Source organism: Dermacentor andersoni, chromosome 1, assembly GCF_023375885.2.
Source record: "Dermacentor andersoni chromosome 1, qqDerAnde1_hic_scaffold, whole genome shotgun sequence".
In the NCBI taxonomy this organism is placed as follows: domain Eukaryota; kingdom Metazoa; phylum Arthropoda; class Arachnida; order Ixodida; family Ixodidae; genus Dermacentor; species Dermacentor andersoni.
Window position 1 is genome coordinate 238118649 of NC_092814.1, and position 72089 is coordinate 238190737.

The 72089-nt window shown below is 47.9% G+C and overlaps 2 protein-coding genes across 2 annotated transcripts; one reads left to right on the forward strand and one right to left on the reverse strand.

Moving 5' to 3' along the window:
* Positions 1 to 28823: 28823 nt before the first annotated feature.
* LOC126547770 (uncharacterized) lies at positions 28824 to 45939 on the reverse strand. Its single transcript, XM_050195747.3, has 2 exons — positions 45659 to 45939; positions 28824 to 30875 (listed from the first exon to the last, which is right to left on the reverse strand). Exons 1-2 carry the CDS (start codon positions 45782 to 45784, stop codon positions 29928 to 29930), a joined length of 1074 nt encoding a protein of 357 aa, XP_050051704.1. The 5' UTR covers positions 45785 to 45939; the 3' UTR covers positions 28824 to 29927.
* Positions 45940 to 51711: 5772 nt separating this feature from the next.
* Positions 51712 to 66821, forward strand: LOC126547775 (uncharacterized). The gene is made up of 6 exons (XM_055063314.2): positions 51712 to 51808; positions 52881 to 52945; positions 53981 to 54097; positions 65881 to 65907; positions 66006 to 66099; positions 66348 to 66821. The coding sequence occupies exons 1-5, from the start codon at positions 51742 to 51744 to the stop codon at positions 66072 to 66074; spliced, it is 345 nt and encodes a 114-aa protein (XP_054919289.1). The 5' UTR covers positions 51712 to 51741; the 3' UTR covers positions 66075 to 66099; positions 66348 to 66821.
* The last annotated feature ends 5268 nt before the right edge of the window (positions 66822 to 72089 follow it).

Genomic DNA, 72089 nt, shown 5'->3' on the forward strand with positions numbered 1-72089 from the left:
GAGGAACACTCCAAAACAGGCGACGAGACCTACTGACAGCGGAGGGCGCAGGCCAGCGCGGGAGTACCACGCCGTAATACCACGCCGCGAGCAGCAGCGCCACGCTCCCCCTGGTGGCATCGGTGCGCAAGGGGGTCACGCGCGCCCGAAGGAAAGCGCCGCCGGTATTCACACCTCCCCTTCTAGCCACCCTAGCAGGGGTTGTAAAGAATCTCTGGGTCCGGACAGGCCGCCAATGGAAACTGACCCTGTCGACCTTTAATTGCCTAACTCTGTCGAGTGAGGCTAGCTTAGCAGTACTCTACGAGGAACTATCAGACATCGTTTGGGATATCATCGGCCTTAGTGAGATTAGGAGAACTGGTGAGGCTTATACGTTGCTGAATAACAGCCATGTCCTCTGCTATAGAGGTCTGTCATGATAAGAAGCAATACGGAGTAGGATTCTTAATCCATAAGGACATAGCGGGCAACATTGACGAATTCTACAGCATTATTGAGAGGGTAGCAGTAGTCGTAATTAAACTTAATAAGAGGTATAGAATAAAGGTAGTACACGCCTACGCTCCAACATCCAGCCACGACGAGAGGAAGTAGATCAGTTTTATGAAGATGTTGAATTAGCGATGAGAAAAGAGCAAAGTCGGTATACAGTAGTAATGGGTGAATTCAATGCAAAAGTGGGGGGAAAGCAGGCGGGTGAACAGGGAATTGGCAACTACGGCGTCGATTCTAGAAACGCTAGAGGAGAGCTGGTAGAAATCGCAGAAAGCAATAAGCTGAGAATAATGAACACATTTTTCAGGAAGCGTAGAAACAGAAAGTGGACCTGGAAAAGTACTAATGGCGAAACAAGGAATGAAATTGATTTTATACCGTCTGCCGATCCCAGCACAGTGCAGGATGTAGAAGTGATAGGTAGGGTAACGTGCAGTGCTCATAGGTTAGTGAGGGCTAGGATTCCCCTCAATTTGAAGACAGAAAGAGTAAAATTGGCCAAAAGAAACAGGTCAACGTAGAGGCAGTAAGGGTAAAAGCATACAAATTTAGGCTGGTACTTGCAAACAAATTTGCTGGCCTGCCCGGCTCACCTGCAGCATCGCGGTCGACTTCTGCAAGAGTTCCACCGCCTGGGGCTCCCATGTTCACGACAGGAAGATATCCTCTTCCCCTGTCGTAATCAGCTACCAGCCTTCCTAAGTGTCGTCGAGTACCTCGACTCGTCGGGGCTCTCGGCGAGACTATAGGACATTTCTACAAAGACGGATGGCCTAACGGCCATCCCACCACCTCGGGCTTCCTGATCGGCCACTACTTCGCTTCCATCTCTACGACCTTCTACCTTTCTCCCTCCTACCCTCTCTCTCTCTTTTAACCCCATCCCCTGCACCCTGCTGGCGCTGAGCCGTGCTCCCGCATGGGTTGCAGAAAATAGCGCTAGCCTTTTCTCCTTCCCCACAAGAACCACTTCTCAGCCCTATAGAACATAAAGAAGAAGAAGAAGAAGAAGAAGATGATGATGATGATGATGATGTAGAGATTATGAATGAAACCATAGCGAGGCTGGCTTCAGAGGCAGCAACTGAAGTGGGAGGCAAGGCACCAAGGCAACCAGTAGGCAATAAGCTCTCCCAAATAACAAAGGACCCAATAAAGAAACGGCAAAGAATGAAATCCTCCAACTCAAGAGATAAGATAGAATTCGTAGAACTGACAAAACTTATCAACAAGGAGAAAACAAAGGATATTCGAAATTATAACGTGAGAAAGACTGAGGAAGCCGTAAAAAATGGACGCAGCCTGAGATCAATGAGAAGGAAACTTGGCATAGGACAAACCAAGATGTATGCACTAAAAGATAAGCAGGGTAATATCATCAGCAAGCTCGAAGGTATAATAAATGCAGCGGAAGAATTCTATACTGACCTGTGCAGTACCCAGAGGACTAAGGAGAACTAAATTCGAAACGATAATGAACAGGATACAGAAACTCCTCCTATAACTAGAGATGAGGTCAGAAGGGCCTTGCATGACATGAAACGGGAAAAAGCGGCAGAAGATGGAATAACAGTCGATTTAATCAAAGATATATATATATATATATATATATATATATATATATATATATATATATATATATATATATATATATATATATATATATATATATGTGTGTGTGTGTGGGGGGGGGTGTAATGCATAGCGTAAGAAGCCAACAAACAAATACACCAAGGACAACATAAGGGAAATTACTTGTATCTACGAATTGATTTTAAAAAATGATAAATTAATGGAAATGAAAGTCAATCGGTGAGCGCATCGCACGCGTAGTGTGAAGACGTGGGTTCGTGTCCCACCTGCGGCCAGTTGCTTTTCATTTACTTTCATTTGCCTTCTCGTTCACAAATGTGTGTGTGTGTGTGTGTGTCATGGGCGTAGCCAGGGGGGGCTTATGGGGCTTCAGCCCCGCCCCTCTCGAAATTTTTTTTTTGTGCTGTCCATGCACCGCCGACCAAAACAAACCCGGCGCCGGAAATAATTCTGGATTTTGTGTAGAATGTATTCTTCACGCTCCAAAAGACATTTTAGTGCGAACATTGCGAACTCGGGCTGGATTTCGCGGCAACGCCCATGCATCGGGAGTCACACGACGCAACGAGCCCCATCCGAGCACAAAGTTTCAAGGACGATTTGATGGCGAGGAGGCTCGTCGCGGCATCTCGCGGAGGCCGCGGAATCTACGGAGCGCATAGATTTCAATTCCGAAACTATATGGGCATAAAGTTCTCATAAACTTTTAATGCGAAAGGTACATTGACATTTCCAAAGTAGTGCTTTAGATTTTCCATTCCGGAACTTTGTGGGTTTAATGTTGTTATAAACATTTGACGCCAAAGGTTCATTGACTTTTCTAAAGTCGTGCATCGGAACATACAACGAGACAAGCCAAATCAACACACTATCAGACAAGTTGACAAAGCACGTAGCGAAGTCCGATGAGACGAAGCGTTGTGTTGGTTCATTTGTGCCATCATGTCACAGAAAAAAATATCAACATTTTTTTCACCTGCGCCAAAGCATCCATGTCAAGACACTAACGTCAGCAAAACGTAACTACGTTCTTATTTATTTTACTACTTTGACTTTTATTCGCGAGGACACATTGAGCCTCTTCAATTTTCTTGTCCTCGCTACCCGCGGGCTGCCAGAGCCAGCCAAAGCGCATGCGGTTTTCTCGTGTTGCCCCGACCACCGCGCGGCGCACTTCGGTTCACCTTCGTTTTTCTCTGGTCGAGTGGATTTTTGCCTGGCAGAGTTTTGGACGCGTTCTGGCTAGCAGACGAGAAAAAGAAACAATGGTCGCTCGCCGCCATCGCTGTGGGGCATGGAGGAAGGAAACTCAGGAGAGGCCCTGACGTCACTCTTTGTGAAGCTAAAGTAAAGCCGGAAGTAGACGTTGCTCGTGGCATTGCTCCGCCTATCGGGCCAGCTCTCATCTCCTGTTTACATTTCTCGCGAAACCACGCCGCGCTGCGCGCAACCACGAGACGTTCATTTGAGGGATCGCCAGTCGTTTGTGCGCAGGCGCGAGTAAGAGCGGGCGCGAGAGAGAAAATCTGGGGGCTTTTGCTCCTTGAATATATATATACACACACACACATATATATATATATATATATATATATATATATATATATATATATATATAGCAAAGAAAAAAAACAGGCAAAAAAAGAGAACCTTACGTCATGTCCTCCACATTTTTCTCCTAGCGCGCGGAGGGGGTAGGGCATCTCCTCAGTTTCCTTCCTCCATGCTGTGGGGACTCGACGCATTGCAACGCATTCGCCTGAGCGCAACCTCTCCGGAAACTCTTGTCTCGCCGGTGTATGGTTACCGAGCAGTATGCGTTTGCTTCTCTGTGGACCAAGCGTCTCACGTTTTCTTCGATATTCCTTCGGTAGCCACATTAGGTGCCCAAAGTAGGCATTCGATTGTGGTCAACATGCTTTCCTTTGCGTTTCTTCAATTCGGTGCTCCCGCCCCACAAAAGAAAAAAAAAAGACATTGTTGCGGCGCAGCGAAATGTCGCATGGGGAAAGTTCTATTTTGTTACTTCTTTTGTGGAAAGTAATGGGCCACGGGACGCTTCAGTTGCCGGATACTCTTAATATATCATTGCGATAGCAGTTACGTGGACACTCCAGACGCATTCCTGTCGTCGTCGTCGCCCTCATGTTCCGTATGAAGTCCAAGGGTGGTAACATTATGACCGCGCGTCGCATGCTGTATGTGCGAGTGAAAGCGTAGAGAGGGGGGGGGGGGCATGGGCGAGCCGACGATGGTGGCTCAGTCTTGTCTACGCAAGAAAGAAAAACGGGGAGGAAGCGCGCCGCCTTACGTCGCGCGCGATACATCGGCGGGGGGAGTGGAGGGAGGGGGGGGGGGTACCTGATTAACTCAAGCAGGTTAGGTGTCTATTTGTCGTCGTCCTCATTTCAAAGGGGTGGGGGCAATATGTTATCATCGTCATCAACGTAAATACATGTCGCGTCTTGTGATTCAGCGTGTCATAAAGCTGACTAAAGGCTCCACTTTTTTCTGCAAGCTCAATCATGATGCCGGAGGGGCGTGTTAGTCACTGAGAATGAGAGCTACACGTACAAGTTCGACTGCTTTTTTTCTATCAATATCGCCACCAACATTCAGCATACGCTTCGTGGGGGCATTAGGATTCTGTGATCTGTGAATATGTGATTGCGCAACATGTTTGTTTGCCTTGTTTGACGCATTATATGCAGTGACTTTTTCTTAGATACGTAGATTTGTTGGAGACTTATACGTACGTTTAAGTATCTTATTGCGAGGTTTTTGTATACGTGCAGTAAACTTTCTTTCCAGTGACACTTTTTTGCCCTTTATCAAGTTGTATCTTCGCATTTGTATATTCCATTGTATCTTCGCATTTCTAATGTACGAGGGCGAGTGAAATGAAAGTGAGCCGACCAACCCCGCGCATTAATAGTTCTGTTCATTATCTGCGAGGCATGCTCGTAGCACACAGGCATCTCTCATTTACAGAAGTGACACGCAGGTGTGAGGATAAATGTTATTTAATGCTCTCATACACTGGGTTGAACATGGTTGCTAGACATAAAGGACGCTTCAAAAGTTGAACAACGTGGTGTCGTGAGGTCTTTGACAGCTGAAGGTGTTTCCAAAAAAGAAATTAGTCGCCGTATGGCTGCCGTGTACGTTGAACATTGCATTTCATTGGCCACTGTGAAACGTTGGAGGAAACGGTTCAAAGAAGGACGTGAAAGTTGCAAAGATGATCCAAGACCGCGGCAAAGCCACCATGCAATCACCCCCAACGTAATTGCGAAGGTTGGTGAGCTGATTAGACAAGAACGGAGGATAAGTATCGATGAACTGGCAGAGTGTGTAAACACCAGTCGCGGTTCGGTTCACACCATAATTTATTAACATCTCGGTTATCGGCTCTTGTGGGCGCAATATGGATGCCCAAGATTTTGAACCACCGCCTGAAGACGGAGAGGTTCGGCGGTGGTATCACAACGAGGGTGACGACTTCTTGCCTGCAATTGTCACCTGGGACGGATCATGGTGACCCTACTACGAGCCGGAAACAGAACGGCAAAGCTTACAGTGGAAACATTCGACTTCACCACCTCCAAAGAAAGCAAAGACCATCATTTCCGCCGGAAAGGTGTTGATTTTTTTTCTATCATCAGGCGCCATTACTGATAGAATTTGCTAAACCTGGAGAAACTATCAATCGTTTCCGATATTGTGAAACGCCGGATCGGCTGCGTGTCGCAATAAAGAACAAACGACATGGAAAATTGACGAATGGGGTCATCTCGCTCCACGGCAATGCCCCTGCCCACGTGGCTGATGTGGTTAATATAAAACTGGCAAAGTTCAAGTGGGAAACGCTGCAACATCTGCCATACAGCCCAGACCTGTTGCCTTACGACTGCCTCATTTTGGGGCAATTGCAGAAACAGCTCAAGGGAACCAAATTCGTGTCGGAGGATGACGTGAAAGAGTCAGTTACAGACTTTTTGAAGCAGCAACCCAAGGAGTTTTATGAGACGGGAATCACGCGGCTCGTTAGTCAATGGGACAAATGTTTAAATGCTCATGGAGACTACTTTTAAATAAAGTACCCCGTTTGTGATATGTTCACATTGGCTCACTTTCATTTGACTCGGACTCGCATATTTTGCAGAACTTCTGCTTTTTATATGTGGTCTCTGTTGCGACTATAATTGCGGTGTAATTACTCACAATGATCGACCGGTGACAGCTGCTCCTGCGCAATACATTGGAACAAAGGACAGCGTCATGGAGATTTTTCTCTGGCCGTTGCATATGTACAAAAATGTAATCAAGCTTCCTGATGACAAAGTCTCATTAAAATATTTTGTCCTCATCTTGTTGATTTCACGGCCTAGCTTTATCAGCAGGTGCACTGCATTGCTGGTTTCGAACTGATATACTTCTAAAGTTCGAGTGATATTTTTTTTACTGATTAAAAAGACAAAATACATGGAAGCATTGATATCAGTTATTTCGGGCACAATTTTTGGGACATATGAGTGTATTATTTTATGAAAAAATACATATTTTACTTGTCTTCACAATGCGTGGCGTTCAAGAATTCGTTTGCAGCATCTTTGGCATTGTCAATGCAGTTATTATTCTTGTATTTGATCCCTCGACAAATTCTCTAAGGAGGAGGCGGAGCTGCAACGTGAGCCCCCCCCCCCCCTCCCCTCCCGAACGAAATCTCTGGCTACGACACAGCCATGCCCGTCGAAGCCGCCACAACGCCAATCGCAAGAGGGGCACCTCGCGGCTACATTCGGATATCGCCGGCGCGCAAGGAGGAAGCGCGGAAACATGCACGCTTGCAGTCTAGGAGGGACGCGCATGTGCGTAGACATCGGTCTCGACACCAGGGCTGCGCAGCTAGAAGGGGAGGAGGGTGGTTTCGCGACGCGCTCGCGCGCCCCGTAATATTTTGTGGGCGACTGTGCATCATTTTCAAGTGTCTGTTATTGTTTCGAACTTTTCATCTTTAAGTCTGAGAAGAGTTCACATAAAAGGCATGCGCTGTGGGTGTTTTAAGGCGGAAGCCTTTAATGGCTCATTTTCAAGGTCATCTGCCGTTAGCAGAAACCGTCACAGCTTTCCGGCCTCCTGATTGGTCTCCTCTGTGTCGTGACGTCACTGTCGCTAGGCGCAGGTGTGCGCCTCCGGATTGGCTCACGTGCGTGACGTCACTGTCGTCAAGTGCAGGTGTCGGAGGGGTTCGGCGCCGCGCGGGATGACTCATCACATCGGTACGCGTGGCGGCCGTGTATTCGATGGTGCGCCCTGACGTCACGGTCGTCAGGCGCTAGAGGTGGCCTCCCGATTGGGCGCTATGTGGCCTCACGTCACTGTCGCGAGGCGCGCGTGGCGACCGTCTGCTTGGGTGTGGTGTGGCGGCGGCGGTGGCGGCAGTTTACTTCGTGGTATTGTGGGGGAAGGATGCCTCGTCTCACCAAACCAGTGTCTCCCAACACGCGACCGACCACAAGCTGTTAACCTTAGTTTTCAAGAACAACAGTTCCTCGTACTCAGAACGTGAGCTTCGGCAACTTTCCTTTATCTCCGAATTTTTCACGGACATCCGCCATATCTCTGGGACCGAAAATCGGGCAGCTGACGCACTGTCGCGGATCGGCGCTGTGCCTGCTGGCCCTGTGAATTTCCAAGCTCTATACTACGCCCAGCAAAACAACCCAGAGCTGCGCCAATTGCGGGAAAAAGGATCGTCTCTCCAGCTTGCGGATGTGCCGCTTCCCTACACAACAATATTGGTCACGTGCGACACATCACAGGCAGCTTCTCGCTCGTTCATTTCCTATCAGTTTCGGCGGCCTATATTCTATTCACTGCACTGGCTAAGCTGTCCCGGCATCAGAGCGACACAGAGGCTTATCACAGACCGCTTCGTCTGGCCGGGGATCAACGAATATATTCGAAGCTGGGCAAGTAGCTGCCAAGCCTGTCAAGCCGTGAAAGTGACCCGGCACATCCGTTCAGCGGTGCAGCCGTTTCGACCACTAGAGAGCCGTTCCGATCAGGTGTATTTAGACTTGGTGGGGTGTTACGATCGACCTGTCAGGTGTGAGAAGCATTCAAACGGGCTTCCCCACTTCAACATAATTGCCCTCTTCTCCGAATCGACGCCACCTCGTTTTCTACGAGCTGACACAATAGGATAGAAGAAGAAACCGAACGTCAAGACTACGTACCGCTTTTACCGGTGCTGACACAAAGGGATACAAGAAACCGAACGTCATGACGACGTCCCGCTTTTACCCGAGCTGACACCAAAGATGGGCAAAAGGGAAAGACACGCTCTGGAGGGAGACGGCGACAACGACAGGACCGCCAGAGGTTATTCAAGGCCGTGCTGGCCCACGTGTTAATAAGGACCGCTCGAGACTCAGATGAGACTCACATCCATGTGCCAATGAAGTGAATACAATCTTTTCTACTTTTTTTCATCCCCACTATGTCCGGCTTCGTCGTCGTTTCCTGATTCCTGCGGTGAATTACCCACCTCACCCGGTCCAGATTATATCAACTGGTAGGTAGCAATGGGATACTCCACCCTTCACCCTGGCTTCAGCAGAATGGCGACCTCTTGACTTTCCTTGAGAATTTGCGTTTTAACTCGTGTTTTTTCTAAAACTGCAAATTAGTTTCTGTACGTGCAGGATCCTGCTGAAAGCTTCCTCACGTCACAGCAGAGTAAGAAAGTCCTTGTTCGGGATTGACCATGGATTTAAGCAAATGGAGAAAGCCGAAGTTGTTATTAACTTGTGAAGAGCTGAGAATTTAGGTCGGGAAAAGTCAGAGAAAGCGCAGCTTATTGAGGCGATTGAAAAGTGCGGGGCTCTTGAGGACGAAATTTCAGAAGCATTGGAAGAGATAGAGAAACGAGCTGAGAAAGCTGCACAAAACGCTGCAGAAGAAAGGCAAAGAGCTGCAGAAGAAAGGCAGAGAGCTGATCAAATGGAAGTTGCAGAAACAAAGGAACGAGAGCAGCAGAGAGCTGATCAAAGGGAAGCCGCAGAAAGAAAGGAACGAGAGGAACAGAGAGCTCACGAACTAAAGCTAAGAGAACTAGACGTACAGCGGCATCCGGTCATGCAACCGGCAAATAACGTCTCAATAAATGAAAGACGTTCAGCTGAAGCAGGAGTAAAAATAAGGGATTTCATGCTGTCGTACAAGGTAAACGATGAGATGGGATTGTTTCTTGTTACTTTTGAACGACCCTGCGAAAAAAACCTGTTAGCACTAGAGAGTTGGCCACAACAGATTCTGACCGTTCATCCTGGCGAAGCAACCGAAATAATTGCAAGGCTAACGAGAGATGATGCAGATGATTACCAGAAAGCAAAAGCTGCGTTGCTAAGGAAATATCGGCTCTCAGCGGAGGCTTTCCGTCGTCGTTTTCGGGAGGCAGCTAGAACACCGGGCGAATCTTTTCAACATGTCACTTATAAGTTGAAAGTTAATTTAATTGAGTGGCTAAAAGCGGAAGACGCGTTCGGTTGTCACGACAAGGTTATTGAGTTAATCTGCATGGAGCAGTTCTATCGGTTCTTGAGCGAAGAGACGCGCCTATGGATTCAAGATAGGTCTGGCGAAAAGGGCTCGGAACGTGCTGCAGTGCTAGCAGATGAATTCGCTGCATGTCGTGAATCCGAGAAAACGCGTGTCAGGCCATTCACTTAATTCAGTAAAGAGGAAAACAGGCGCCCCATTCACCCCGAAAAGACTGGAGGAGGGACAAAAGACGTGCAGCCCGATAATTGAGGAGAGAATAACGCCGCAGTAAAAGACGAAAGAAAAACAGAAAAAGCGTTTGAGGCTAGAAAACTGGTCTAAAAAAATTAAATTATGGGGTTTTACGTGCCAAAACCACTTTCTGATTATGAGGCACGCCGTAGTGGAGGACTCCGGAAATTTCGACCACCTGGGGTTCTTTAACGTGCACCTAAATCTAAGCACACGGGTGTTTTCGCATTTCGCCCCCATCGAAATGTGGCCGCCGTGGCCGGGATTCGATCCCGCGACCGCGTGCTCAGCAGCCCAACACCATAGCCACTGAGCAACCACGGCGGGTGAAAACTGGTCTTCTATTTCCGTTTCCAGAAGCCTGCACATTTTGGGATCGGCTGTCGGAAGCCTAGAATTGTTTTTTTCTTTTGTGAAAAACGGCTATGACAACTTGGACCTCTCAGAACCAGGCACGTACCCGGGGGGGGGTGCGCCCCCCCCCCCCCCCGAAATTAAGTGGCTTCCCGTCATTTGCATAGCAAAGTTACCTTGGGTTGCCCCCCCCCCCCCCCCCCCCCCGAAAAGAAATCCTGCGTACGTGCCTGCTTAGAACCCTACCTTCGCGACCTAGTAGTAAATGGAATGCCGTGTAAAGTACTTAGGGACTCAGCCTGCGACAATGGACATTGCCCACCCTGCGTTTGTGAAACGTAAGGATATCACCGGGGAATATGCGTGGATCCGGAAGGTAGTCGAGAAGAATAGTGTTTGCTTGCCCATAGCCAGCCTAAAGGTTAAAGGGCCGTTTGAACTATTGCTGACTAAAGCAGCAGTATCGCCAAACACGTCGAAACACTAATCCTGTATACTTATTTTCGAATCACTGGGAGGTGCTGTTGAAGAAGAAGGGCCTGAGTTTTGGCGACCATACGGTCCAAGCTCTCACGCGTTCCAGAGCTCAAGAGACCGCGGCAGAGATAAATTACGGCAACGAAGCCAAAAATATGCCCCATGACATAGACGCTCAAGAAGCACAGCCCATAGCTAGTCAAATCAGTGAAAAAGGCGCTAGCGAGGAGGCATCCGTGTCAGTAGGAATACTGCAGCAAGGGCTAGAAGCGGAATTAGAGACTAATTTGGTATTGCCGCATTCGGAAAGCTCTTTAGACCTACCGTGAAGGTTGTTACAGAAGGAATCGCGATGGAAGAAGATAGCAATTACGTCGCGAAAGTACAAGCAAGGACTATTCCGGAGAACGTTCCTTTCGGGGACGAGAACAGTTTAAACAGTCCCAAAAGACTCAAGGAGGCAATGAAAAATTCCCTCGTACCTCCGCAGTTGGGCGACTTTCCGGAATCGTCATACGGAGCAGGAATACAACGCTCGGGAGCTTCAGAGGCGCATTAGGCGACCGCCTGGCATTGCAAAAATTGGTTAAATAGCGCAAGGTCAAGCGAGCCAAGTATTCGGCTCAGCGAAGAATAGCGGAAGTCGCCACACCGCAGCCCGTAAGACAAGAGAAGAGGCCATCACGCAGAACTTCAAAGGGCTCGTCGTGGCAGGTGAGAAAACGAAGGCGTCACTTAACAACAAATCAGAACGCGTCTCTGCAAGTAGGGGTGCGGCTGAAAGGTTCAACCGGGCGGAGATATGCGCGTGCAAACAGGACCAGTCAGAATGTCACTGCAGTAGAAAGCGCTGCGAGAGTGAGGGAAAATGGAGGCTGGCAATTCCTCCAGCGTTTATGGCCTCATTTTCAGGGACTAAAATCAAGCCGCGGGCAGACAAAGTCGCAGACGACGACAGAGGGCAGCGTATGCCTGGTACCCTTTGATGCCTTCAGCGAGGCCCGAAAGCTTTCACTCAAGGATCCCCAATCGAGTGCACATTAATCGTTAATAATTGTGAAATTACGCGCATCTATAAGTTTCTTGTTTGTTGTTAGAGTCCCCTTTTGTTCCTTGCTTTTCTTCGAAGGCGTTTTCTTTGTCCGTTGTGAATTTACAATTAACGCCAATATTACTGGGTTTCAATACGTTCTGAGTCTCCCAACAAACGTGGCTTTCTCGGAAAAAAAATGAAAAAACGTTAGGCGTTAGGCTGGTTCAAATACGCACTGAAATCTGTCTTTTTTTCTTCTTTGTTAATGTTCAGGAATCTCGAACGAGGGCTACAGGTACGATTTTGATAGGGTTCTATGGGAAGAACGTATGAACTTGGCAGTTCTCGTGGTTGGTTGGGTGCTCGCTGTTGGTTGTGCCTTGGGCTGGGCGTGGTTTATTTCCAGGAGGTGTCACCAGGCGGGCCTTGGAACGATCGGCGGAACCAAGCAAAAAGAGCAGGGTCTACCGGTCTCTTCGAGGTTCTCGAATACTGCAGCCCCTTCGAGACCTCCTGTGGCGGCGGACGGGCTATTATGATCGACCTGTCAGGTGTGAAAAGCATTTAAACGGGCTTCCCCACCTCAACATAATTGCCCTCTTCTCCGAATCGACGCCACCTCGTTCTTCAAGATCTGACACAAAAGGATAGAAGAAGAAACCGAACGTCAAGACGACGTCCCGCTGTTACCCAAGCTGACACCAAGGATGGGCAAAAGGGAAAGACAGGCTTCGGAGGAACACGGCGACGACGACAGGACCGCCAGAGGTTATTTAAGGCCGTGCTGGGCCCCGTGTTAATAAGGACCGCTCGAGAATCAGATGAGGGTCACATCCATGTACCAATAAAGGGAACACAATCTTTTCAACTTTTTTCATTCTCACTATGCCCGGCTTCGTCGTCGTTTCCTGGTTCCTGCGGTGAAGACCCACCTCGCCCGGTCGAGATTATATCAGGGGCCTCTTCCGCCCTGCCAAGGTTTCAGGCACCTCCTCATGTGTGTCGACCGGCACTGAAGGTGGCCTGAGGAGACGCCTCTACAAGACATCACGGCCGAAACAGTGGCGGAAGCATTTGTTGCTACGTTGGTGTCGCGGTATGGTGGCCCGTTGCGAATAACTACTGACCGAGGCCATCAATTACAAAGTTTGCTTTTTTCTGCCCTAGCGAGACTGCTCTGCACGCGCATTCATAACACCAGGGCTTACAACCCACAGATCAACGGCATAGTCGAGCGTCTCCACCGGCAACTGAAGGCGTCATTAACCGCCCCGCTTGACAGACAGCACTGGGTGGAAAGGCTAACCCTAGTACTACTGGGGCTGCGAACAACAATCAAGGGTGACCTCGGAGTCAGCGCAGCCGAGATGCTCTGTGCGTCAGCAATCCGCGTTCCAGGCCAGTTTGTCGGCGCCCAGCAAGGTACTCCGCCAGCGGTTGCGCAGCACTTAGAGAGGCTACATTCCTGGCTCGACCACTTCGACCTACGCTACATGTATCGCCCCTGGGCAGCCTGTGTTTAGTTTCCCGACAATGGACACTTTCTATGAAGGCGCCTTTTGTGTGGTTTCGCGTTCATACAAAACCTTGAAGATTGACGTACGCGGCAAAGAAGAGACCGCATGAAACCAGCCTATTAATAAAGGAAAGATGAGACATCCGCCCAATCGTAGCAATTGCTACAAAGGAAACCCATACGAGTTCCTCGAAAGAAAAGCCTCGCAGTTGAAAAATTCGCCCTGGTCCGGAACTCCAACCCGGGACCACCGCCTTTACGGGGCAGCCGCTCTACCATCTGAGCTAACCAGGCGGCTAGCAGCGAGCTTTCTGGTAGAAACGCGGCCTCTTGCGTGGGCCGCGATGCTCGGAGGCGAACGCCATCTTGAGGCGCTGCAAGGAACCGGGCGCGCCGCTCCATGAGGAGGAGGAGGAGGAAAAACTTTATTTTGCAAAGGAATTTGGGACCTCCCAGGCCCCCTGGGTCCCCGCACGACCCCACTGCACTCAAACGTTCATGTTTAACATGTCCATGACAGTGGCAGCCCGGCTGGCGGCGATCTTCTGCCTTGCCGGGTCCGTGGAGCGTAGTGACATCTCCCAGTCCTCCCAGGTTTGGAGTGTACCGGCCCGCCGGGGGGAGGAGAAGTCGGGCAGGCCAGGAGTATATGCTTTCGGCGCATTGCACAGAGGGCAAGAAGGTGGGATGGGTGCGCGGTAGTGGGATAGGAGGGACGGAGTAGGTAGCGTGCGCGTTTGCAGGCGGCGCCATAAGTGTTGCTCCCTGGTAGTGAGGGAAGAGTGGGGGTTGGGTATATTTGCCTCTCGGCACGAGCACTCGCGATGAGGTCAGCGAAGGTACACGCACGCTCCCTCGAGAAACCCCCCATGAGGTCTGCCTCTGCCCAGTTTCTCGACCCTCGGGTTCCGCTCTATGAATGGTAGAAACGCTGGAAAAGGGGTTTGTGTTTGAGTTTCCGCGTAACGGAATTAAGCTTTCTCGTATATTCAAATTACAATCTGACACTATCATGTCTGCAGGTTGTGTGTAAGTCGTACGTTACGATTTTTCCGACGCACTTTAATTTTAGAAATTCAATTATTTCAGTAACTTTCTTGCGCTACACGGAGGGCCTACGTGGTTGGGTATGCGTGAATCGGAATGATTTTTCGCTAAAAGACGGTCTACGCTGGACGCGGGACCCTTAACGTTGAAAGGACAGATCCATCCAGTTTTCCGTGCACTATTGCCGTATTAACAAGATAACGCGTAGAGACGTATATTCTTTGCCGCGCTTTGACGACGCTCTGTGATACGCTAGGTTCTGGTGGTTTGTGTGTGTAGGCAAAAAAGATAGTGGCCACTCCAGAGCTAGAAGAGCTAAAGCAAAAGCGTATCGCCGGGTTTGCCCCAGCTGTGTTTAATTGCGAGAAGTGTCAAACCGTATTGCGATAAAAAAATATCGTAATAAAAAAGACACTGTTTATAGACACAGTTTAGCATGGTTTGCGGTTTGACGTCACGGGCTCTATAGGCAAACCACGTAACCTTATCTCAGTTCCCTTCCACCCGTGCAATGGGTAGGCCGAGTGTGGTGAGGACTGCGAAAGAACTGCGCGCCTACGAAGAACACCGTCGTGAACAGAAGCGGGAATGTGCGCGGCGACGGCGGGCAGCACGTAATACGGACGAAGATCGCGCCGAAAACGACAAACGCATGCGCCTTTGGTTGGATCACCCCTACTGACTTCACTCCCATCGTAATTGTGGGCGATTTCAACATAGACATGTCTCGGCCAGACGGAAAGTGGTTCGTATCGTTTCTCTTGGAAAGATTCGGCATTCAATGTTGCACAAACGTCAGGGTGCCCACGACGCATCATCTCTTGTGTATAGACCTCACACTGGCCGAGAACCTTTCCAGTGTAGCCACAGCGCCACTGACCGTATATCATAGCGATCATAAAGCGATAGTCACTTTGGTGAGCAAATAATAAATCCAAATAAAGCAAACAAATGAAGGTTATAAATCAAAACGGCATTGAGTATGCGATTTAATGAAACAACAAAAAAATCATGAAAAAATGAAATTCATTGTGGGATATGTCTTTTATTTTCAATCAACATATTTATTATCAACATATTTATTACCACGTATGCATACAGCTCCGCTGGTCATCCTCTTTCACAGAGGCTGTTAATTTTTTTTTTCAAGGCGCGGAGTACCTATCCTCACTCGACTCACGTTCCGGCTATTGGCAAGTGCCCATAGCTCCGGCTGATCGCCCCAAAACAGCTTTTGTAACACCAAACGGCTTGTATGAATTTAACGTTATGCCGTTTGGGCTTTGCAATGCCCTTGCTACTTTGGAACAGCTGATGGATAATCTCCTCCGGGTTCTAAAATGGAAGACATGCTTATGTTACCCTAATGAGGTGGTCGTCTTTTCTCCTGGCTTCGCCTCTCATCTGTGCCGTCTCGAGCAGGTCTTGCAGTGCTAAATTAACGCTGGCCTCCAACTCAATATGAAGAAATGTCGCTTTGGAGCCAAGCAACTAACAATACTCGGACACGTGGTTTCCAAAGACGGCATTTTGCCCGATGCTTCTAAACTTCGCGCTGTCACCGACCTGAAACCAACGACCATGAAGGAACTTCGAAGCTTCATCGGACTCTGCTCATACTTTCGTCGTTTTATCGGGAATTTTGTTGAAATTGAAAGGCCGGTGTCGCCTCCTGCGAGGCGACACCGGCCTTTCTACCTGGTACCCAGTTTGTGACGACGCGTTTACAACATTGCGCCGTCTGTCCACATCGCCGCCCGTACTGCGCCATTCCGGCCATGTGGCTCCCACAGAAGTCCACACGGAAGCCTGCGACGTAGGACTTGGTTCTGTGCTCGCTCAGCGCAAAAGGGGATAGGGCGAATAGGTAGTAACCTACGCCAGCAGGACACTAACCAAAGTTGAATCTAATTACTCCGTCCCTGAAAAGGAGTGCTTAGCTATCATTTGGTGCCTTGGAAAATTTCTATCATACCTGCACGGCCGTCCCTTCGATGTCGTTACCGACCATCACGCCATATGTTGGCTGTCGACATTGAAAGACCCACCAGGCCGCCTTGCCCGCTGGGCCCTCCGGTTATAAGGCTTCGACATGCACATTGTCTATCGGTCTAACCGCAAACACAGCGACGCGGACACTCTCTCTCGCTCCCCCACGTCAAGTGACACAACGTACCATTCTGTCATCGACTCGGTGTTTTCGTCACCAGCGTTCATCGATATGGCTGCGGAGCAGCGCAAATATCCGTGGATTGCAGCTCTTTTCGACTGCTTATCTGACCGTTTGACGACTCGCCCTTCCCGTGCTCTCCGCTGTCAAGCTTCTCACTTTGCGGTATGGGATGGACTGCTCTATCACCGCAACTACGATTCCAACGGTCGCAAGTGGTTGTTCGTCCTCCCTCGCCTCTTCCGCGCAGATGTGTGCTCCCCTTTCCATGCACACCCACAATGCGCCCACGCTGGCCTCTTCAAAACGTACACCAGGCTCCGCTTGAGCTTTTATTCACACGTGGGATGTACACTTTTCTCCAGAAGTACCTCCGCTCATGTTCAGAATGCCAGTGCCGCAAGTTTCCTGCTCGCCGTCCTTGTGGTCCCTTGCAGCCGATTCCGTGCCCCTCTCGGCCGTTCGACCGCGTCGGCATCGACCTCTACGGCCCTCTACCCTGCACTCCTGCTGGGAATCGCTGGATTGTTGTCGCCGTGGATCACTTGACGCGTTATGCAGAAACAGCTGTCCTACCAACCATCATAGCCCGCGATGCTGCGTCCTTCCTCTTGCAACACTTCATACTACGCCATGGCGCGCCCCGGGAACATCTCATTGACATAGGACGTGTCTTCCTTTCCGACGTAGTTAACGCGCTCCTTACTGCATGCCGCACTCTCCATCGCACCACTAATGCCCATTACCCGCAGACTAACGGCATGACTGAGCGACTCAATCGCACTTTGGCCGATATGCTATCCACGTACATTGTCCTTGACCACACCAACTGGGACCTTGTTTTACCATATTTGACATACGCATACAACACCGCCTCACGACAGGCTTCTCCCCATTCTTCCTCATATATGGCCATGAACGTTCCTGTACATTCGACGCGATTCTCCCCTACCGACCTGACCCATCCGAGTGCACGTCGCTGTCTGAAGCTTCCAGATACGCCGAGGTATACCGCCAGCTCGCCCGCTCTTTTACGACTGAAGACCAATGGCAGCAAAACTTCCGTCACGATGACGACCGACCCACCAGCGCATCGCAGCCGGACTCTTTAGACTGGCTCTGGATACCGTCCACCACTTCCTGTCTTTCCTCTAAACTCCTAGCCAAGTATCACGGTCCCTACCGAGTCGTGCAATAGACGTCTCCTGTCAGTTACCTCGACGAGCCACTCACGTCATCCACTGACTTAAGGCACCGTAGACATGCAACGGTGCCCATGCAGCGACTCAAACCTTACTGCGACCCGTGCGTCCTCTCCTCCCCTTGAGTGGCCAAGATGGCGCTCTCTTCTCCGGGGGGAAGTTGTAGCGAAGACAGGCGTGTGCTTCAGATGCAGCGTCAACGCCTCGCTCGAGAAGAGCTTGCGCGCTCGGTGCCTGACGCTCGATCAACAGACTTGCCTGCGTATCGTTCTGGCCTGTTAATTAAACCGCCGTTACATCATAAAAAAAATAAAACATACATACACAAATGGAATATATTTCTAGATCCGATCGTACACAGTTACTTAATTGTATGACGTACATGAGAAAACATCTTTATTTTCCGACGTTTCGGCCGGGGTCCCGCCTGCGTCAGGGAATCGGGCCCGAACCTGGCCGAAATGTAAGAACTATTGACATTTTAACGCAATAGCGTTGTTGGGAGCTCGGTTTAGCGGAGGCAAGTAATACACGTTTTGACAGGTTGAGAACGGAGGATCGACTGGCTCTGTCGGACAGCCGCTTTGGTTCGAGCAGGAAGCAATGACCCCCACGGCGGGGACAACGAGGTGACGGACGGTCGCTACAAGGGCGATTGGCGACTGGCGGCCTTGTGGTGATTACCGAACTTTGAATGCCATCACTACTCCCGGATCTATATCACCTTCCCCACATACATGACTTCGGCGCTCGTCTCGCAGGAACCAAAATATATAGCAAGATCGATTTGATGAGCGCATACCACTAACTTCCTGTCGAACCCAGTGAAATTCTGAAGACAGCAATTACTACTCCATTTGGGCTATTTGAGTATGTCCGTATGTCTTACGCTTTGGAGAATGTGGCGCAAACTTTTCAAAAGTATCATGGACGAGGTTACGAGTGGACTGCCGTTCATTTTCGTCGACCTTGACGACATTCTCGTTGCAAGTCGCACAGACGAAGAGCACGAAAAGCACAAAGAGCACCTTCGCCTTCTATTCGAGCGACTGGATGAACGCGGCCGGATCTTAAAGCCCCAGAAATGCATTTTCGCAGTTGAAGCCCTGGATTTTCTCGGCCATAGCATTTCACCCCAAGGCAGTCGAGGACTTCCCCTCTCCAACCTCCTTCCGAACGTTGTCCGAGTTTCTGGACCTCAAAAATTTTAACAGGCGCTTCAAAGAACACGGCCTGTGCTGAATTTCTTCAGCAGCTGACCAACCTGCTTCATTTCATTTCATTTCATTTTATTACCTTCAGAGCCCCACAGGGGCATTACATAAGGGGTGGGCGTACATATATTTATTATACATCAGTTTCAGGATAACAGAGCACAAGTTTTAAATAGAACACACGTGAAAATTAGGCACATAATTCCATCTAATACACACATAGATAGCATATCCCGTACATTTATTGTTTATTATGAAAAATGGTCTGTTAGTTTTTGCATGAATGTAGGTGCACAGGTTATAGCGGCAATTTGATGGGGCAGGTTGTTCCAATCTGTTGCTGCCAGAAAAAAGAATGAGCCTGAAGAATTGGTAGTATGAATGCGAGAGCGGCCAACTTGGTACGCTTGCCGAGTGCGATGTGATATGCGGGCAGCGGGAATGATGTATGGTGGTTGATTAAGTGAAGTATGATAAAACTTATGAAAAAGAAAGAGAGTTAAGATGCGACGACGATTAACGAGTGTGACCATACCGGATTCCTTTTTTTCAATGACGACACGCTGACATCATAGGAATACGTTGAATGGATGAACTTTATGACACGGTTCAAGTGCGTTGATTAGATATGCTTGATGAGGGCTCCATATGGCACATGCATATTCGAGTTTAGGTCTGATTATGCTTTTATAGGCTAGCAATTTCACATGCTTGGGCGCTTGCTTTAGGTTTCGTTTTAAAAAACAAAGATATTTATTAGAAGATGAGATGACGTTAGTATATGTGTGCTACAAGTCAAGTCATTAGTAAGGGTAACACCAAGGTATTTGTAAGACTGTGCAGTTTCTACGTCTACGTTATTTATTGTGTATGGGTAAGCTAGTGGGTTACGTCGGCGGGAGAATACCACTACTTTACGTTTATTTGTGTTAAGTGTCATTAACCAGCAATCGCACCATTGTTGCAAGCGGTTAATATCCTCCTGAAGGGAGATTTGGTCAGACATGTTAGTAATTCTTTGGTAAACGACGCAGTCATCTGCAAACATGCGAATATTGCAGGATACATGCAGAGGTAAGTCGCTAATATATATTAAGAAGAGGAGAAGCCCAAGGACAGATCCTTGTGGAACCCCAGAAGTTACCGGTAGGGAAACAGATGGGCTGTTGTTAATAAGGACAAACTGTGAGCGGTTACTGAGGAAAGCTTCAATCCATCGCAATTTATCGGGGTGCACGTTCGCCAGAGATAGTTTTAGTAATAGTCGTTGATGTGGTACCTTATCGAATGCTTTCGCGAAGTCTAGGAATACTGCGTCTGTCTACTGGTTAGTATCTAGATTAGTGTGAAGATTATGAAGGAAAACTGCCAATTGCGTTTTGCAGGAAAATCCCTTGCAAAATCCGTGCTGTGAAAAATGAAAAAAAGGTTCCAGCGTCTAAAAATTTCATAATTTCTGTATAAATGACATGTTCCATCATTTTACACGGTATGCTTGTTAGTGAGATGGGGCGATAGTTAAGTGGAGAGTTCTTGTCACCTGATTTGTAGATGGGAACAACCCTCCCCACCCTCCAGTCATGTGGTATGATGCCAGTTGAGAGTGACTGCGAGAACACCAAGCACAAATAAGCAGCACTGATGTTCCAAAAGGACTTCTTGGGCAAGTTGGTGCTTAGATTTCCTAGTTATACTTTGTGGCGCAAAATACATTTCTTGAAAAGGGACAGAAGAAAGGAAGACAGTGAAGTGCCATTAGTGTCAGTTGGCGTTTCACTGTCTTTCTTTCTTCTGTCCCTTTTCAAGAAATGTATTTTGCGCCACAAAGTATACCTAGGAAATCTAAGCACTGATGTCTTTAGTATTTTTTAACACTTTTGAGTTTATGTTATCTACTCCGGCTGAGGATGTAAGTTTAAGATTGTGAATTAGGGACAAAATACCACCGGCAGTAAAGGTTACTGATGGCATGACACTAGTTGAGTTACTGTAGAGGGCAATGACAAGCTAGGTTCATAGGAGAAGACTCACACAAAAGCTGTATTAAATAGATTAGCACAGTCATCATCGTCGACCGTTTCACCGTTCCCATTGACTAACGCAATACTGCTTATTTCCCGAGGATTGATCACCTGCCAGAACTTTCTTGGATTAATGACCAACGTTTTTGGTAGATCTTCGTGAGAGAATGACTGTTTTGCATCCCGAATAGCTGATAAGTATGCGCGTTCCGCTGCGTAGTATTTATCCCAGGCGCATGTGTTTGTCCTGCCGTTTGCTGCACGGTACAAACATTTCTTTTTTCAAGTCTCTTCAAAGAATTGGTGAACCATGACTTCTGAAGTTGCGTTCGAAACGTTATCTTCGGAATTAACCTGTCAGCTAGATCATTTATTTTTTCTTTGAACCTTTTCCAGTTAGTATGGATATCATGTTTCTTAAAGGATGCCTCGAATGAAATAAGCAAGTTGTACAGATTATCGTGTATAACCTCGTAGTTGCCTTTGTTAAAAAGATGTATTGTCTTTTGAAGTTTCTGGCGTGGAATTGGCGCAAAGTGAAAGGAAGCGTGAATAACCTTATGTTCGATAATTTCATTCAGATAGGTAATGGACGATAAACTGTCTAGTCGACGTGTTAGTATTAGGTCTAATACATTAGCTGTGTCTTGTGTAACACGCGTTGGTTCAGATACAAGTTGAGCGAGGCTAAAATTAAAACAAACATCAAGGAAATTTCTTGCTTCTGTCTGATTTACTAAAGACGGAGCTATATTGTGCCCTTCGATATCTGGAAAGTTAAAGTCTCTGAAGAGGAGGAGGTCAGCTTTGGGGTACTGAAAAGTTAGTTTGCAGAGTACATTGCTAAGTTGACAGGCAAAATCTGGGATACTGCGAGGGAGTCTATAGCGAACGCCCAAAAGAACTGATTGTGGAGCGGCGTGACCGTGAATGAAAAGGATTTCCAAGTCGGATGTGACGCTAACAACAGAACACGATAATTGTTGACTGACAGCTATAAGGACGCCTCCTCCTCGTGTTGTCGTGCGATCCTCCCGAAACACGTTAAAATTCAGTAAATCAGCCAGCACTTCCGAGTCTGGAATATGGTCACAAGCCAGGTTTCCGCGAGTACCAGCACGTTGCTTTTAGATGTTAGTACAAGATTAGACACGCGTTCGCGTTTTGCAATGAAGCTTCGTATGTTAGTAAAGATTACTGAGATAGAAGTGCGTGATACAACTTCTATTTGGGGGCGTCGATTTATTTTTTGGTTACGAAGTGGTTGCTATACTCCTTTAATCGTCTGCGAAGCTTCATCATATACATAGCGCTTGGAACCTATGAATAGCATTTTGAAACGCAGGGAAAACGGCACAGATTTAGCTTTTGCGAAGGCGACAAGGTGTTTACGGGCATTCCTAACAGCGGGCAAAAAATCTTCGGCAACGCTGAAGTCAGTGCCTTTAAGATTACGGCCATTAAAAAGGATGGCTTCTTTTGTTTTAAAGAATACAAATTCAACTATAATTGGGCGCTTGCGATCAGGTGAATACCGACCAATTCGATGCGCTCGCTCTGTTTCCTTAGGGTCAAGCGGTACTTTCAGATGATCCGAGCAGTGGCATAAGATATATTTTTTTTTCGATTCCTTTGATGGCTCTCATGCTGATGCAGCGGGGAGGCCATAAAAAATTAAATTATTTCGCCTTGACCGGTTCTCAGCATCATTTACACGGGCATCCAGTTTATGAACCAGCTGCGTCGTTCATTCACTGTCTGCCCGTATGGATTGCATGTCGGCTTGCATGGATAAAACACTTTGGTAATTGCCCTCCAGGTGCGTCAGCCTCTCGCTTGCAGTCTCTAGAAATGCAGTCGTAGCCATATATTTGTTTTTGAGATTTTGCATTTCAGCGATAATCGTATCTTGGCCAGCGGATACCTTCTTCATTTCGGCAAGTAATGTGGCGTAATCCGGACCGGGATTACTTTCAATATCCCCAGAAAGTAACAGAAGGCATCTGATAACACAAAGGCACTCAGAAACAACACATAAGCAGCACTGCGGACTCGGTAGCTGCACAAGAGAATAATTATTGGTTTTCTTAGCGTAAAGAGGACTTGGTTCACAGACCTGCATGAAGAACAGCAGACGGTTAATGGACCGCACCGTGGCAATTCCACCGAGCCCACAGTGCGTCAGGGGTAGTCGCTCTTCTTTTATAGGCAGCTGGATGGTTGTTGACGATGGCAGCAGGGCCAGCGGCGTTTCGTCGAGGATTCATTCTTTCACTCCGAAAACTACCTACCTTCCACTGGCCTTCGGAGCGCGAACACTCCTTCCAGGAAGCCGAAACGAGGTTGGCGACTGCTGTGTTGCTGATTCATCGGTTGTGCGACGCGCCAGCTCGCCTTATGGTAGACGCGTCCACGACGGCAGCTGCAGGCCGCTGGGCTTTTTCTCAAAGCGCCTCAAACCTACAGAAACTTGCTAAAGCACCTTCGAGAGGGAGATGTTGGCAATCTATTGCGCTGTCAAGCATTTCCCTTCTTTTCGTGAAGGCTGTAGCTTTTAGATTCTGACCAACCCCAAACTATTAACCTTCGTTTTCAAGAACAGTTCCTCGTACTCAGAACGTGAGCTTCTCTAACTTTCCTTTATCTCCGAATTTTCTACGAACATCCGCCATATCTCTGGGACCGAAAATCAGTCTACTGACGCCCTGTCGAGCATCGGCGCTGTGCTTGCTGGCCCTGTGTATTTCCAAGCTTTAGACTACGCCCAGCAAAACTACCCCGAGCTGCGCCAATTGCGGGAAAAAGGATTGTCTCTCCAGCTTGCGGAGGTGCTGCTTTCCTATATAACAACATTAATCAAGTGAGACACATCGCAGGTAGCTCCTGGCCCGTTCATGCCCCATTAGTTTCGGCGGCCAATATTCAATTCAGAGCGCGCGCTAAGCTATCCCGGCATCAGAGCGACACAGAGGCTTATCACAGACCGCTTCGCCTGGAAAAAGATCAACAAAGATATTCGAAGCTGAGCAAGAGGCCGCCAAGCCTATCAAGCCGTGAAAGTGAGCCGGCACACGCGTTCAGCGGTGCAGCCGTTTCGACCACCAAAGAGCCGTTTCGATCATGTGTTTTTAGACTTGATGGGGCCTCTTCCGCCCTGGCAAGATTTCAGGTACCTCGATCCTCGCGGGTGTCGACCGGCACTCAAGGTGGCCTGAGGTGACGCCTCTACAGGACATCACGGCCGAAACAGTCGCGGAAGCATTTGCTGCTACGTGGGTGTCGCGGTACGGTTGTCCTTTGCGAATAACTACTGACCGAGGCCGACAATTACAAAGCTCGTTTTTCTCTGCCCTGGCGAAACTGCTCGGCACGCGCCTTCATAACACCACGGCTTTCCACCCACAGAGCAACGACATGGTCGAGCCTCTCCACTGACAACTGAAGGCGTCATTGACCGCCATGCTCGACAGACAGCACTGGGTGGAAAGGCTAACCCTAGTACTACTGGGGCTGCGAACAACAATCAAGGATGACCTCGGAGTCAGCGCAGCCGAGATGCTCTGTGGGCCAGCAATCCGCGCTCCAGGCCAGTTTTTCGGCACCCAGCAAGGCACGCCCCCAGCGGCCGCGCAGCACTTAGGCTACATTCCTGGCTCGACGAACTTCGACCTACACCCCCACGTATCGCCCACGGGCAGCCTGTGTTTAGTTTCCCGGCAATGAACATAACCTCACGCATCATCAACACATACCTACAGTACCTAGCATCTGTATCCTTGGCTTACGCATCCAACAAAACAGCAGAAACACGGAGATACTCAAGCAATTATATACTCATGTACACCAAACCACTCGCCTCATTGCACGCATCGCAAATCGACATCACGGCAGGAAAGAAAACAGCCTGATACGCCTGGTAACCACCTACGCCCTGGGCAGGATCACCTATGTCGCCACGTACCTTAGCTTCAATGCAACTGACAAGCTCAAACTCAATACCATGATCAAGAGGGCCTACAAACAAGCCCTACATCTTCCCATTTCCGCCTCTAACGAGAAACTGGACGCCCTCGGCATTCACAACAGCATAGACGAGGTTATTGAAGCTCAGCGTATTAGCCAATACGAACGACACGCCAATTTCACCACGGGCAGGCACATTCTAGGCACCCTAGGCATAACCTTGCTTTATTTTTTGGACCCGTGACTACCCTATGGCTACGGGTCCGAACAGTGTTGGACACATTCCTATTATCTTTTCAGGGATTAATAAACAATTTGAATTTGAACCTACACCACCCAATTCGGATCAAAAGTACCCATCCCTCTGAACATTCGCGCTCAGCTACCTATCCCGCCCATACCTTGCAATACGCACCCTGAACACAATCAGGAGCGACGTGCAGACAGAGCTAAACGACTACAAAGGCGCTACGACCAAGCTGCTGACGTAGCCTACGTGGACACAGCGGAATACACCAATGAGAACGCCATGGCGGTCGCCGTAATCTCGGGCTCGCAATACCGCCTCGCCGCGACCGCATGCATACTCACCACTAAACCCGAAGAGGGAGAATAAACGGCCATCGCTTTGGCCTACGTCTCTACCAAATGCATCATCAGCGATTCCAAAACGGCCATTCGCAACTACACAAGAGGACTGATAGCACCCCAGGCGCAGAAGATGCTCTCCGGCACCCCTCCCTCAAGGCAACACCGCGTCCAGATCACCTGGGCCCCTGCTTACTCAGGTCTGGTTGGAAACGAAGCCCCCCACTAGGCCGCCCGAGCTCTCGCACACCAGGCGCATCATACTTCTCCTGCGTCTTCCAATCCTGACGAGCCCTGTTCTGCGTCGCGGTCACGCGCAGGATCAAATGGTCACGTTCAGAGAAATCCTCCTCTACTACCATAGAGAGCGGTTACGCTACCCCCCAGCACACAAAACACTGAATAAATCTCAATCCACCACTTTTCGACTACTTCAGATACGAACTTTCGCAAACTATAAAACCGCATTTACCCCATGCACACACCCCATTCTGATAAGCGTAAAAGGCCAGCGCTGACCTCGATCACATTATCTGGGCATGCCCCAAAGCCTCACCCACCAAGACCCAGCACACTAACATTACACGCATAATAACTACAGCTGAGCAGTGTGAGACTTTGTTGCTCAGCTTGGACCCAGAAGAGCAGCTCTGGGCCGTCCGTATGGCCGAAGACTCCGCCAAAAAGCAAGGACTGGTCACTGTCTGAGGAAGGGGAGACTGGGGTTTAGTGGGATGGAGGGATGGAGCAACCTGGTCGGTGGAAACGTGTATGGATTGGCTTTAAGTTTCCCAACCACCGGCACCCCTGGACCCCATCAAGGACACAATATAAAGTTTTAACTCTGCGACGCGACTCTATCAAGCCACCATTGGCTACTTCTTATGAAGTGTGTTTGTATTTCGTGTGTTTCGCGTTCAGAGATAACCTTGAAGATTGACGTACGCGCAAAGAAGAGACAGTGTCGTGCGACCGCGTGAAACCAGCCTATCTTGAACATTAACTCTTCATTCTTTCCGCCATTCACACCTAAGTCTCCGGCATTCTAGACGGGGAGCCCTTGTAGCGACCGTCCGTCATTATACACTGTCCCTGCTTCTGGAAAATCTCATTTTACCTCGGCTTGCCTCCACGTGGGGGTCATTGCCCCCTGCTCTTTCTTGGAAGTGAGGTGGCTGCCCGACTGGAGCGCCACCCCAGCCACTCGGCAGACCTGCTTTTACTTTACAAGAAAGCCGGCCGACTCTCATTCTCAACCTGTCAAAACGTGTATTGCGTCTGCTAAACCGAGCTCCCAACATGGGGCTCAGGTTGGTACCCATATAACTGTCGAAGACGTCCGGCGAAGATAAGCGTTAAGCAGGGCAACAAGCTTGTGTGCGGATCTCCGAGTAGATGCCATAAAAAGGTGCGTCGAACATTGTCATCGAGTGCATGGGCTCAAGATGTCCAGGGCACTCACCCCGACGCAAAGTTCAGTACATCCTTTGTCTTCTCATGCATTCGTGTGTGGTTCGACCATTGGCACTGATGTTGCAACCACACATTACAGTGTTGACTACCTTAGAACGCAGACAGTGACTTGGTCGACACCATGCAGAGGCATTATTGCCTGGAGCAATATTATCGCGGACCGGCCAGGGTTCTCTGACCGAGAAGATAAATGTCTAGTTAGGTTGATATGGGAAACGGTCACCTGAAGGAGCGGATGCTTCGCTTATGGCTCCTCACGGACTTTTGACCTCGGACTTGGTGACTTCAACTTGATGATGCATAGAGTGTGTTGTGATAGCCTTTGGTGCTACAGTTTTTATTCTTTAGAGTTGTTGTGGTCTTTTTGAATTAGCGTCTTCCGTTAATGTCTTTGATCTGTATGCTTAGCGAACTGTGCAACTGTGTGAACTGTGCATGAAACCTTACAGCGCAATCTCGCGGACAGACCATGACTGTAGTGTTGTGAACTGTGTCGCGCACTGAGCGGCAGTTTTTCCTCAGAAAAATTTGTTAAAAAAAGGGCTTATGTGATGTGTGGTGCGCGACATGGTGCGGTGATCGGGACAGTCAGGAGCAGACGACAAGGAGTGCGCGCGCCGAGGCAAAGTCCGTGCTGGAAGGAGAAAGACGACAACGCCGGAGAGAAGCCGGGGAGACGCAGGGGAGACGCCAGGAGAGTTCCAGGAAGCGACGGCAGGAGGAGGTCAACCACCGGAGCGGGCGTTGAAGACGGGCCGTCGGGTTCCGGACCTGAGCCACCAGGACTTCACCCGACCGGGGCCTCCTGCCAACCTGTTCCTGTGCGTCGCCCGTCTACCCGAGCGTGCCGCCAGCTCCTCAAGGCCGGTGAGCTTCTGTGCTCGTGGGTACGACGAGAACAGTCGGGCTACGGGCCCGAGTTCTACGCCAGCTGCCCGGCCAAAACGCCGCCCCTGTCTGTCGTGCCGCCTGCTGCCAGAGGCCGGCGTTCGAGCTTCTGTGCCCGTGGGCAGGACAAGAGCAGTCGGGCTACGGGCCGGAGCTCTACACCCAGCTGCCCGGCCAGAACGCCGCCGCCATCTACTCGTGCCACCAAGCCGCCTGCTTTACCTCTCCAAGCCAGAGCTGGCCAGCTCCGGTCGCCCGGTCAACCAACTTACACCACGACCTTTGGCGAGACCGGCGCCACTCCTTTCGTCAGCTTGTCGCCGCGTCGAGACTGTTGTGTGTCCCTGCCGTCGTGGCGAGCCCGGACTCGCGCACTAGGTAGCTCCATACTAGCCCCAAGTGTGTGTGTTTCTGCGATGATGTCTATTTGAGTGTTTCTTTTATGTTTTCTATTTTCTTCTATTTCTTTTAAGCCTTTTTTTTTTGTTCCGTTAAATGTTTGTGTGTGTGGTCGAAAAGAATGGCTTTGTCCTCAATTGGGTTCTCGGAGGCTCCGCCGAAGAGAACCGTTAAAACATTTGAGTGCACGAACCTTTGCCCCCATATTAAGGTCATCACAATCGTAGTGTCGACAGCAACGAGCAGCTTGTCGCCGGAATCATCAGCATCATCTAGTTGGGCGTCAGGAAACGCCGAAAATTCGACTTCGGTGCGAGAACAGTCAATGACAGCTTTATGATCGGAAAGGAATTCCCACCCCAAGGTGATGTCGTATACGAACATGAACACAGAACAACAAACTCTACTGTGTGCGTGAGTTCTTGAATGGTGATGCGGATAGTGCGTGCAATACTGACGGCTAGGATTCGCACAGAGCTGTAGCTTAATTTTTATTCTTTGAATCGTGGACTTTTAATTACATTCTGGAGGGCGTTAAGCAAGGTGTTCGCTGTAAGAAAACAAATGCAGGTTGAGAACGAAAAAACTCGAAGAGGACGAACTTTAATCAGCTGCTTGTACGCAAATCATGTTTCTCATTTGGTAAAAAAAAAAAAAAAACATTGATCGCGGGACAATCCGACAATGTTATTTCAGATATTTACCGCAATGGTTTGCATTTAGCAGCTGCGAATTGCTGTTCTAGGCCAGAAGAGCAACGCGATATTTTTTTTTCTTTTTCTTTTCATCGCACCTCGCTCGGCGACCTCGCGTGTTGGCGTGTCGTTCACACCGTGAATCGCACGTATTATGCGGTTGCGGCTTGAATGAGAGGCCTAGAATGGTTTATTCAGTCACCGCAGCTGCTTCGGCGGAAATGAGAATTGCTCTTCCGTTGCAGAGGCATTGTCCAGCGCGGAAGTTCGTATTTGTCACAGTAGTTCCAATGTGGCGACCATCGGTTGCTTGTAAATATGCAGGCCTGCCCGCATTTTCCCACTCGCCCCGAATCGGCCACGTCAAGGGGAAATCCACAGGCGATCACTCTTTATACGTTACAATGTCTCCAAGCGACAGGCGAAAAAAGGGGGGAAAGAGTCAAAAGCACATTCAGTTTATTCTGCCGTCGCTGTTAGCACCGTATATCATAAACCTGGTCACATTTTTTTTTCTTCGTTTGAATGAACTGAGTTCAGCAACAACGAAAGTGAAAACCCGTTCGCGTCACTCACTTGTTCTAACGTAAAATACTCGTTGAAATAACATGGCAAAGCATTGTGCCCCCCCCCCCCCTCTCGAAGCCCAAATTATCCTGTTGGAGAATATATAAATTCAGAATTCCTGCACATTAGTGTAGCGCGTATGAGCTAAGGAGAGTAATAATTTACTGGCATTTAGATAACTGTCACTGCGTAAAATAAGCACAGACAGCTCAAATTCTGTGTCAAGTCTACAACACGCGTGTCTGTTGAACGTAGTTGCACTATATTTGAAGTAAGCATGCGTTAACAACAACAACAACAACAAAAAAGACGCAAGTTATCCATGCTTTTTTGACGCAGTTAGCACGCCAATGGAATATGTGCATGCAGTTTGTATATTCCTGCGTTTGTCAAGTAAGTGCATGCGTCCCGTGGTACAGGCACGACCGTCTACACGTGCTCGCGAAAGTGTTCGCACCCTTCGTGACGCAGGAACGCGTGCACATTGTCACTCCTGAAGCATGCTATCTCAATGCTGACGAAGCGACAGACATCCATTTTCTCAAGCTTCTTGACAGCCCAGCGCCCTATATTCACTCGGATTGTGCGCAGCCGCGGACAAACACCGCAGACCGCCAGCACACCCAAGTTCGTGACTTGAGTTCCCACGAGACACAAAGTAATCAGCTCCTCGAAATATCCTCGCTCCAGTGCGAGAAATGAGGAGTCGTTCACGTCAGTCCATCCAATGAAAAGTTCTCTGAGCTTCGGTAGGCATCGCCCAATGAGCGCGACGTCGATTGTACTCTGCAGAGACGTGCCTTCCAAGTCAAGCACTTGCAGCGATGGACATCCAAGCAGGACATCGCTTAGAAGAGCTTCGGAAAAGAGGAACGGGCAGCCTTCCAAGCACAGTCTCTCGAGCAAAGGGAACAATGGCCAAGCCACTCGCCTCTTGCTGCTAGACTTCTCCTCGTTGAGGAAGAAGCACCGACCTAGATCAAGCGCAGTCAGCTCGCCGTTTTCGATGGGTCCCGCCGCGAAGAACGTCTTCATATCGAGAACGCAGCTGCGCAAAGAGAGGGAGATCATGTGCTTGGGGAAGTCGCGGAGCTTGATGCGTCGCTTCCGATGTGCGGCACCAAAGCTAAAGCCGTCCAGGGAGATCTCACGGAGGCGCGGGCAGATGCGACTGAGCTTTCGGATGTCTGTGGATACCACCACCTTCCACTCGGAACCGCTGGCAGAGTTCGAAATCGAAATTTTGCTCAGGCAAGAAAGACTGACGCCGACGTGATGGCGCTTCACAAACTTTGGTATCCGCCGCGGCACGATCGCTCCAGTCCCAGAGACACATTTTTCGCCTGATGAGGTATGCCAGGCGAAGCTGTAGTATCCCTGCGAAACAAAAGGGGAAACGCCATGTTCACCACAGTCAGCCGGCAGTGGTTGCGTAAGCCACATTGCACGTCACCTTTTTAACTGCACTGCACTCGGTTGGTGATAAAATATCATTAAGAACGATAAATTACCAATGCAGACAATGTATGTGTACTTAATTGAGTGGTACCCTGGTTTTTATCAGCGAATATTTCCGCGCCTGCTTTTATCTCCGAGGGAAATTAGCTGAAGGATGAATGCAACGTGCCTAAAGGCACGCAAGGTATTAAAGCTTTCCTACGAATGAAACTTCGGGCGGAGGTTCAAAGCGACCCCCCGCGGTAGCTCTGAATGCGGTTGCCGCATTCCGGTGGAGGCGGAAAGCAAGACGCTCGTATACCGCGTACTAGGTGCTAGTTACAGAAATTTAAGGAGTCCAAATCAAAGCGGAATCCCCCCTCCACGACGTCCCTCAATTAGATCGTGAACCATGTCTTCTTATCTACCGATGTATATAGCAAGTATGCATTGTAATCGTATACCGTTGACTTAAAGATCTGCAAAAATGTTCTTTCCGTATGTGCGCAACATGCGAAAAATCTCGATTATCATGCATCGATAAATAGTTATCTTCTCAGGCAGAATGTTATTTTCTTTTACTGGTTTTTCACCCTTCCAAGTCGAGCGATACCGATATATGCCTTTCCTTTCAGTATCCATGTTTGTTTGCTCTAGAAACTTGTTTGTATAAGACTCAGGCTTTGTGATCTGCCTATACATTTTTTGTAAATATTCTGAACATGTTTGTTATTTTTCCGTGTTATAAATGTCACTTCTTTTGGCTACCGTGTTCCTTGCTGACAGTTCTCAATTTTCTTTTTTCTTTCTACGCTTTGTCACATTCGTACGTTTTGCTACTCCTTAGTAGGGGTGCTCACTATTCAAAGTTGTCAAATATTCATTTCGGTTCGAATATCATGAGAGAACACAAGTTTTTGCAGTCTGCAAGGAGGAATTTCGGTGCCAGTTGAGGCTTCCGAATGATTCTGTCGCAGGAGAATCCTGCGTGTTGCGCAGACGCGACATTTTCTAAGCGATCATATGGAGAAGATCATTCCTGCGCAATAGTTTGCATCCGCTCAGTAAGCATTCCCCGCCTTAGGTAGCCTTCTTAATTTATTATTTGGCAACTCTCACCATGTTCACACACATTCTTCTAAAACGATGTGCCATGCCGAGCTCATTGAACGAGCCCGACATTCTATACTATATGCATCTGATGACATGCTGCTCCTTTTCTTTATTGCGGTCAAAGTAACTGGTGCGCCATATAAGATTATTTTTATGAAACACGGTTACAAAGCTAAGGAATACAAAACACACACGAAAATCACAGTATTGGCACGTGCATTTCGTGTTTGCCTTTCGTCTTCCTTTTTGCTTCAACCATTTTTCACAATGCAACTAACCAACTCGCCCAGCTTTCAACAATAGTGATACACACGATCACACTTCCGTCGTTTCTCATTTACAAGACTTATTATTAGTGATGCAAGTATATAAACACCACAAAGAAGTAGATTAACAATCGTCTCCTGAAGAAGACACCACGCCCTCACCCGTTTAAAGAGGATAAAGAAAAAGGGACACACACACGCGCGCGCGCGCACGCGCACACGCACTACAGAAGATTCTAGTCCTGTAGTTGAGAATCTAGGTAGGTAATCCGATAGGTAACTTGAACAGAAGCAACCTTGATCTCCGCGTTAAAGTACGGCCATAGACTGGTGCAGCCTATACTGCCTTGGTGACGCGTTCATTCTGGTGTGATTTCTGTATGGAGCAGCGTGTAAACAGCCGGGTATCGTCGAATTTGCAATGGTATCGTCAGTGAAAAGTCAAGGTGGTCTGCTCAAGTCGGAAGAGGATTAGCTGCCTCGTTTCCCGAGGTACGTACCAATGTGAGGTGGCATCCGCTGAATCATCCGTGTTCTTCATTGACATGAGGTTTTATGGGCCACCCTAAACACTCCACGCAATAGAGATGAGTGAGCGTTGGCACTAGACAACAGGCTGTGTGGGGACGCTTGACTCTCACGCGTCCCCTGATGTTTTCCCCGCATGGCTCTCGTGTCTCCTGTAATCCGGCTTCTCCACGCAGCAAAGCATCGCGGCGGGTGGTGTGGTTGCAGATTATCATGAGAGATGGCGCGACTGTTGCGCTGCTAACGCCACCTAATGGCGGGGTTGCTCGGGCGCAAAAAGGTAATAGGCTGTTCCTCTTGGGCTTGGGATCGACGAGCGGCGCGTATCTTTCGCGCATGCGCCGATCCACGCTTCGCGGGACCGTCACAAGAAAGGCACGACACCGGAATGAACGAATACGATCGTTCGAACGCGCCACCATTCGCGCGAACGATTAGGCGTTGGTGTCCAGCGTGGGGCGAACATATTCGCACGCTATCCGGTCGCGGTGAGTCGGACTTCCTCGACTTGTCGCGCGTCCATCAGCATGTTCTGTGGATAACAATTCGGCTAGCAGGCATTAGTGCATGAAAGGTGTGATAAATTCCCTTTTGATGTTTGCACTACTGAGTAGTCATTCTTTTGTTCCAAGAGCACGCGTGAGGCGCCACAGTTGAGAGCACTGGCGGATCCAGAGGGAGGGGGCGTTAGTAGTTCAGATGGAAGTTTTTCTAACTGCAACAGTCGATGCACGATACTAAGGTCAATTAGTACGATTATAATGATTGTACAGCAGCGTTCGCTGTTTTATGACCACGCTAAATTACTTAATGTCACTGTGCATAAAATTAAACCGTTCGTATAACAGTCGAAGCTTCTGACGCCAATGTTACGATATCATCGAGCGATGCTCAAGAAACGAGCCGCCGCGAGAACGACGATGAAGTTGGTCGGTGCGCTTGGCGCGAGCGAGTGTCGGCTTGGCTGCCTGGCTCCAGCGTAAATAGCCTGTAAATAGCCTCTTCTGTCTGTCTTTCCACACGCAACATTCTGGTGGAGGTCAGCGATCCCTGTCCTTACCACAGAACTCAGAAGTGGTCGGCACACCGAGCTTGTCACCATGCCTCCCGGTGACGCGCCCACCTCTGCAACGGCTTCGGCTTGTCCCACTGCTCCAATCGTCACGGTCGCCCCACATCGCGACCCAGGTGTGTTCTCTGGCCTGGAGGGCCAGGATGTTGACGACTGGATCAAACTCTATGAACACGCCAGTGCTAATAACAGGTGGGACCCAACGATTATGCTCGCCAATGTCATCTTTTATCTTGGCGGCACCCCACGCGTGTGGCACCAAACGCATGACGACGAGATAACCAGTTGGGACAATTTCAAAGAGAAGCTACGGGAACTGTTCGGCGACCCCATTTGGCGCAAGGCTGCCGCGAGAAAGGATCTTGCGTCTCGTGTTGAGTCATCTACGGAGCCGTACGTTTCCTACATCCTCAACGTCTTAGCTCTATGCCGCAAAGCTGACGATGCTATGTCCGAAGCCGATAACGTGTCACATGTGCTAAAAGGCATCGCCGACGACGCTTTCAATTTGCTTGTTTTCGGCAACGTCTCGACTATCGACGCCATCATCAAAGAATGCCGTCGCCTTGAACAAGCTAAGAGCCGCCGTATCACACACCACATCACGCGGCTACCCAACACTGCTGCTTCGTCGACACGTGAGGGTCGACCACGTCAGACCACCACCTGTGACGACGTCACCCGTATTGTTCGCCGCCAACTCGAGGCCACCTGTTCGCCAGCTTTCTCCACGACGCCTCCCGATCCGCCAGCAACCACCATTGCGATGATCCAGGCCGTCGTCCGACAGGAATTTGAGAACATGGGTCTGAACTCCGTGTGTTCCACGTCTCAACCCAGCGTTCCCCAGTTCTCTAGCGGCACTCCTCGTCCTCGGCAGTCCTTTTCCGCCACATCTAGCCGCAACCCGTCCGAACGGCGTAGCCCTGATGACAGGCCGATCTGCTTCCACTGCTGTCGCATCGGCCACGTCGCTCGTCACTGCTGCAACCGATGGCCACCACCTCCTCGGACATACACCGCCACTTATTCCCGCACCTTTAGACCTTCCGTTCCCTATACCACCCGCCATGAATCCACTGCCGCTGATGCTCCTGCTCCGAACCTTCGGTACAGCCGCTCGCCCTCACCTCGACGCCATCAGTCTCGTTCGCCCCAACCCTGTCGCTTCTCTTCGCCGCCTATCGCCTCCTGGATCCAGCCGGAAAACTAGGCACTGCAGCTTCTGGAGGGGAAGCTGCGTTGTCGACCCTGCCCTCAAATCCTCTGCTCACGTTAACCACGAACCGAAACCTTCTTGACGTTGACGGCTATCCTGTCACGGCACTCATCGATACAGGAGCACATCTTTCAATTATGAGTGCTGCCTTCCGACGACGACTGAACAAGCTCCTCACCCCAGCGTCGGCACGCGTCGTCCGCGTTGCGGATGGCGGTACTGTGCCTATCATCGGCATGTGTACGGCACGCGTCAGCATCGCCGGACGCCACACTCCTAACCTCTTCACCGTAATTGCTCATTGTCCCCACGACCTCATTCTCGGCCTCGATTTTCTCTCCGCACATTCTGCTCTTATTGACTGCTCTTCCAGTACCCTTCACCTTGAGTTGCCGATGCTCGCAGAACCTTCTGACGCACCCCACTGCCGCTTACGTCCCACCGGCTTTCTTCGCCTGTAGCCAAAGTCAATAGCCTACATTGAACTGTTGTCTTTCCGACCAGTTCCTGATGGCGAGTACCTCGTCACTCCTCTGCCCGACATTCCAATAAGGTATGACGTTACAGTGCCTCACAGCATACTTACTATTACAGCGAACCGCACTCGCATGCCTATCTTTAACTTTGGATTGGCAAAGCAAATTCTACCGCAAGGTATTTGCCTTGCCACCGTTGATTGTCTCGGCGACCAATACGTGGCAGCGTTATCGACCGATGGTTCTCGCGAGCTTAGCAGGCCCCTCGCGCCAGCCTCGGGTGCCGATCCCAATATAAAGAAAATGGTTGCGACGGACCTGTCCTTGGCGCAGGCTGAATAGCTTTCCCAAGTATTATCGTCCTACCGAGATATTTTAGACATCGACGATCGCCCTTTAGGCCAGACGCTCGCGGTCAAACATTGGATTCTTACTGGCGATGCTACGCCTATTCACCGACGACCGTATCGAGTTTCTGCGTCGGAACACCGAGTAATTCAAAACGAAGTCAACAAAATGCTCGATGAAAACATCATTGAGCCTTCTTCGAGTCCCTGGGCGTCACCTGTGGTGTTGGTTAAGAAGGACGGCACGTGGCGCTTCTGTGTAGATTACCGTCATCTGAACAACATTACTAAGAAGGACGTCTACCCGCTCCCACGTATAGACGACGCCCTTGACTGCCTGCACGGTTCCAGCTATTTCTCGTCTATTGATCTTCGTTCGGGATACTGGCAGATTGCTGTTGACGATATGGACAGAGAAAAAAACCGCGTTCATCACACCTGATGGCCTATACCAATCTAAAGTAATGCCGTTTGGATTATGCAACGCCCCTGCCACCTTCGAGCGTATGATGGACTCCTTGCTCCAAGGTTTCAAATGGTCCACATGCCTCTGCTACCTCGACGACGTCATCGTCTTCTCGCCAACGTTCGACACTCACCTTCAACGTCTCACAACTATACTTGATGTATTTCGAAAGGCGAAGCTGCAACTTAACTCGTCCAAATGTCGTTTTGGCCACCGCCAAATTACTCTTCTGGGCCATCTCGTGGACACTTCTGTAGTACAGCCTGATCCCGACAAAACTCGCGCTGTCCGAGAGTTTCCGGTTCCGAAGACAGCCGCAGTCGTTCGAAGTTTTGTAGGGCTATGCTCGTACTTTCGTCGTTTTGTTCCAGATTTTGCGACAATTGCTAGACCCCTAACTAATCTTTTGAAGAAAGGCGTACAATTCTCGTGGGGCACTGGAGAGGCCGCCGCCTTCTCTCGTCTCGTCACTCTTCTAACCTCACCACCCATTCTCGCCCACTTCGACCCTGATGCCCCTACAGAATTGCGTACAGATGCCAGCGGTCCTGACATAGGTGCCGCCTTAGCCCAGCGTCAGCCTGGCCAGGATCGCGTTATTGCTTATGCAAGCCGCCTCCTAGCACCATCGGAGCGCAACTATTCCATTACGGAACGAGAATGCCTTGCTGTTGTCTGGGCGGTTGCGAAGTTCCGTCCTTACCTTTACGGTCGCCCTTTTTACGTAGTCACTGACCATCATGCTCTCCGCTGGCTCTCTTCGCTAAAAGATCCTACAGGCCGGCTTTGGTTGATGGGCTTTGAGGCTACAAGAATTTTCATATTCCATGGTGTACAAGTCTGGCCGCCTGCACCAAGACGCTGACAGCTTCTCGCGTTACCCTGTTGACGACTCTGACTCCTCTAATATTGCCTGGGCTTCTTGCGTATTCTCTGTATCACAGCTGCTTCATTTCGCCGACGAGCAACACCGTGACGCCTACATCAGAGCACTCATCGACCGTTTTGAGCACTCTCCGGCCGATGCTACACTACGCCTCTTCGTCCGCCGCGACGGTACTCTGTACCGTCGTAACCTTCATGCGGACGGCTCTGAGTTCCTACTTGTAATACCTAAACACCTCCGCTCCACCGTTATAGAAGAGCTCCACGACGCACCAACGGCAGGACATCTCGGCTTATCTCGAACCTAGGAACGTGTACGCCGCCGTTTTTTCTGGCCGGGTCTTGCCCGTTCTGTACGACGTTACGTCGCCGCTTGTGAAGTTTGCCAACGACGCAAGAATCCTTCCCAGCTCCCCGCTGGTTACCTGCAGCCGGTCGACATTCCTGCCGAGCCCTTTCATCGTGTCGGCTTAGACCTTCTCGGCCCATTTCCGGAATCTACATCAGGGAACAAGTGGGTTGCAGTCGCGGTGGACTACGCGACCCGCTAGGCCGTAACCCGTGCTCTTCCGACCAGTTGCGCAACTGACGTTGCGGACTTCCTCCTGCATGATATTATTTTGATGCATGGTGCTCCGCGTCAATTGCTAAAAGACCATGGCCGTACGTTTTTGGCGAAAGTCATCGACGACATCATGCGTGCCTGCTCAATACGGCATAAATTTACCACCTCCTACCGAACGGCCTCACTGAGCGCTTGAACCGCACCCTTACAGACATGCTATCCAAATACGTTTCCGACGACCACCGTGACTGGGACGTGGCTCTACCTTACATTACCTTTGCATACAACTCTTCCCGTCTCGAAACTGCTGGCTTTTCCCCGTTTTACCTCTTGTATGGCCGCGAACCAACGCTACCACTGGACACTGTGCTTCCGTCCGCCACAGCTTCAACTAGCGATTATGCGCGTGATGCAATCGCCCATGCTGACCACGCTCGCCAACTTGCGCGCCCTCGTCTACAAGTGTCTCAAGACAAGCAGAAGCAACGCTACAACCTCCGTCACCGTGATCTACATTTTTAACCTCCCTGCCTTTCCTCTTCATTCTCTCTCTCTTGTGCCCGGCAGCCTCGTGTTGCTTCGGTCACCTTGGCGTAATGGCGGCCTATGTGAAAAACTCCTTCCTTGTTACACAGGTCCATATCGCTTACTCCGCAAGGTGACCGATGTCACCTATGAAATCGTTCTAGCCACGCCCACTACGTCCTCCGCTGTGACAACCAGTGAGATTGTCCACGTCGCCCGACTCAAGTCCAAGCCCTACAACTTTCCACGCGCCTTGGATATTTAACAGCACCGTGACGGTGCTTTTGCCGCCGGGGGGGGGGGGGGGGGGGGGGTAGTATTACGATATCATCGAGCGATGCTCAAGAAACGAGCCGCCGCGAGAACGACGATGAAGTTGGTCGGTGCGCTTGGCGCGAGCGAGTGTCGGCCTGGCTGCCTGGCTCCAGCGTAAATAGCCTCTTCTGTCTGTGTCTTTCCACACGCAACAATATATATATATATATATATATATATATATATACATATATATATATACTGTAGTTCTGGAGCTGTTCCCTGTTACCTTTTCCAATTTCTCTCCTCGAGATAAAGATTGATTGATTCTGCGAGCTAGTGCCCCGCAACGTCTACTTAACATGAACTGCCAGGATCATCGTCGAACAATCAAGAACGAAGGACAAGAGGAATCTAGCTGACAGACAATACACCATGAAAACAGCCATTAGTAGGGCATGTTGGCTGTCCTGCTGCAATAAAATGTAGCTTGGTCAGAGCGAGCGTTGTCAGATTCTTTTTATGCTAATTTACACACGGCATTCTTCTGCCTGGCTGCCATGACAGGTGGTCTGTTGCTCTACGAGCATCAGCTCGAACTGTGCCATACCTACAAGTTTTGACTTTCTGGCCACCTGCTCTAGGAAACTACGCTATATTTCATTGCTCCTTTAAGAAAGATATCCGTCAAAGAAACTGTACAGCAGCACAAGTACCAGAACAATAACTAGCCCTGGCCAAATCACTACGTGAATGCAATCATATATAGAGGCCGAGTGAATCGGTTCCTGTAAGCATACTTACCCCCGTATTCAGAAATGCATCTTAACTTGAAGTCCACGCTTGACTACCTAAATGACACCTGGCGTGAACGTTCCGAGAACGCTTCTTGCATTTCCGTCGGCGCATTCACAACAGGCATCATGTATATCAAGTGTGGGCTTGAAGTTAAGATGCATTTCTGAATATGGGGATTCATCCCTTGATATCCTCTTTGGTTTCCTTACTGCGCATTTTGTTTCGAATAAGAATGTACTATCAGTCAATGTAGTAGCAACAACTTCATTTGGGCGAGTTGGCTTATGAGCAGCGCGATGGAATGATAACAAGAAAGAAAACAATCTCAAAAAGAAGAAAAACCTCAGCAGGACTAGCACTGAGAGCGCAGCGCTAGCCCTGTTGTGTTTTTCTTGTATTTCTTGCATCTCGTCCTATCGCGCGGCTTCACAAAGTGAACGTAGATTTTAAAATAGTGGCAGCCTTTCATGTACTTAACCATTTTCAGGGCTTTTGTAATCTATGGGAAAGAACAGATGATAAATTTTGTGATAAAAGAAACAGGCTTGCATTGCAGGCTAAAAAAATAAGATAAACGGGAGGGAGCAGATTATGCCGTGAAGAGCTGAACCTTTTCCCACGAAAGAAATAGCCGTCTTTCACTTTGGAGATTATACATATATATATGTATGCACAATGCAATCTACGCACACACCACGCACACCGTTTTTTCCTAGGCGCCGCCATATTGTGAACGCAGTGACGCCGCCTATGAGCAGCGGCATACTGGCTTGGTTGAAAGCGGTATTTCGCATGGCAGGTATACGCTCGGCGGTAGGTTCTGGCGTTTGTTTTCGCGGTCGTGCGGTCTGTTTACTATGACGTGCGTCTTCTACGTGGTAAACGGTTCTGTGAGACGTGCTGAAGTGGTTCAAGGCGTCATGGCCGGAGTTCCTGTTGGCGTTGAGGTGGACGGAACACGCAACGCGATGTGTGCGCGCATATTTGAGCCTACTATCAGCCTCGGAGATCAATTGTGTATTTCTGAATGTTCAATTCACTAATGTGACCTTATTGCAGTGTTATCCTCTATTTCTAAGCTGCGGTTTAGGAGCCTTGAAACATACGCGACGATCGTAACAGCGTGGGTATACCGTTCTGCTATATGATAGGAGCTGTGATGTTATACTTTGACAAGCGTTCAAAATGTTCGCTGCAGGTTACATTGCGTGACTACTTGGTTCGATGGATGAAGTTTCCGCCCCTGAATAAAATAGTTTTGGAAAGTAATAGCAGCATACCTTACAGTCTGAATTAAGCTTGTCCAGCAAAGGGACTGTTTACGAACTGCGCGAGCGTCCTAAGGTGCTGGTAGGTGCTGGATTACAGATATCTTTGTTCTATATACCATATGGTCCAAGCATACGGCATCAGCGGTTATCTATCTATAAACGTTGTGCGGCGTGACTATGCGAAGTCGTATTGTGGCGTTAGCCCGTTTTCTCTTGCTTTTTCGAGAAAGAGGATGATAACCGATTCTTTTTCTTCGGTTGTGTTCGTTCCGTTCTCTACGACGCACTCACACGTATTACGGAAATTTTGTCCTCAAATATAGCCATCGCATTCTTTTTATGCAATCCCTCTCATATATTATGGCTGTACACAGGCCAAAAAGGCAATGTCGAAGCGCACAGCTTACATATGTATCGTGCTGGTTCACCAACCGCAGTGATCACTGTGTTGAGCAGCGCCATCGACCTCATGCAGGAAGGCTAGCATAGACATATAGTAATTTCAGGCCTACTAGACTTGACATGCGCGAGAATGATGCCGGTGCATCACAAATATTTGATAGCGCCTGCCGCTTAGGTGTTTCGTGGATTCCTTAGGTTGGCTGTGCACGAGCATGCGCTCTTATGCTCTATGTTTTACTCCCTACGCCAAGCGATCAGACAGTGAGCTGATTTATCATTTAATGCTGGTAATACAGAGAAACCGGTTTTCTTTGTTCAATTAAATCCGATATAAGCAATATAGTTCACAACACATACACACACCGCGACTGATAATGTGCGTACACCGCGGCTGATAAAGCGCGTTACATTTGTGCGGCCCCAAGACACACTTCCGCCTACTGTACTTTCCGATGCACCAAAAGGATTCCCTGACGACCTTATATGAACGAACGTGGCGTAAATTTCACGAAGTACGATTTAAACATCTCGAAATCGTTCCGCAGCACGCGACAGCAATACTTTCAAGCAATGCCACGCCGGATCGCCCAAGATAGAGAGGAGGAAAGGTCCGCGCGCCTTATCCTCCTCGCCCGATGGAAAGATTATATATATATATATATATATATAATACTCGACGCGTTACTGTGTGAGCTCGGTCACTGCTGCAACGAATGTTGCAACAAAAATTGGCCACTGTGTCAGCTTTCTACATTTGCGGACAAACGCGCCATTGTAACTTGTGACTATGATGTTGGGCTGCTAAGCCCGAGGTCGGGGGATTGAATCCCGGCCTCAGCGGCCGCATTTCGGTCGGGGCGAAATGCGAAAACACCCGTATATTTAGAGCACGTTAAAGGGGCACTAAAGCGAAACAATAAATCAGTTTAGACTAATGAAGCATCGTTTGAGAACCCTGCAGGCAGTCATTTCAAAAAAATAGTTTGATTATGAGATGAGAAAATGAAGGTCCACGTATTAGTATTTGAATTTAGCGCCGAAACCCCAGCGCCGGTACGTCAGCGTGACGTCAGGGATTTCAAAGTATGTTTTCGCATTTGGGCCGCGTTGGCTGAATAAAGGTTCCCGAAACTTCCCATGTTTAATATTTGGTTCCTTTAGAACACAATGTAATCAATATGTACGGCTATATATAGTTAGTAGGCCCTAGAAGATGTCATCAAAATACAAGACGTCACAGCCCCTAGGTGCGGGAACTTAAGTAGGCGTCGCCACCCGTATTTCGTTCTTGCGCTTTTTCTGGCTTACCAAACGTCTTATCGTTGTAAGAGCGGTGTTTTTGGTGTTGTAGAACGGTAAATTACTGATGCAGATGAAATCATTTTTCACTTTAGTGTCCCTTTAAAGAACCCAGGTGGTCGAAATTTTCGGAGTCCCCCACTACGGCGTGCCTGATAACCGGATCGTGGTTTTGGCACGTAATTTAATTTACATTTGCGAGCAAATGTTGCTATTTTTTTTTTCGTTGTATCTGGAAGTTCCTGGTGGTGAAACTGGGCAAAGGGGACGAAACGCTGCCCCACAACCTGACACGATAAGAAAGAAAGCCAGGGAATAAATGTTTGCATTAGTTTACGCGTCAGAAAATTATTTATTGGGTGTGCTGAGTTCGCTGATACGAAGAGAAGTGTACATGGCGTGCACTAAATGTAATAAAATAACACTACACAGGCACCTGCAATAGACGGAAACTATAAAATAATTTTGCCGGCGTGAAAAAATATAGCACAGCCAAACAAAGAACTGCAGTTGAAGGTCTGTGCAATTAAATACATATCTAATGAACGCTGCATGGATTTGCCAGTCTTTCACTGTCACACGCTTTTTGCACTACGTGGAATCGCGGCCGTATTATTTCCTGCAGGGTTGCCCGAACATCCATGAGATGCCATCTTTAGACGCTAGTTTTTGCTGGATCACGGCGACTGAAAGCTTTACTAGGACTGCGCTTTCTATATTTCTTGCGCCATATTTTACAATCTTTTGCATCCTTAAAAGATCGCATCCTGTGTCTCACAACAAGCGATAGCTACGTCGAGTTTGTTGCTCAGAGCAACGAACTTCGAAGGTATTGCATACGCCTCAGAATAAAAAAAAAGTGAAATGGGCATTGGCATGAGCTTTTATGCACTCAGAAAGTCAAACCAATCGCAGTTTCAAGCAATTTAGCTGAATTCGTCTCATTGTAATGAATAAGTTTTTTTTCTTTTTTTTTTTTTGCTTCTTATGCCGGAGGGGGAAACAATTCGGTAAGGCATTTTTTTTTTCGAGCCCTCGCACATCTAATCTGCAAATCCATAGCATCATTCAAGGCACTTCATTTAAATAAATACCAGCGCACACAAACCAGGACGGATAAGAAGAACGACACACACACCAACGGCGCTGTGTGTCGTTCTTCCTACTCGTCCTGGTTTATGTGCGCTCTCATATCGAAATTGAAAAATTACCAACTCGCCCAAACGCAAATCTATGCAATGTTCTCTCCCTCACTCTCGTCATGTTCGCGTAGAGGCCCAACCTCAGCTCATCCCATTTTCCATCCCTCATCTGGAATTTGCCTTAAACTAATCCTTATCACAACCTCACAGCAAAACAGCGCCACTGACGGGGAGGACATCCTCATGAATGCTCGCCCTCGTGACAATACACTCTTAAAATTTAAGCAGAGCGGCAAGTTCACCTTGTAATGCTGCGGTTACTGCGCTATAAACACACGGACATTAGGAGTAAAAGTGGACAGGACGCGCGCAGACTGCGCGCGTCCAGTCCACTTTTACTTCTGTTGTCCGTGTGTTTGTGGCGCAGTACACTATAATACAAGATATTACGGAAGTCACGAGACAAACTGCCGGGAAAAAGTGTCTGCAGGTGTGCCCGAGAGCCTGCAGGTGTGCCTTAACCTAACCTAACCTTCCGAGAGCCAATATAGGAGGCGAGTGCCGGGTGAAATTAGTTTAAAAAATTTTCGCAGCTAGGGGGAGAATAGACACTGCCATGGTAAAAAACACGTGGCACTTCGCTGACGGTTGTTGCTGTAATGACGTATCGCAATAACCTACAAGACGGTTCTCGATTCCGGCCGTATGTAGCAGCGCAAATCATCCCATATGCCTTTACGTGCAAGGCTTTCATTGGTTCAAAGCGCCTTTCAGCAGCCGTCAAGGGCGTGGAAGAAGGACTTAAAAAGCGCCGTTGCGGCTCTACTAAAATCGAGCCACCGAAGAAGGCACTCAGTACAGGCTAGTTGCTTCGGAAATAATTATTGTTATTTACCTAACTAGCTTGTTGACCTGGTTTTTATTAACCTTACATTTAGTAGCTGCACGTCACTAAGAACCTAACGTGTGTGACTGTCGGTTTCTTATTTTTTTTTTTCTCAGGAGTGAACCGATGGCTCATTGTTTTATGCGATTTATCTATGTAGAAAGCAAATGCAAACGTCACTGAACGTTATCGGTGATTTATCGTTGCAGGCGGACTTCACTGAGGTTTCGTGTCACTCGTTTATTGACGCAAGCTGGGCCAAAACCGTGCTCTGTTAATACTCGGAAAGTGACCAAGTAGTCACGAGCGCAACAACGTGTGCAGGCAAGCTCGAATTCGCCGACGAAAGCGCTAGGCACACTGTTGCCGGACGCTGTTGTCCGCAACATGTCTTATCTAATGCTTCATCACTGTTGCGCACGAGAGCTCGATCGCGCAAATGATCATCTGCTCCTTGGAAATCAGACGCACTGATCACTGCACTTACACAGTCTTTAATCGTTGCGCATATTTTCCCTAACATGCCGAACATATTTGAAAAAAAAAAGAAGCACGCACGCAAGCAAGCGCGCACACACACGCACGCGCGCACACACACAAGAAACGGCTCTAGCAAATATTGCTACATTCGGAGACAATTCCTAGAAATACTTTCAAAGATTTCAACCTCGTACCGTAAACTTTGTTGCTAAAACTTCAAGATTATTGATATGTTAGTTTCCTTGAGCATCAGCAGAAAAAAAATTGGAAGAAACTTTTTTTAAAAGAAATGGATTGCAAGAAACGTTCGTACAAGTTAAGGTCCGTTAAAAGCTTGCGAAATAATTTCACAGCAGTACGTTATGCGTAAACAAAGCGCGCGCAACGCCTTCCTAGCACGATTAACAAGGGCTCAAAGCCACAAATATGCAGCACATTTAAGTACAAAGGTCGAACTGGCTCTCCGGTGCGAAGTGGCCGTGAATAAAGAGCGCTTGATGCTCCTGTTTTGCCACCAAGGCAGACCAGGTTAGCGACGGAAGCCACCTCCATCGCAGCTGCGTACTGCAGTGTTTCGCCTCCTCTCAGAGCAGTCGGCAATTCGGTTTTGACGTTACAAACTCACGTTAATGCAAGTTTAATTGCCGACTATGATCAGTAGTCATTCAGATGAGGCAACCACTCTTTTGTCTTACCAGCAAATAAATAAATAAAGACAGCCGACTTACCTTTGCTGCTTTCCTGTCAAAGACGGCCAACCGTGCCGGCGATGGGCTTTCGATACATTCTTGCTCAGTCTTCTTACGTCCTGTCAAGAAGGCTTTAAGGAACTGCGCTAACTGAATGTTGATCATTGCTGAGTCCTTCTAGGCCGCCGAATCCTTCAATTATGCAGCTCCGGGACCATTATTGCCGATCCCGGCCCCCGAGCTTTGACTGGACCACACGCTGGCTCAAAACCAATACGTTTCTACGCTTTCTAAACCCTTCCTGCTAAGCTGAGGCCAACTGCGCTCTTCACTGCGCAGAAAAAAAGGGAGAGGGGCGAGGGGGCATACAAGAAAGAAAAGGCTTTTGCACGCGTATATTCTACTCGTGGCGAAAGAAAGCAGTTCTGTTTCTATTTATCAGTGAAGTTTGTTTTAGGCCACTTGACAGTGACACTCGCTTTCAAAGTTGATAGTGTTCTTGATGTCTACGACACACTATGAACAAACGCACATGCGCACATGCGCCATATCTCAGTTTGGTGCCACGTGCCCTGACCGTCACTTGTGGTTAAGAACAGCCGGACTCTTTCTCGAAAGCTCGGACACTCCCCGTGTGTGCCAACCCGTCTCTCGTGGTGCACAGGCGACCCTGTCCGAGGACTGCTGGTCAGTCTTGAGTTACACATGTGCCATACTATGTCAGTGTCACAAGGACAGTCTCAGTGGTTATTCAGCTTTATCCCCTTTTGAACTTTTCGTGGCATTGCGAATTGCATAATACCGCAGCCGAATCACGTGAATTAATTGTCACTGCTATAAACTATATTTAACGGCACAAAAACATGCACCACACAGAGAAAACGACACACAGAAGCGCCTTGTGTGTGTCGTGTTCTCTGCATGGTAGCTGTTTTCGCGCCGTCAGAGATAATGCACCGTAAACCGCACGAAGTTGCCCAGCAACAAGTAATTTTAATTTTGATTAACTCGATCTCAGGTTGAGTGAGCCGACCACAGGGCTTTCTTTACACCTTTCCAAACGAGATCGATCAATTCAATCGTGACATATTCATGATGATGATGATGATGATGGTGATGATGATGATGATGGTGATGATGGTGATGGTGATAAGTTTTATTGGCATCCGCGTTGAAACGGGGTGGTGACAAATGGTCACCTAGCCTGCTTGAGCTAATCGGGTATTATATGCATGCGTTGTCGTCTAGCGTATTTCCTATCTCTCCTTGATCTCTCTCCTCATTAAAACAATTATGTCTCTATACAGAGTGTCTAAGCTAATGTTAGCCAAGCTCTTAAAAATAAAATATAGAATATACGAGGATGCAACCAATGGTATTCTGTCACCAGTGACCTACCTCACCCGGAGGATTTTTCCATAATTGAACTATAGGTAACTGCATAGGATTAATTAACGAACATTTCAATTACTGAACTGAGAAGTAGAATTTTTATAGAAAAGTAATAATTGTGTTTTAAAACACCGATTCAGTTGTTTTCAGTGTGCTTTGTTTCGCATAATTATTTTTTCCGCGTTATAAAGATCACGCGTGAAATATGAAGCGGTCCTACACAATTATTACTTTTCTAAAAAAATTCGACGCCCTCAATTCACTTATTAATAAGTTCGTTAATCAATCTCATCTAATTATCGATATTTAAGTTACGAAAAAAAATCCTTCTGCTGCGGTACGTCACTGCTGACAGAATACCGTTAGTTGCGTCCTCGTATATTCTATATTTTATTTTTCAAGAGCTTGACTAACGTTAGCTGAGACACCCTGTATTGTGCAGTTATCTATGCATGCAACGATTCCGGCTCTATCAATCTCATGCCTTTTGTTTTTTTTTAAGCCAATACTCTAAACTTTTCTTCCTTATCTTGACTTTGACCGGTTAATGCTTCCATCTGATTTGAACCTCAGTGCTTCTGGACGGTAGACGTTCCGTGTATCACGAGTATGATACGTCCTCATGCGCATACAAAGTGCTATTTTGATTTGTTTTGCTTCTGTTTTGTCTTTGTTTTCGTTGCTGTTCTTTTTTCCGTCCATTTGGCGCCGGTTAACCACACTGTTATATTCAGAACAGGCTCGCACAAAACGAAAGCGGCATGAAAACTATCGCCATGCGTCAATACAGCTGCTTCATTAAAATCGGTTCGCGACAGTAGATTTATGCTCAAGTGACCACCAGCACCTTGTTTTTTAGCGAGAGAGAGCACAAATCGCTTCTACACCAAGACACCGCTGTAAGTAACCATGCATTGAATTAGTGTCTACTTTAGCAAGGACGTAGATGAACAAGACCAAAGGGGGGCGGAGGGGGGAGGGGGGGGCTGTCGGCTTACCTTTATGAGCGCTGGCATTGACACGTCACTGAGTGCTCGCTTAAAATTCATTCACCGCTAGCAAAAAAAAGATACCGCTGCGTTTACGGCAACTTCATGGTAAATTTTCCCATTTACAGCATTCCGTCCTGGAATTCGCGCACTCAAATTGCCGCCATTATGGCAAAAACCAAGATGGCCGTCATCGAAAACAGACCTGTATATCATCTGGAGGATACGCCTTCTATTCCGAAGTAGTGCTACGAGCCGTCAACCTCGCTATCGAGTGAGTCCTCAAAGACTCCAAAATAGTGACAAACACGTCAAGAAGAGCACGATATACTCTAACAACTTCCCAGCCTTTCGCGCCATTCTCACTCTTCCCAAGCTGAGAAACACGGGGCATGCGTTCAAGAACGAGTGTTGTATGATCACAGACCAAAAGGACGTAAGAGGTCGGGCTTTCCATCCGGTCAGGTTAACGCAAACGACAACGGGACCGTCCACGACTTGGCTTCTTCCCGCCGCTCGTGGCGATCCCCGTACTGCCACAGCCCAGAGGAAGCAAGAAGAAAATGGAAACAACCTTCGAGTACAGACCCCTCTGCCCCCTTGATCATCATCATCACCACCACCGCCATCATCGTCACCAGCCTATTTTAATGTCCACTGCCAGGATGAAGGCCTCTTCCTGCGATCTCCAATTACCCCTGTCTTGCGCTAACTGATTCCAAATTGCGCCTGCAAATTTCTTAATTTCATCCCCTCACCTAGTTTTCTGCCATCCTCGAATGCGCTTCCCTTCCCTTGGCACCCATTCTCTAACTCTAATGGTCCACCTACGCATTAGATGGCCTTCCCAGCTCAATTTTTCCTCTTAATGTCAACTAAAATGTCGGCTATCCCTGTTTGCTCTCTGACACACATCTCTCTCTTCATGTCTCTTAACGTTACGTTTAACATTCTTCGTTTCATTGCTCTTTGCGCGGTCCTTAACTTGTTCTCGAGCTCCTTTGTTAACTTCCAAGATTCTACCCCATATGTTAGCACCGGCACAATGCAATGACTCTACAGTTTTCAACGACAATGGTAAGCTCCCACTCAGGATTTGGTAATGCCTACCGTATGCACTCCAACCCATTTCTATTCTGTAAATTTCCTTTCCGTGATCAGAGTCTCGTGTCAGTAATTGACCTAGATAAACATACTCCTGCGCACACTCTACAAGCCGACTAGTGATCATGAATTCTTGTCCCCTTTCCAGGCTATTCAACATTACCTTTGTCTTCTGAATATTAATTTTCAACCCCATTCTCACACTTTGTTGGTTAAGGTCCTCAATCATTTGTTGTAATTGGTTCCCAGTATTTTCCTCGTTCCAAATTTTTTTCAACTGCGAGGCTTTCCTTTCGAAGAACCCGTATGGGTTTCCTTTGTAGCAATTGCTACGATTGGGTGGATGTCTCATTTTTCCTTAATTAATCGTTCCCAGTGTTGCTGAACAGGACAATATCATCTGCAAACCGAAGGTTGCTGAGATATTCGCTGTTGATCCTCACTCCTAAGCTTTCCCAGTCTAATAGTTTGAATACTTCTAAGCATGCAGTGAATAGCATTGCAGTAATTGTGCTCCTTGCTTGACCCCTTTCTTTATAGGCATTTTTCTACTTTTCTTAGGGTGAACAAATGTAGTTGTGGAATCTTTGTAGATATTTACGAAGACGCCTCCTGTACTCCTTGATTACGTAATGCATCTATGAAAGCTGGTACCTCTAGTGAATCAAATGCTTTTTCATAATCTATGAAAGCCATATATTGCATAGATTGCATGTACTCCGCAGGTTTCATGATTACCCGATAGATGATCTGAATGTGATCTATTGTAGAATATACCTTCCTGAAGCCAGCCGAAATGTGTTGCCCTGATTCTATAGGATATTATCGTGGTGAATATTTTATGCGATACTGAAAGCAAACTAATGCGCCTATAATTCTTCAATTCTTTAAAGTCTCCCTTCTTGTGGATTAGCATAACGTTGGCATTCTTTCAGTTGACTTGAAGTCGTGAGGCATCGCGTATAAAGGGCACCAAGTTTTTCAAGCACAATATCTCCTCCGTCTTCGACTAAATCGACTGTTATTTCATCTTCTCATGCCGCTTTCCCCCGGTTCATGTATTGCAAGGCCCTTCTATAGCTTCATCACCCCCCCCCCCCTTAGTGTGTATCCTATTCATCACTACTTCAAATGAAGGTAGTGTGGCTGCCCTAGGCCGTCAGTACAGGTTAGTATAGAATTCTTCTGCTGCTTTTACTATACTATCAAGATTAGTGATTACATTATCCTTCTTATCTTTTAGCGCATACATCTTGACTTGTATCATGCCGTTTTCTTCTCACTGATTTTATCCTGCGGCCATTTTTTACTGCTTCCTTAAACATTTCACGTTGTAATTTCAAATAGCCCTTACATACGTACTTTCTTCTTGTTGATCAGTTTTGACAGTTCAGCGAATTCTATCTGATCTCTTGAGTTGAACACTTTCATGCTTTGTCGTTTCTTTATTAGGTCCTTTGTTACTTGGGAGAGCATACCTATACTGGTTGCCTTGATGCCTTACTTCCCACTTCAATCGCTGCTTCTGAAACCAGCTTAGCTACGCTTTCATTCATTATCTCGATCTCATCTTCATCGCTCTGTTCTAAAGCTGCATATTTGTTTGCAAGCACCAGCCTGAATTGGTCTGCTTTTAGCCTTACTACGTCTAGGTTGGCCTGTTTCTTCTTGACTAATTTTACTTGATAATGTTATACGCTAAAGATACCTCGTGAAGCCCGATTCACAGTCACAAGCGCATGAACTGGCATCTCAATCAATGAAAACGAGGTGACAAAATGGTAGTACAGTTCACTGCGTATAAGAAAGAAAGGTCTCCCAACACCACAAAACACGCATTGCAGCAATTGCTCCGCAGATAAGGCTAGTACCATAAGCATCTCATATGACAGCGTGACGGACTGGAAGAGACCAGAAAGACGCACCTTCCTCCGGCAATGGCCACATACGAAGGTTGGATTTGTAAGAATGAGACAGCTCATCCTTGCACAGTGGAGGTTTGCATGCGAGGGCTCTACAGTGTGACAATGTGACATACTAAGGACACACTCCACAAAGACCAAGTTGTCTTCAGTTTTAAAGAATCGATTATCTATAATTTGCGCATGCATATATCATACGCCATGCGGTAAGGGGTTAAAGCCCACAATTGTTTTATAGTCTGTCACCTTCTTAAAAATTAGTGGTCCTTGGAAGAAAACATCACGAATATGAAAACTGAAGGCGTACTGGGTCGCAGCAGCTAGTACATTTCTAGTAAATAGAAATTTGAAAACTCTGAATACGCACACAAAAGAAATGAAAACAGACGCAGCCGCGTATGTCTCCTAAGATGTGGAGCAGTTAATTGCACGTCCAATCCCCTTTTCCACAATACCTACTTCGGGCAGCATTGATGATTCGCATCAGAAAGAGTGCAGTTTTGGCCGCATGCACGGGTTTTGCGAAAGCATCCATGCTGATAGTCACGGACACTGTCCTGCAGCGCAGCAACAGGCTGCAAGGAGGTGGGGGCAGCAGTTGCGGAGGCCTTGTTTTGACAGCCGTTCCGGCGATGGGAGCGAACAGAGGTGTGACCCCATTCGAGGCCTCCCATATAAAGGCCCCGAACGGCTTCCGCCGCGCCAGTCTTTCAGCATGTCATCGCGCGGCGCGCTCCTCGTGGTCCTGGCACTCATTGCGGCGACGAACGCAGGGCCCTGCGGTGAGTGTTGCCGTCGATCAAACCTCGCGGGGCACGCGAACTACACGCAGGATTCACACTCTGTGGTCAGTACGTTCTCTGAACGACTGGTAGTCTCGGCGAATTCACCGCGTTGCGTTCCATCACACGCTGCGCTCACCAGCAAAGTGTTATACGCGGACTAAAACTGCGCCGTTGGCGAGTTTTTAACGCTTACTCTACCATTTGCGGCGCCGTTTTTTGTCCAGTTTGTCTAAGGGTACCTTCAGATTAGAGTCACACAATGGCATATTGAGACCAATGGGGTCACGAGCTCCGACCAGTCAATATAAATAGAGCGTTTCAGCATAAGGTGTTACCGTTTTACACTTACCGCCCCTGATTGGCACCCAGCTGGATGCGGGGCGTCAGCGGTTGAGTAAGAACGGTAGCATTATGCTGAAACGCTCTAAAGTGCTGGCCAAAGGTTTGTCCCTTCACCCGTACCTCTGCCCCCTGCCCGTTGGGCTGCTGTTGTGTGAACGAGAAAGAAAAAATATAGCACAGACTTGTTTAGTGCGTACGTTTCGCTTGGCAACTGCAATCCGCTGCCTTCTACTTTTTCTTTATTTTTGTTCCACCTGCTAGCTTGTGTCAGCTACTTTCCTGCTTTAAAGAATTAAAATAATGAAAGCCAACGTCGCTGCACTCAACGCCTTGTCTTGGAGACGTCTCCTAGTCGCATCCACGAGAGACTGTAGTCACATTTTATCCGCGATGTATGCGAGTCATCCACATAATTTTGCCTACAGCATATGTGGGGCAATTGGCCGCGCCGCTAGGCACCGTGAGGCAAAATTCTGCATGTGGAATAGGATCAGCCACAAATATGTATAAAATTTACTGCGGTTAGGTCTTAATCACACACACACAGCTAGTGCTGTGTGTGTATGATTTTGCCACTCGCTTGTCCCGTCTTTTGAGCTGTTCCCTTCAAAGACGTATAAAAGTTCTACAGGAAGAATGAACTTACCACTGGTATCGCGCTTTTAATTCGTGCAATGTAGTGATATGCTGTGCAGCGCATGACGTGTTGGAAAACTGCATTTTACAGGAAACGATGAAGACCCAGACCGTGCAAGATTTTGGTCTTGCTTCGCAAGGAAGCTGACTGCAACGGTAATGCATGTTGCTTTATAGTTCTCAGTCCTGCCATCAAAAATTTTACCTCTCATCCGCTGCCTCTTAACATATCTTTACTAAGGTGCCTGACGTCATCATGGTCACTGTATACCTTACAATCACTGCAGTCACTATAGAGACACTGAAAAATTAGTGTTTTCTTTTGTTAATTTAAAGTGGAGAAACAATTTTGCGTTTTCTAATATTCGAAATAAAGCGAACTGTACAAAAGGGCATCGAAAATCGACACGCCATAAACGAGATCCGAACCCACAACCTACGCATGTTCGGTGCGGCATGGCATGCTAAGGTTGTGGGTTCGAATAACTGCAGCGTCCATGTAGTCCTTTCTTCCACTTTTCTCTTGTTCTCTTTGTTACGAATATTAACAAATGCGGAATTAATGTTCCACAACAAATTCGAAAAAAGAAACATACTTCGAATCCCCAGTGCTCCTTTTAGCTTTGCGTACTGGCGTCTGTGATTGACAGTTTTCTTAAATTGAGCCTCCACTTTGCCATGATTGTTCGCGAATTATGTCGTAACAGGATATATTCGCTCAAATGGATAGGTCGGGGAAACTAATGTACACTTGAACAGTGCTTCTATTTTCAAGTTGTAAATACAGAATAAAATTGGCTGTAAATCACAGCATAGCTGTAAAGGCGTGTGTGTGTGTGTGTGCGCGTGTATATATATATATATATATAAATATATATATATATATATATATATATATATATATATATATATATATATATATATATATATATATATAACATTTAAGGCAGAAGTTTATTACAGAGCATTCCCTTATAGGCATCTGTCACTATATTCGGAAAATAAATGCTGTTTCTTTTCTTGTAGCCACGCATGCTTCGACAGCGTAGCGCCGCAGTACAAACACGAAGTTACAACTATCGCCACTGAGTATCACTAATTAATATTGCGTCATTTCTCGGTGCGACCGGAAACTAAGATGAAACACTGTGCTAGCGTCGTGCGTGGATGTTTATTTTCATTAATTTGCAGGAGAAAAACGTCATGATCGACCTGAAAAACGCTTTTTTCCGAAGATCCCAGAAGCAACTCAACTACCAATGGCTCTGCGACCAGCTGTCAATGCCTGCGAGGCGGCGCCAGCAAATGGTTAGTAGGTTGCTATGCCAACGCAGAATGCTTTCATGTTATCGCTTTACACAGCATCGCGGAATAACTTTGGCTGAGCCATTTATTAGCCTCTAACTTGGACGGCTTGCCAGAAGTAGCAAGAAAGTAAACAGCTTTAAAGACGTACGAAAGGGCGACAGATCAGTTGACAAGTACACCATCGCAATTTTTTAATGATATCGCGCGAGCATCAACGGCATCGACCGCGCGGCACGTCAGCGTCTTATAACGACTAGAAGCGGCTACATCAGCGGCAGTATGCGCAAGCGCGCAAGACATTTTCCCCTTCGAATGGTGTCTGCTGCGCTGTTCGCTTCAGGCTTGCACACGCCTTTGTTATCCGCGAGGCCCCGCCGCACACCGCCACACATAGCCAGGCCACGCAGCTACAGGTATTCACAATTTCTTTCGTCGTTTCTACATCTTTTTTTATGACCACCTCACACGCACTCATCAATTTCCTTTCCTTTTACAGCGTAGTCGTCAGCCCCTAGTTGGTCGGGATTTTTCGTGTCCGCGTGCGTAGCGCTCACAGAAAAATGTGGGCCGATTCCGGAGATTGTGCGAAGGTGCGCACAGTGTGCTGCTTCTCCAAGAGGTATCGCATGACGTCATCAGGTGACATAATCACTTGACGAACACGCCATCCCGGATGTCACGTTTCACGTGATGGCGTCATCAGATTACGTCATCCGGCGATATTGTCACGCGACAATACCGTTATTCTCGTATATTCGAATTACAATACCAAGCTATCATGTCTGCAGCTTGTGCGTAGTCGTACCTTACGACTTTTCTGACGCAATTCACTTTGAGAAATTCAATTCAATAACACACTTGCGCTTGGCGGAGGGCCTATAAGAATGAGTATGTATGCTGCACACACGTGCGCGCGCACGTGGCGTACTTCGCTGGTGGTGGTGGTGGTGCTTGTCTAACGTCGGTCGTGCTCGTCTAACGTCGTCAACAGCTTCGCTGTTCATCCGCTTTCACAGGCTGGAATGGAGGCAGATTTTTTAATCTTTATTCCCTGGCGCAAGCGCGAGTTCCAGTGACACGAAGAAAAAACATACACATATCCGACGCACCGTGGGAATCGGTTTACGCGAACCTTTCATGAGCCAGCAAGGCAAAATGGCGCATTTCGACGAGAGGCGCCCTGCAGATTTCAGTGACGAACGCGTCCCTCGGCCACCATGGTGGACCTTGCGGAACGAGTGGAAGTTTTATTCAACATTAAAAAGTGCTGATTCACAAGACAGGACGTGCTCTACCTTGTCTAAACGCGTCACAGCATGGTGAGAGACGCGTAGCGAATTTCGGCGACGAACGCGTCCCGTGATTCCTCTCTTCAACGTCAGCTAGAAGATGCGTGGCGGACACCTTTATTGCGATAGCAATTACATGGACACTCCAGGCGCATATCTGCCATCGGCATCGCCGTCGCCGTGATGTTCCGTCTAATGTCCAAGAGCGATAACACTGTCGCCGCGCGCCGTATGCCGTATGTGCGACTGAAAGCGTGCGCGAGTGAGCCGACGATCACGGCTCAATCACGCTCGCGTAGAGAGGAAAGCGGGGAGGAAGCGCGCCGTCTTCCGTCGCGCGCAAGGAATCCGGGGGAAGGGGAGGTAGGGGGGAGGGGGCGTTGTACTTCGGCAGCATGGAACTGCGCATGGCGCGGTCGCGCGGTCTTTATCTTGAAGGCGATCTGCTTTGGGGGCACAGTCTATGTGGGCCGATGGCTCGTAGGTTTGCGTGTGCTGTGTTCTCGCCGCTTAGTTTGCGTTGAAGCGACAGACTGCACGAATGTCACTTCGCTCGCTGCTGCTGCCGCGCTTCCTCACGCCAACGTTTTGACAACGAGTGTCCTCGGTCACCGATTGTGATGTGTGCCCGTTTGTTTGCCTGTGCGTGCTGACACCATGCTAGTTAATTTAGTTAGTAAGCGAGTGCTTACAAGTTTATATGGCCGATAAAGCTACTATCCTTACTTATTATGGCTGTCTACTAATTTGCTATCGCAATCGATGCTTCGCCTTTCTGGCGAAACTGCGACTTTTTTTATAAGTAAATTGTTGATATGCTACGCGGGCTAATGCGCCAAGCGTCTCAAATTGCTACCTTGCACGAGCAATATTCGTAAAGATGTTTTATTCCTCCTTTATTACAGGGTGCTTTTCTTTAGCTGCACCAATTTTTTTAAAGATTGCCTATGGCTGATAGCACAATTCTAACCTTCGATCTAAATTACTCGATGAGGCGGCCATTACTCCTACAAGGAATCAAAACTTTCAATTGAATAATTATCGTAATTGCACTAATTACCTTCTTCATTAATTACTTTTCGCCCATATGGCGATCTACGAATTATAGCCGCTGAGTTCGCACAGCGTACCCACTTGGAACTAATTCTCGAAATATTAATTTCCAAAGTGTCCGTCGAAATGCACTGGTGTTCCAGTTACTTTTGTGCTTCAATGCATAAAACAACGGTTTCTTTAAATGTAACTGGAACGCCAATGCATTTCGTCGGACACTTTGAAAATTAATATCTCGGAAGTGGTGCTGTCCAGAGAATTCGTTCCAAGTGGATACGCCGTGCGAACTAAGCAGATTGGATTGTGGCGTAAAGTAACTAATTAAAAGGTAATTATAGTAATTACGTTAATTATCCAATTAAACATTTTCATTTCTCACAGAAGTAATGGCCGCTTCATCGAGTAATTTAGATCAAGGGTTAGTATCGTGATGTCTGCCTTCGGCAATCTTTCAAAAATTTGGTGCAGCTGAGAGAAAAAAAAGCACCCGTATTCCAAAATAGGGTGTCCAGAAAAGAGTTAGGAGCAGGCTTCTGTTGAAGAGAGAGCGTTTGAGAAAAAGGTGACGAGCTCCACGCGCCGCGCACGACTGCAAAACTTGGCTGAGATATTCACAACAGCGTATGCTATCCACGGACTATGTTTATTTCACCAAGCCCGAGGGGTGGTTCAGGACCCCTTTAATGAGATGGTGGAGCATTCTTATTATTCCGCACTGCGTCCGGTGAAAAAAAAAAGGGGGGGGGGGTGACAGTAAAATGGAGCGAAAGATAAGAAAACAACAGCTTTATAAATATATTGTGACGAAAAGCCCCGTTGCCATCGCGTGGCACGTACCCAGTTCGTTCGCTGGCTGCAGCGCCCTACCTGCTGGTGCTGAGTTTGTCGCTGCTGCTCTACGAGCCGAATAAACCCCCCTTTACAATTGGTGGAGGTGCTGGGTACAACCAGAATTCTGGAACTTCGTAATCGGACACTGCAGCCCGTCTTCATAATGCCGGAAGAAAGACCACCACAACCACGACCCGCTGCCCCGGTCACTACCGTGGTCTGCCCCGGCCCGTTGCGGCAGCGCGACCCACCCATCTTCAGTGGTACCGAAGACCATGACGTAGAAGACTGGCTCGCTGACTACGACCGGGTGAGCATCCACAACCACTGGGACGACACCAAAAAACTTAATTACGTGTCGTTTTACTTGAGCGGTGTCGCCAGCGTGTGTCACCGCAACCACGAACGTGATCTGACGACGTGGACGGCCTTCAAGACTAATGTGACAGAGGTATTTGGGCGCCCCGCGGTTCGCAAGCTTCGCGCCGAGCAACGTTTGCGTGGCCGTGCGCAACAGTGCGGGGAGACATTTACCAGCTATATAGAAGATGTTGTCGACCTCTGCAACCGCGTTGACGTCGCAATGGCTGATGCCGAGAAGATCCGCCATATCTTAAAAGGCATTGAAGACGACGCCTTCCAGATGCTGTTGGCGAAAAATCCCTCGACAGTCTCTGAACTCGTCAGTCTGTGTCAAAGCTTCGACGAACTGCGCAAACAACGCGTAGCCACCCGCCAATCTACACCTCAGACCACTTCAATGCCGAGCTTGGCTGCTGCCCCGGATAACACTTCGCTGCTGCTACAGATCAAAGAGTTCGTCCGTGAAAAGGTGGCTCGTCAGCTTTCCTTGATTCCACTTGCACACGGCCAGCCGAGTACTCCGTTGGCGCCCGCTCTCCAATCTGTCATCAAGGAGCAGGTAGCCGACCACATTTCGCCTTCTCTTCAGCAGGCTCTGACGGCCGCTCCTCTGACGCACGCCAAAGTCGCGATGAGGCCTGCGCCACAGACCTACGGCCCCCTTCGCCCACATTTCCGCCCACCCGTATCCCCTCCAGTCCGTCCACTGGTGCACTATGCACGACCTCAAGACCATTGGCGCACGGAAGACAACCGTCCGATTTGGTTTTATTGTGGCCGTGCTGGATACGTGGCACGTCACTGTCGCCTGCTTACACCGAACGTCCCAACAATGTGCGTTCGTATGCGCCACGTTTCCAACAACACCGCAACTATTCGGACGCCTTTGAATCTCCTTCTGCCGTCGAGACCGCATTCTCCGCCGCTCGCCGTTCACCTTCTCCTCGCAGCCGCTCCCTTTCCCCCATGCACCGGCAGCGAGCCCTTTGCGCCAGGAAAACTAAAAATCGCAGTTCAGGAGGCGAGAACCGCGGTGTCAGCGAAATGTACAAGGCCTCACACTTCCCCGAAGAACGTTATTGAAGTCGCAATAGAAGGAACATTGACGCTAGCACTTGTCGGCACCGGCGCTGCACTTTCAGCGATAGATGCCCGTATTTGCCGCAAGAAAGGAAAAGTGACGACGCCGCTTTCTGGACTGTCCCTTCGGACTGCCAACGCACAGCACGTCGAGCCATCCGGCGCCTGCACCGCTCGTGTCGTCATTCAGGAGGTCCTCTATATCATAGAATTCATCGTGTTGCCATCATGTTCACACGACATCATATTAGGTTGGGACTTTCTCTCCACACATCATGCGATCATTGACTGCGCCCGCGCTGAAATCGAGCTGTTTCAGTTTTCGACCGATATTATCACTGACCATAAGGACCATTGTCGCAAAATCGCTGTTTCAGAAGACACCGTTATACCTGCCTGGTCTTCCACTCTTGTCAGTATCTCTTGCGAATCTGTAGATGGCGGCACAGTACTCTTCGCTCCGTCCGAACTCTTTGTTCGCCGCCGTTCACTACCACTGCCGTTCGCCGTCCTCGAGTTCAAAACAGGCGCCTCTCTCATGTGCGTCTCAAACCCATCGGCTGAACCAATTACTTTACGCCGCTGTGAAAGCCTTGGCAGAGCAGAGCCACTGGCCTCATCTTCAATATTTGACACGATGGACGACTCCACTTATGTTGCCGCTCTCAAGGCATCGCCTCCTCAGTCACTGCCGCGTTCTTTTACGCCAGCTATTCCCAGTACGATCACACAGCGCGACGAACTTCTTCGCTTGCTCCAAGGCTTCTCTCCGTCTTTTGACTGCCAAGCAACATCACTCGGCCGCACAACGACTGTTTCGCACACTATCGACACTGGGAGCCATGCACCCATTCGACAGCGTCCCTACCGAGTATCGGCGACTGAAAGACGCGTTATCAATGACCAGGTGAACGATATGCTCAATCGCGGTGTCATCCAGCCTTCTAGTAGTCCTTGGGCATCACCAGTCCTCCTAGCTTAAAAAGAAAGACGGCACCATACGATTTTGCGTGGATTATCGAAGGCTTAACAAGATTACCCGAAAGGATGTACACCGTTGCCTCGTATCGACGACGCCCTTGACTGTTTGCAAGGAGCGGAGTTTTTCTCCTCCTTAGATCTCCGCTCTGGCTACTGGTAGGTGCCCGTGGCTGACGCTGACTGTTCTAAAACTGCGTTTGTAACACCGGACGGCTTGTATGAATTCACTGTAATGCCGTTCGGTCTGTGCAATGCGCCCGCCACCTTCGAACGTATGATATATATATATATATATATATATATATATATATATATATATATATATATATATATATATATATATATATATATATATATATATATATATATATATATATATATATATGTATATATACATATACATATATATATATATATATACATATATATATATATATATATATATATATATATATATATATATATATATATATATATATATATATATATATGCGTGTGTGTGTGTGTGTGTGTGTGTGTGTGTGTGTGTGTGTGTGTGTGTGCGTGCGTGTGTGTGTGTGTGTGTGTGCGTGCGTGTGTGTGTGTGTGTGTGTGTGTGTGTGTGTGTGTGTGTGTGTGTGTGTGTGTGTGTGTGTGTGTGTGTGTGTGTGTGTGTGTGTGTGTGTGTGTGTGTGTGTGTGTGTGTGTGTGTGTGTGTGTGTGACGTCAGGAGCAAGAGACGTGCCGTGGCTGAGACGCCATACCTTTATTCTTAAGCACTCGCACTTCGTCTGCCGTTTGTCCAGGGGCCCTATAACGTAAAACTATTGCAATATATTGTTATTCCCATATCGTGACGTCAAATTTGCGTAACCGCAGACGCAAGCATCGGGCGGTTACCCGCAGGGTTGTCTGAACAGACCAATCAAACGCTCTCCTCGTTCATATATAGGAGGGCACTTTTGTTTGCTTGAAAAACAAATAACGTTGCCTACACTGAGCGGGTTGTCTTATATAATTGACTGACAAGAGGCAAGGAGCACGCTCAAGTGGAGAAGGATTCGATCGGGCGAGCCACTGCACCGAAAATCGATAACCGGATGAAAAGGGTGGTGCCCGCGTCTGCGATTGGTCCGCTTTGTCTTACTTAGCTTACGGTGGCTCATCGACAATCGCGGCGGCATGCAACGGAAGCTTAAGAATGACGCTAAAACGGACCCTCAGCAAAGAAATAGTTGGCAGAACGAGATCGTAAACGTGCCGAAAGTACTCGAAAACGTTACACGGCCAGGCAAAAAGTATTATTATACGCAAATAAACCAATGCTCCCCATCAGGTACGAGTAGCCAGTGCCTGAGCGATCGGCGGAGCCATCTTTTATTCCTTTCGGAACGGGGCAGCCTGTCGCTATTCCGAAGAAAATTCAGTCTTGTTCGGCATATTAATGCATCTTTAACGCGTACACGTCACTTTGACGCGGTGAGTTCATGCGGTTTTGTGAGGTCGCGTGACAGGCAGGTGAAGGGAGTGTCGCCCGAAAACTTTTCACCAAAAGCCGAGGGCTAATGCCGAAAAGGTACCGAATCAGAAATAACTAGTTTTCTTTTGTTCGGTCGAATCGTGTATAATCAGTGTGTACACGTCATATTAGATGGAAAGCTATGGCGTTCTTCGTGACGTCGCGTGACAGACAGGTGGAGTGGGAGTGCTCCAAAAAAGTTTTTGACCAATCGCAGAGGGCTGATTGCAGAATTGGAATAGAAAAGTTTATAATAGTTTTACGTTATAGCGCCCCAGCCATCGTGTCCTTCAATCGTCACACGTTTCTCCCTCTCTTCGAGAAAGTATCACTTCAGAAGGTTCAAAATAAAGCAAAAATTTGCTGGCATGAACAATGTCGATGTTTCTGCCTAAAGGCGTCACTAAGTGGTTGATCTCATAGTCTACTGGTGATACCTTGCGTAGAATTTTGTAAGGACCTTCCATGACGGAACTCAACTTGCCCTTGTTGGGATGCCATGGTGTCTCGTAAAGTACTGAGTCACCGACTTGAAAGTCATGCGGGATAAGCTTCCTATCATAGATTACATTGTTATTATTGTGGTAGGCGAGCTAGTTCTTAACCGCAGTTTTCCTTGCTTTCTCAACAGTTTCATCTCGTTTTGTTTTGTTTTTCAATATGGCCAGATAAAATGTAATTCCATACAACAGGTACTGAGGTGCGTAACCAGTAACTTCGTGAGGCGTTCTATTGTATTCATCGATGACATCGAGAACAGCTTAGTCCAAGACTTCCGTGGTTCATCCTTGATTTTGCATTTAAGTCTGGCGACTATGGTTTGATTTGTCCGCTCGTTCATACCGTTGAATTGTGGATGGTAAGACGAGGTGAAGAGTTGATGTATTATATTACGCTTTAGGAACTGCTTACATTTTCCTGCTGTGAACCCTGTTCCACAATCTGAAAGAAACTTTCGTGGTTTGCCGGCAGCATTCCGTGGTTTTTCGGCAGCAAAAATACTTTTTAAACATAAAATGTAGGAATCGCTGTTTTCATTTTTGGGAGCGAACACCAATACATAGTGAGTGAGTGGCATGGTCAATAACCAAGTGGATGAATCTTTTTGATGAGCCGTATCCAAAAATCCTTCAGTGGTCTACATTGCAAGAAGATTAAAAGGTTGTTCAGCTGGAGGTAGTAACTCAAGTGATCCGTACTTTTTTGCTTTGGTCTTCTCGCGTTTCTGGCATGTGTCACAATGTCGAATGTAGTTGGCGACATCGGTTATTTGGCCAATAATATTGTGGAGAAAAGAGCGAAAATGTCTTCTTTCACGCCGGTCTGTCGAAAATGTTGATGACCGTTCCTGAGAATGGTTGGGCGTAGTTTATAAGGCACGTATATCTTTCACAGGCCTTTCTTTTTGACAATGACTATGTCGTTTTCTAGCGAGTACGTCGCTTTGGGGCACTCGTTACATTTCTGAAGATAGGTGGGTAAGAAAAGCTAACTTGCAGGAGCTCTGGAAAGTGAGTCAGCTTCTGATGCTTAATGTTCACCTCATACATTGACAGCTTTAACGACCACCGAAATATCCGACCTTGAGGATTCTTGACATTCTTCAGCCACTGTAGCGCAGAATGATCCGTTACAAGAGTGACCGCAGCTTCCCATGAAGATAACAATGACACTTATCAATCGCATGTACAATGGCTCGCATTCTCTCTCTGTGATGGCGTAGTTAAATTCGTGCTTGAGTTGTTTACGGGAATAATAGGCAACAGGATGTTCACTGACTTTGTCATCTGGCTGCTTAACCACCGCACCGATCCCTTCACGAGATGCGTCGCTGTATACAGTACACGGTCTTGAACCGTCGTATATGCGAAGCACTGGATCTTTAGTTAAGCGCCCCTCCCCCCATTTTCAGGTTCAAAAAGTCTCCTTCGCACGCTTTCGTCCACGTCCATTTCGTGGCTTTGTGGAACAGTTTTGTGAGGCCTCACAACACCTTGCTTAACAAGGATGTCAACTTGTTTTTCTACTTCTTCCTTGCATGCTTACGCACATCTGTATGGTGCTCGATGAATTGGAACAGCACTGGTAGGTGTGATCTTGTGTTGCTCAAAAGAGATGCACCCTACATCCGTCTGGGATTTCGAGAAGGTATCTGCATATTTATTTAAAAGGCATTCGAGTACAGCATCTTGCCGTTCTGCCAAAGTCTCCATTTTAGGGTCTTGATTAGAGCTTTAGTGCGTTCATCATGGTTCTGATCGTGTGCGTTCAAAATGTCACGTGCTTGTGTAACTGTTTTGCTTTCTAAGTTTAAAGAAAGAGTGCAATACGAGGCGCTGTCTAGGCCAAGAATGAACTGCGTTTTCATGCCTTGTAGCACGTGCACATTTTCTTTGTGAGGTTTCCAGTCTGCAACTGAATGATTATGCCACCCAAAGTTTGAATACTTGATGTAACGTGTTGAACTGTGATGCTAGAGTCTCTCATCAACTGAAGGCGGGGCTGCCTGTACACAGCCTCACTGATACAAGTAATCGTTGCTCCTGTATCAAGAGTTGCAGTGATTGGTATTCCATTGATGAGAGTTTTAAAGCGTATTAGTGAAATTCTAGATCGCTCTGCCCTTTTCCCGACCCAGTCTCAAGAGCATGCACGTCGTCGCGGCGCGGACGTTCATTGTGCCAATGAAAATGTCGAGCAAAAACAACTGTTGAGCAGTATCAACATTCACTTCGTGGCGCACGCGGGCTAGATTTCAAAGTTCAGTGCTGCGGTCTGCTGAAGAGAAGTGGATCTCTTGGCATTGTACTGAGAGTTCGAGTGCAGGAAAGTCTTCTCACCTGTTTTATGGAAGTCTTTACCTGGTGGTGAGATTAAAGACAGTCCGGCTTGCGCTAGTTCCCCATTAGGAGGAACACCGTCAGTCAGCCCACAGATAATATGGCACTCTTTAAAGTCGGCCAAAGCACCAAGTCGTCTTTTCTCGTCGTAGTACTCCTTGATGGTCTGTCCTCCTTTTAGCCGGTGGTGACGGAAGGCATCTCCATTGACCATACGTTATATATATATATATATATATATATATCTTGCGGTACGATTTCCATGCGTTGTTGGAGCGCACCGTCTTGAGGTACCTGCAGCGTCGATAGCAGTTAGGTTGTTGCTCGAAAGTGGAGGAAGATGCTAGAAAACTTCGCTTTAGAAATGGAAAGCGAATTGCAGATGAAACATTTTGATCTGCACCTATTCTCATTTCCCCTTTTAGCGCGCCAAGAGGCACTCCTGAAGCGAACACAGCAGCAGAATACATGTGAACTGAAAATCGCCTTGGGCGCCTGTGCATAGCGTCACCGATCCTGCCACCCTTCGCCGCTACAAAGCCACTGACACGACGTGCAGTCGACGTTTGCGCGATATTATTAAATACTGCAATGATGTACACAGTTCGCGTCTTTACATAGCTACAGACCAAAAAACAAAACACACACACACAAATAAAACAAATAATTGCGCAGCTTCGATCGTGACATCAATGTCAAGAGGTGAGGAGTGAGTGAGTGAGTAAAAACGTTATTGAAAATAAATAAAATAAGGCACGATGGTTGGAGCCCCTATTCCTGGGCCCCACTGGCACGAGCGGCTCGCTGGGATTGGTCCAGAAGAGCCAATTGGTTTTCCCGGCCCTAGACCGCAAGCCACGCCTCCCGCTGCCTATTCCTCATTAGTGGATGTTTGTGTATTATGGGGCTGTCTTTGTGCGGCGGCCTATTGGGGCACTCACATGTGATTCGTTTTAGTGTGGGTGTGTCTGTGCGCCACGGGTACTCGTCAGTCAACCTTTGGGTGTATTCTGTGTAGGTCGTGCAGGTTGGCGTATGTATTCGTCTGAATACGACGCCAGCCTCTCTTGCTGGCTGTTTAAATTCGAGTGAGGATGTGCAGAACGTCTCCGCTCCTGTTTTGGCTGTAAGAGGATATCAAGAGAATTCGGGCGTCGCTGTACCATGCTGTTGCTCGGACGTTTAATCCTCATGCAATACGGTCTGCCCTCGCGTTCTATGGCAATCCCTCGTGTGCCGAACACCATATAATAGTGTGGTGCCCTTCTAGTTGATTGCCTAAAATTTTGATTATTGATTGGGGTGCCGTCCCATTTAGAAACAGGCGGCAAGCCGCTTGTGAGTCGGATAATAAGGTGAGGAAGATAGTTAACAACACAGAGTAAAGATAGAGTAATCGAAGTTCAATTATAGACCGCCTTCAAAGCACCATCTGCACGAGGGCCCACCTATTGGGGCCAGAGTTGAAAAAAAAGAATTTTCCCCTGCTGCTCAGGACGGAAAGAAGGGAAGAGAGAAAATAACATAGCAGTACGACACAAACACAATCATTTGTTTGTTTATCCGGGTGTTCGGACGTAGCTTGGATAATAACAAATTGCCAGTATAGTTCAGAACAGAAATGTCTTTTAAAGCTATCGCTTACCCTTTTCCTCCTCACCTTAGTGCTTCACTTCCCTACTACTATACTACTACCCCCCCCCATTTCACACCCCTCCCCCATGGCGCCGCACTCGGTTCTACGGCATAAAAAGCACGAAAAATTGAGGCAACACTAATTGAGACTGCGTTTTATTAATGGCATTTCTGCCTCTTTTTTTTCTCTCTCTCTCTCTCTCTTGTTTTTAGGCTGCTTTTCTGGTGCAGAAATTTAGGGTAAGTATTCTTTCATCGATGTTTCCCCCTTTATATGACGAACAATAAAGGAAAAAAGAAAAGTATGCCATCTCACGAATTTGAAATAATTCTTGCAGAGTGCACAGAGGGCAGGCAAGGTGAACGAACACTTGGCTTCGTGCGGGCGAACTGTCTACGAAGTCTGATCGATTGAGGAAAACAGCACCGAAGGTTCGTCGGTTTGTATGAATAGGGGCCGTTATCCACAACGCTTTTAATTTGTGGGAACTTTCTATTATTGCGTGGTGCATTCGGTTCTCTCATTCGCTGTCACAATTAGCCGGCGACCATTGCCGTGGGAACCGTTCTGGTGACTGAGAGGCCTTGTGCGCCAGGGCCCAGTTGCTTTCCTCTTCTCTACCGAGCCCCAGATGTCTAGTGAAGCGGCAGACTCTTTTGAAGTAAACTCTTTGTTGCAGAGTCTCCAGCTGGAAGAACTATGTATCACCATAAGGAAGCCGACGAAAGGATTGCTGATCATCAGTGCACCTCACAGACATTCCGTTTTATTTATTCCACAAATTTCGCTCATAACCTGCAAACATTATTGCGGACAAGTTATCGCTGTCGGGAGAACCTAGGTCTGGAATGGCGATGCAGCACAGAGCACATCACTGAATGCGATCAGCTATACGTGTTGATAACGTTTGTAGATCATTCTCTGTTGGCTTCTGTAAGTAATGAAGATTTTTCACGAGTAAATAATTGGAATGGCACCATTTTCGCACACTTTGGTCATATTGTTCAAGTGTTATGCACTTTTCCGTGCACGCTGTCAACGTCACGCTGAAGACTGAAAGTGAAAGAACGCGAAGAGAAGACAAACTAACCGCGGCGTCACTACAATTTCCAATAAAATTTGCTCATGAGCTATTTATGAGCAATAAAAGTCATTGTATGAGACTCACCTTATTTCACATGGCTACTCATTACAACTTTTCTTGCATCTTGAAAACTATCAGTTTAGAAAACGATGAATACATTTGTACTTTCCGCCTTTTGAGTTTTTTCTGGCAGTTTTAACCTACAGATTTTTCGAAAAAAGGGGAGGAAATCCCGTGCCTCTATGAAAAGACTTGCTACCAGAAGCACACATTGTGCAAGTGTTCTCAGTGCCAATACGTCAGACGCCTCAATATCATCAACCGACCTCTCACCCCTGCCTTATAATCAGATCGTGCCAAAACCACGATCTGATTATGAGGCACGCCGTAGTGGGGGCCTACGGAATAATTTTGACCTCCTGGGGTTCGTTAACGTGCACCCAATGCACGGTGTAAGAGCGTTCTTGCATTCGGCCACCATCGGAATGCTTCCGCCGCGGCTGAGATCGAACCCGCGACCTCAGTAGCGCAATGTCATAACCACTGGGTTACTGCGGCGTGTTCTCTCACCACACTTAGTGGAGACTCAAGGGATAACGATCACACTGAGACATGTAGATGCTTCAATATTCTTCGAAGCTCCAAATTGTCCGCAGACGCCATGCCAATAAATTCCCATGTGCGTGCTTACTTCCGATGTTAGCTACTAAGTTTATCTTTACAGGAAAAGCAAATTACTGGCTGGTAATCGTGATCTTCGAAGCTCTGCGCATCTCGCTGTCACCTTGAATGGCAAAAAAAGAAAATCCGAATAGAATTCCGAAATTTCCGTATAGAATTAAATACGAATATTTGACAAAAAATTACCTTTAACTATTAAATCAAACATATACTAATTTCTAAACAAAGTGAAATATAAAGTTTGTGTGGACTTCATCTGATTTTAAAGAATGAGGTTTACTTACCTTATTTCACACATGCATGCAGTGCCGTTCGCAACTGCAAGTCCAATCAACTGAGGACCATGTAAATGAGAAACGGTTGCTTTAAGTTGTTAGGAGCACCGTGAAAATGAAACAATTGAAAACGAGAACTGAACGAGAAAATTGTGATACTGCAGCACCGCATATTGTTTTAAAGGAATGCAAATACGGTGTGATGGGTAAAAAATGAATTGTTTTTCCTAAATTGGGATAACGCAAATTCGTCTTTAGGCTACCTAAAAGCGAGACGTTCTTATTGAATGACTGGAAATTATTCAGCAGAAGTTAGCTGCCCCGCGGTGCTTCTGCACAGCAACCGCGACTCTCCTGCAGCAAAATTATTCAGAACAGTCCTCACTTGCATAGACCTCTCTCCCTCGAGACTGCCATAAGTGTTTTCACCGCTTATACTCGAACATAATGAAAATTTCAACAAAAGATCCGCCTCCATCCATCCTGTAAAAGCGGATGTACAGCGAAGCTGTTGCCGACGTTAGAGAAGCACCACCACAAGTGACGTACGTCAAGCGCGCACCCACGTTTGTGGAAGTGCAGCATACATCCTCATTCTTCTAGGCCCTCCGCCGAGCGCAAGGACCTTATTGAACTAATTGAATTTTTCAAAGTAAATTGTGTCAGAACATTCTTGTGGTACGACTTACACACAAGCTGCAGACATGATAGCTTCGGACTGTAATTCGAATAAACGAGAACACATATTTATGTTACGCGAAAACTCAAAGACAAAGCCCTTTTCCAGATGCCGTTTGAGGCCTGTCTGATCGGCCGCAGTCGCTAGATGGCGGTACTGTTTTTGGACAACGTTTGCCATAATGTCGATTATGGTTGCAGCAAACGCTGTGCGACAGATGCAACGAGCAGAGTGCCCACGCATCAATCAAGGGCAGATACATTGTGTGCACACCCACATAACGCGCGCACGCCCGTGTGCGGAATTACAATATACATCCTCATTCTTCTGGGCCCTGCGCCAAGCGCAAGTGCCTTATTGAACTAATTGAGAGAGAGAAACGAAGAGCGAAGGCAAGGAGGTTAAGTAAGGACGTGCCTGGTTGGCTACCCTACACTTGGGGAGGGGAAAGGGTAAGAATAGATATGGAGAGAAAAGAAAACTAATTGGATTTTTCAAAGTATATTTCGTCAGAAAATTTGCAAGGTACGACTTACACACAAGCTGCAGAAATTATAGCTTCGCACTGTAATTCGAATATACGAGAAAACATAATTCTGTTACGCGGGAACTAAAAAACAAAGCCCTTTTCCGGCTGCCGTTTCAGGTCTGTAAGAGTGGCCACGGCCGCTAATTGGCGGTACTGTTTTTGGGCGAGCACGAGCCCACGAAAAATTCTGACCAACTAGAGGCTAACAGCTTCGCTGTAAAAAAAACAAAACAAAAATTACAGAACAGCCCATCGCACGACGACTGTCGACGGCAATGCAATTATCATTCAAGCAACGCAGTAACACATCGTATTGCTTCTCACGTTTACTTAAAATTTGCAGTGGTCATTCTGAGTCTTCCGTTGCTTCGGCTATATGCGGCATACACTGTCTCCGGTATCAGCTCACTTTGGTATCACACTTCTCTGCCAAGGTTACCCATAAACACTGCGGCATGACGACAACCGTATGACGATGACGAAGAAGAAAGTACGTCGATGAGACGACAAATGAGGTGTGAAGACGACGGCATGATAACAATGAAATGACGATGAAAAAATTACTTCAGTTGAACGACAAAGTCCTTATGACGACGGCATAACGACAATGAGATGACAATTTTGAAATTAGCCGATGTTATAACGATTAACGACGGCTGTGTGACGACGGCATGATGACAATGGGATGACAACGATGATATAACGACCACCGGATGACGAACCTCGAATGACGATGACGGCATGATAACGGATGCTTGACAGCGACTGTCTGACGAGGACGTAATAACGACGATGGCATAATAATGGCTAGATAATCACGATTGAACATGACGACTATAGGACGATGACGACTGTGTGACGACGATGGCGTGACAAGGACGACATGACGACGAAGGTATGACAACAAGTGCACGACGACGACTGTATGACGACGATGACATGACAACGGTAAGAAGACAATGGGATGACGACGAGTGTATGATGAAGATGCCTCAAATACGACTTTATCACGAGGATTGTACCATGGCGTGACGCCTCTCGAAGGTGTGACGAGAGTCGAATAACGAAGCTAGAGTGACGACGACGGAACGGCCTCAGGATGACGCTATGACAACGAATGCATGATGAGTGTATACGGCGACGATGGCACGACAACGACGGTATGACATGAGTCTGATGACAACGGTAGAATTATGACGTTGCAAAGGCACCGCGACAAAGACAGTGCGCCAGCCCTTGCGCAAAGAAGTAGACCGGGGATGATGATGAACATGTACGCATGAAAACGATTAAGTATGTTAATAGTGCTTACACTAACTTCCCACCGTCGTGTTAGCGGCCAACTTGGCCGCAAGTTAGAGAACTTTTGAGCGGGGAGCGACGGGCTTCATAGGAGCAACGTGAACAATTTCTGTGCTACGGCTACGGCTGTCAGTGACGGATTGAATCCGAGCGAAAAGATATATAGTTAACCACGGAAGCTTGTTGCACAACGGTATATGGACCACTGTAACGCTGAAGGAACTTCTCACAGAGGCCGGTAGTTCGGGCTTGAGTCCAAAGAAGGACTTGGTCTTCAGGGTGGAAAACGATGTCGCAGTGTTTGTTGTCGCAGCGACGTTTTCTGTCAGCTTTGGTAGGTTTCGTGTTTCGCCTGCTGATTCAAACTGTTCTGGAAGGGAGGCGACAGGCGAAGCAGGAGCTATATAGCATACTGTGTGGAAGATGGAGGAAACTGATTGTCCCTACACGAAGAAAAAGGGCTGTAGCCGGTAGTCCATTGAATAGCAGTAATATATGCGAATTTCCCAAAAGGAAGAATGTTATCCTAGTTAAGTGTGCACACGGAAATCATGTCAGACAGCGTTCTTTGGAAGCACTCAGTAAGGCCGTTGGTTTGGGATGATACGTAGTAGTTTTGTGCACGGTATCAGTGACCCGAAGGATTTCCTTGCGAAGTTGGGAAACGAATGCCTTGCCACGGCCACTCAAGATAACGCGAAGAACTGTGTGGCGCAAGATGATGGAGCGCAAGAAAAAGTCAGCAGCTTCAGAATGGACGCAGACTCCAAGAGCGCAGTCTCAGCGTATCTTGTTAAGTGGTCGACCAATGACAATCCAACGGCGAGCGGAGGCCGTCGAGGGCAAGTAGATTATAAATCAATTCTAACGAAATCAAAAGGTGTGTCCGGGCAAGGGCGATGTTGTAATAAACCGACAAGAGTGGATGTCGAGCGTTTACGGTGCTGACATGACGCACAACAGGCAACGCATTTCGCAACCGTTGTAAAAAGGCCGGGTCAGAAGCAGCGGGTCTTGATGCAGTCATAGGTTTTGTGGAAGCCTAAATGGCCAGCAGCAGGTATAAGGTCAACAGCCACGCAGGTGACGGCGGAGGGCGGAAGCGAAACGACATCCGAGTACGTGGGTGTCGGGCGCGCTATACCGGAGCAAGAGGCGTCGTGGGTGTGGTCCTCACTGCCAACTCTTGCTTCATGACGTCGCGCAAGTCGAAGGTTCGCGGTGGGACGCAGGCAGCAGGAGAACGACCCAATTATTACCTTTGGGGTTCTTCGGGAATGACAGTGCGGATAAGCGCACCTAAATCAGAATGCGGGGGAACGCGAGGATCGCTGCTATCTTCGTGAAGATGAAGAGACTGCAGATCTTCTAGGTACTGGCGCATAGATGTAATGTCTTGTACAGTACCCGGATTTTGTGTGACTGAGTCGTTCAACACGACAGATCCTTTTAGTGAATGTCGAAGGCATTTGTCTTCCGTCATGCCAGTGCTTGCACGGCGGCATAGAACCAAAACCTCCACGATGTTGAGGTGTAGGACTCGTGCAGAAGTTGGAGGCACGTGTCCAGTTTCTGTATGACGACTTCTGAAAGGCCAGATGATTAGAAGCGAAAATTGCTCGCAAGTTGGTGATAAACGCTGACCAATCTGCGATGTTTCGTGTTTAAAATACCACGTCTTCGCAACGCCGATAAGATTAAACGCAACGTTAGTCAAACACAACGTTCCAGTCAATTTCTGGAAGTCGGTCCACCGATTGAATGAATTCACACGGTTGTAGTTGTCGAGCCAGTCGTCTACGTCGTCGCCGTAGTGTGCCGTAAACACAGAGGGATCGCGTTGAGGGTTCGTGACAATTTAAGAGGACAAT

What these genes read in the sequence shown, in the direction of transcription:
- LOC126547770 (XM_050195747.3), bottom strand. Translation starts at nt 45,784, where the DNA reads ATGATCAACATTCAGTTAGCGCAGTTCCTTAAAGCCTTCTTGACAGGA. An exon ending in TTGACAGGAAAGCAGCAAAG is followed by an intron (nt 30,876 to 45,658) that starts GTAAGTCGGCTG and finishes TTTGTTTCGCAG; the next exon opens with GGATACTACAGCTTCGCCTG.
- LOC126547775 (XM_055063314.2), top strand. Translation starts at nt 51,742, where the DNA reads ATGTCATCGCGCGGCGCGCTCCTCGTGGTCCTGGCACTCATTGCGGCG. An exon ending in CGAGGCGGCGCCAGCAAATG is followed by an intron (nt 54,098 to 65,880) that starts GTTAGTAGGTTG and finishes TCTTGTTTTTAG; the next exon opens with GCTGCTTTTCTGGTGCAGAA. An exon ending in TTCTGGTGCAGAAATTTAGG is followed by an intron (nt 65,908 to 66,005) that starts GTAAGTATTCTT and finishes TAATTCTTGCAG; the next exon opens with AGTGCACAGAGGGCAGGCAA.